At 32.4% G+C, this 72,089-nt stretch overlaps 4 protein-coding genes across 4 annotated transcripts; 2 read left to right on the top strand and 2 right to left on the bottom strand.

The window, feature by feature from the left end:
- The first annotated feature begins 23,193 nt into the window (after positions 1–23,193).
- Positions 23,194–24,977, top strand: LOC123910228 (homeobox-leucine zipper protein HAT22-like). Its single transcript, XM_045961319.1, has 3 exons — positions 23,194–23,744; positions 23,866–23,945; positions 24,512–24,977. The coding sequence occupies exons 1-3, from the start codon at positions 23,334–23,336 to the stop codon at positions 24,801–24,803; spliced, it is 783 nt and encodes a 260-aa protein (XP_045817275.1). The 5' UTR covers positions 23,194–23,333; the 3' UTR covers positions 24,804–24,977.
- Positions 24,978–40,005: 15,028 nt separating this feature from the next.
- LOC123909416 (EPIDERMAL PATTERNING FACTOR-like protein 2) lies at positions 40,006–41,137 on the top strand. The gene is made up of 3 exons (XM_045960250.1): positions 40,006–40,367; positions 40,464–40,498; positions 40,740–41,137. The coding sequence occupies exons 1-3, from the start codon at positions 40,256–40,258 to the stop codon at positions 40,983–40,985; spliced, it is 393 nt and encodes a 130-aa protein (XP_045816206.1). The 5' UTR covers positions 40,006–40,255; the 3' UTR covers positions 40,986–41,137.
- Positions 41,138–47,905: 6,768 nt separating this feature from the next.
- LOC123908426 (cysteine desulfurase, mitochondrial-like) lies at positions 47,906–51,850 on the bottom strand. The gene is made up of 2 exons (XM_045959054.1): positions 50,328–51,850; positions 47,906–48,299 (listed from the first exon to the last, which is right to left on the bottom strand). Exon 1 carries the CDS (start codon positions 51,708–51,710, stop codon positions 50,334–50,336), a length of 1,377 nt encoding a protein of 458 aa, XP_045815010.1. The 5' UTR covers positions 51,711–51,850; the 3' UTR covers positions 47,906–48,299; positions 50,328–50,333.
- Positions 51,851–57,536: 5,686 nt separating this feature from the next.
- LOC123909492 lies at positions 57,537–58,914 on the bottom strand. Its single transcript, XM_045960334.1, has one exon. The coding sequence runs from the start codon at positions 58,804–58,806 to the stop codon at positions 57,796–57,798; it is 1,011 nt and encodes a 336-aa protein (XP_045816290.1). The 5' UTR covers positions 58,807–58,914; the 3' UTR covers positions 57,537–57,795.
- Positions 58,915–72,089: the final 13,175 nt, after the last annotated feature.

The following is a 72,089-nucleotide window of genomic DNA, read 5'->3' as shown; positions in this document are numbered from 1 at the left end:
AATGGATTTTTGAGTCCATAAGGAAGCCGAGGATCGGATTAGATGAATCCATAAGATCTAGAGCTGCTATCCAGCAGGATATAAAACTGTTTAACTTATCCATGAGGGATATGAAGGTTTGGTAAGTTCCGAACAATCCGGCAAGATGTAAAACTGTTTAACTTATCCATGAGGGGTAAAAGGCAATTGGTACCACATGCATTAGTCGTGTCTAGGGATGACATGACATTGGATAATTGGCATTAGATGCATTAGGGTAAATGCACATGTATTTGATAATTGTTATGTGACATTATCTGATTGGATTGTAATGTGTTTTCCGTATGTGTTAAGCTTTGGTATTTACTAATTGTTGAATATTGTGATTGTTGCCATGTCTTGGTATATGAGCAGAGTCCGTCATGACTATAAAATGAACAAGTGTAGAGTCCGTCATGACTATAAAATGAACACTTTAGTAGTGTCCGAGAAGACGTGAAACTATATGATTGGTGTGTTTGTAAATGAATGATTAATTGGTAATCGTATTTGACGATGTATGTGCGTGAGTTAGAAATGTATGATAGTGTGTGAAGTGTGTAGTATACTACTCACACTTATATTTATGTTTATGTTTTCTAACTCTCTGCTTTGTGTTAATTGCTGGACCTTTGGGGGTCCAGGTTGACAGGTTATGTGTTAGCCTCGTCCGAGTGCAATGGTGAAGCTCTGCTCTGATTGAGACACGGGAAAAAGGGGTTTTTATATGTATATACATGTAGTCCTCTTAGTATACTCTGTTGGTCTTAAGCTTTCATTCGAAAAGTATCCGTTTTGTATAACTAATAATGCATCGTCCGATGCGAGGTTTTGTTTTTAGTTCATTCGAATATTTTACTAGATAAATGTATTAGTATTATCTTTGAATGAAGTTTGTGATATTCAAACCAGCGCTTTATAAATCAGATTTTCAATTTTTCCGCTGCGTATTTTCGAAAAAGATTTTATAAAGGCAGAGTTAATTAAATAAAGGGTTTGGGTGTTACATCAAGATTATGTATAACTTTGAATGGTGCTGCTGCAGTTGTCGAAAATGGTGCTGTTGTGCAAAATGGCGTGATTCCGGCTGTGTTGCCCGTCGTTGTTGGCGGTGGAGGTCTGTTTTGCTCACTATTATAGTTAGTCCCAGGTTAGTATAACTTTGTAATTACTTTTAGTCTAATGATTTAGTAGCATTATGTTTGTGAAGATTATGTATAACTTTGAATGGTGCTGCTGCAGCTGTCGAAAATGGTGCTGCTTTGCAAAATGGCGTGATTCCGGCTGTGTTGTCCGTCGTTGTTGGCGGTGGAGGTCTGTTTTGCTCACTATTATAGTTAGTCCAAGATTAGTATAACTTTGTAATTACTTTTAGTCTAATGATTTTGTAGCATTATGTTTGTGAAGATTATGTATAACTTTGAATGGTGCTGCAGCAGCTGTCGAAAATGGTGCTGCTGTGCAAAATGGCGTGATTTCGGCTGTGTTGCCCGTCGTTGTTGGCGGTGGAGCTCTGTTTTGCTCACTATTATAGTTAGTCCCAGATTAGTATAACTTTGTAATTACTTTTAGTCTAATGATTTAATAGCATTATGTTTGTGAAGATTATGTATAACTTTGAATGGTGCTGCTGCAGTTGTCGAAAATGGTGCTGTTGTGCAAAATGGCGTGATTCCGGCTGTGTTGCCCGTCGTTGTTGGCGGTGGAGGTCTGTTTTGCTCACTATTATAGTTGGTCCCAGATTAGTATAACTTTGTAATTACTTTTAGTCTAATGATTTAGTAGCATTATGTTTGTGAAGATTATCTATAACTTTCAATGGTGCTGCTGCAGCCGTCGAAAATGGTGCTGCTGTGCAATATGGCGTGATTCCGGCTGTGTTGCCCGTCGTTGTTGGCGGTGGAGGTCTGTTTTGCTCACTATTATAGTTAGTCCCAGATTAGTATAACTTTGTAACTACTTTTAGTCTAATGATTTAGTAGTATTATGTTTATGAAGATTATGTATAACTTTGAATGGTGCTGCTGCAGCTGTCGAAAATTGTGCTGCTGTGCAAAATTGCGTGATTTCGGCTGTGTTGCCCGTCGTTGTTGGCGGTGGAGGTCTGTTTTGCTCACTATTATAGTTAGTCCCAGATTAGTATAACTTTGTAATTACTTTTAGTCTAATGATTTAGTAGCATTATGTTTGTGAAGATTATGTATAACTTTGAATGGTGCTGCCGCAGTTGTCGAAAATGGTGCTGCTGTGCAAAATGACGTGATTTCGGCTGTGTTGCCCGTCGTTGTTGGCGGTGGAGGTCTGTTTTGCTCACTATTATAGTTAGTCCCATATTAGTATAACTTTGTAATAACTTTTAGTCTAATGATTTAGTAGCATTATGTTTGTAAAGATTATGTATAACTTTGAATGGTGCTGCCGCAGCTGTCGAAAATGGTGCTGCTGTGCAAAATGGCGTGATTCCGGCTGTGTTGCCCGTCGTTGTTGGCGGTGGAGGTCTGTTTTGCTCACTATTATAGTTAGTCCCAGATTAGTATAACTTTGTAATTACTTTTAGTCTAATGATTTAGTAGCATTATGTTTGTGAAGATTATGTATAACTTTGAATGGTGCTGCTGCAGTTGTCGAAAATGGTGCTGTTGTGCAAAATGGCGTGATTCCGGCTGTGTTGCCCGTCGTTGTTGGCGGTGGAGGTCTGTTTTGCTCACTATTATAGTTGGTCCCAGATTAGTATAACTTTGTAATTACTTTTAGTCTAATGATTTAGTAGCATTATGTTTGTGAAGATTATCTATAACTTTCAATGGTGCTGCTGCAGCCGTCGAAAATGGTGCTGCTGTGCAATATGGCGTGATTCCGGCTGTGTTGCCCGTCGTTGTTGGCGGTGGAGGTCTGTTTTGCTCACTATTATAGTTAGTCCCAGATTAGTATAACTTTGTAACTACTTTTAGTCTAATGATTTAGTAGTATTATGTTTATGAAGATTATGTATAACTTTGAATGGTGCTGCTGCAGCTGTCGAAAATTGTGCTGCTGTGCAAAATTGCGTGATTTCGGCTGTGTTGCCCGTCGTTGTTGGCGGTGGAGGTCTGTTTTGCTCACTATTATAGTTAGTCCCAGATTAGTATAACTTTGTAATTACTTTTAATCTAATGATTTAGTAGCATTATGTTTGTGAAGATTATGTATAACTTTGAATGGTGCTGCCGCAGTTGTCGAAAATGGTGCTGCTGTGCAAAATGACGTGATTTCGGCTGTGTTGCCCGTCGTTGTTGGCGGTGGAGGTCTGTTTTGCTCACTATTATAGTTAGTCCCATATTAGTATAACTTTGTAATAACTTTTAGTCTAATGATTTAGTAGCATTATGTTTGTAAAGATTATGTATAACTTTGAATGGTGCTGCCGCAGCTGTCGAAAATGGTGCTGCTGTGCAAAATGGCGTGATTCCGGCTGTGTTGCCCGTCGTTGTTGGCGGTGGAGGTCTGTTTTGCTCACTATTATAGTTATTCCCATATTAGTATAACTTTGTAATTACTTTTAGTCTAATGATTTAGTAGCATTATGTTTGTGAAGATTATCTATAACTTTCAATGGTGCTGCTGCAGCTGTCGAAAATGGTGCAGCTGTGCAAAATGGCGTGATATCGGCTGTGTTCCCGTAGTTGTTGGCGGTGGAGGTCTGTTTTGCTCACTATTATAGTTAGTCCCATATTAGTATAACTTTGTAATAACTTTTAGTCTAATGATTTAGTAGCATTATGTTTGTAAAGATTATGTATAACTTTGAATGGTGCTGCCGCAGCTGTCGAAAATGGTGCTGCTGTGCAAAATGGCGTGATTCCGGCTGTGTTGCCCGTCGTTGTTGGCGGTGGAGGTCTGTTTTGCTCACTATTATAGTTAGTCCCAGATTAGTATAACTTTGTAATTACTTTTAGTCTAATGATTTAGTAGCATTATGTTTGTGAAGATTATGTATAACTTTGAATGGTGCTGCTGCAGTTGTCGAAAATGGTGCTGTTGTGCAAAATGGCGTGATTCCGGCTGTGTTGCCCGTCGTTGTTGGCGGTGGAGGTCTGTTTTGCTCACTATTATAGTTGGTCCCAGATTAGTATAACTTTGTAATTACTTTTAGTCTAATGATTTAGTAGCATTATGTTTGTGAAGATTATCTATAACTTTCAATGGTGCTGCTGCAGCCGTCGAAAATGGTGCTGCTGTGCAATATGGCGTGATTCCGGCTGTGTTGCCCGTCGTTGTTGGCGGTGGAGGTCTGTTTTGCTCACTATTATAGTTAGTCCCAGATTAGTATAACTTTGTAACTACTTTTAGTCTAATGATTTAGTAGTATTATGTTTATGAAGATTATGTATAACTTTGAATGGTGCTGCTGCAGCTGTCGAAAATTGTGCTGCTGTGCAAAATTGCGTGATTTCGGCTGTGTTGCCCGTCGTTGTTGGCGGTGGAGGTCTGTTTTGCTCACTATTATAGTTAGTCCCAGATTAGTATAACTTTGTAATTACTTTTAATCTAATGATTTAGTAGCATTATGTTTGTGAAGATTATGTATAACTTTGAATGGTGCTGCCGCAGTTGTCGAAAATGGTGCTGCTGTGCAAAATGACGTGATTTCGGCTGTGTTGCCCGTCGTTGTTGGCGGTGGAGGTCTGTTTTGCTCACTATTATAGTTAGTCCCATATTAGTATAACTTTGTAATAACTTTTAGTCTAATGATTTAGTAGCATTATGTTTGTGAAGATTATGTATAACTTTGAATGGTGCTGCCGCAGTTGTCGAAAATGGTGCGGTTGTGCAAAATGGCGTGATTCCGGCTGTGTTGCCCGTCGTTGTTGGCGGTGGAGGTCTGTTTTGCTCACTATTATAGTTAGTCCCATATTAGTATAACTTTGTAATTACTTTTAGTCTAATGATTTAGTAGCATTATGTTTGTGAAGATTGTCTATAACTTTCAATGGTGCTGCTGCAGCTGTCGAAAATGGTGCAGCTGTGCAAAATGGCGTGATTTCGGCTGTGTTCCCGTAGTTGTTGGCGGTGGAGGTCTGTTTTGCTCACTATTATAGTTAGTCTCAGATTAGTATAACTTTGTAATTACTTTTAGTCTAATGATTTAGTAGCATTATGTTTGTGAAGATTATGTATAACTTTGAATGGTGCTGCTGCAGTTGTCGAAAATGGTGCTGTTGTGCAAAATGGCGTGATTCCGGCTGTGTTGCCCGTCGTTGTTGGCGGTGGAGGTCTGTTTTGCTCACTATTATAGTTAGTCCCAGGTTAGTATAACTTTGTAATTACTTTTAGTCTAATGATTTAGTAGCATTATGTTTGTGAAGATTATGTATAACTTTGAATGGTGCTGCTGCAGCTGTCGAAAATTGTGCTGCTGTGCAAAATGGCGTGATTTCGACTGTGTTGCCCGTCATTGTTGGCGGTGGAGGTCTGTTTTGCTCACTATTATAGTTAGTCCCAGATTAGTATAACTTTGTAATTAGTTTTAGTCTAATGATTTAGTAGCATTATGTTTATGAAGATTATGTATAACTTTGAATGGTGCTGCCGCAGCTGTCGAAAATGGTGCTGCTTTGCAAAATGACGTGATTCCGGCTGTGTTGCCCGTCGTTGTTGGCGGTGGAGGTCTGTTTTGCTCACTATTATAGTTAGTCTCAGATTAGTATAACTTTGTAATTACTTTTAGTCTAATGATTTAGTAGCATTATGTTTGTGAAGATTATGTATAACTTTGAATGGTGCTGCAGCTAGCAGCTGTCGAAAATGGTGATGCTGTGCAAAATGGCGTGATTCCGGCTGTGTTGCCCGTCGTTGTTGGCGGTGGAGGTCTGTTTTGCTCACTATTATAGTTAGTCCTAGATTAGTATAACTTTGTAATTACTTTTAGTCTAATGATTTAGTAGCATTATGTTTGTGAAGATTATCTATAACTTTCAATGGTGCTGCTGCAGCCGTCGAAAATGGTGTTGCTGTGCAAATTTGCGTGATTCCGGCTGTGTTGCCCGTCGTTGTTGGCGGTGGAGGTCTGTTTTGCTCACTATTATAGTTAATCCCAGATTAGTATAACTTTGTAATTACTTTTAGTCTAATGATTTAGTAGCATTATGTTTGTGAAGATTATGTATAACTTTGAATGGTGCTGCTGCAGCTGTCAAAAATTGTGCTGATGTGCAAAATGGCGTGATTCCGGCTGTGTTGCCCGTCGTTGTTGGCGGTGGAGGTCTGTTTTGCTCACTATTATAGTTAGTCCCAGATTAGTATAACTTTGTAATTACTTTTAGTCTAATGATTTAGTAGCATTATGTTTGTGAAGATTATGTATAACTTTGAATGGTGCTGCCGCAGCTGTCGAAAATGGTGCTGCTGTGCAAAATAGCGTGATTCCGGCAGTGTTGCCCGTCGTTGTTGGCTGTGGAGGTCTGGTTTGCTCACTATTATAGTTAGTCCCAGATTAGTATAACTTTGTAATTACTTTTAGTCTAATGATTTAGTAGCATTATGTTTGTGAAGATTATGTATAACTTTGAATGGTGCTGCCGCAGGTGTCAAAAATGGTGCTGCTGTGCAAAATAGCGTGATTCCGGCTGTGTTGCTCGTCGTTGTTGGTGGTGGAGGTCTGTTTTGCTCACAATTATAGTTAGTCTCATATTAGTATAACTTTGTAATTACTTTTAGTTTAATGATTTAGTAGCATTATGTTTGTGGAGATTATGTATAACTTTGAATGGTGCTGCCGCAACTGTCGAAAATGGTGCTGCTGTGCAAAATGACGTGATTCCGACTGTGTTGTCCGTCGTTGTTGGCGGTGGAGGTCTGTTTTGCTCACTATTATAGTTAGTCCCAGATTAGTATAACTTTGTAATTACTTTTAGTCTAATGATTTAGTAACATTATGTTTGTGAAGATTATCTATAACTTTCAATGGTGCTGCTGCAGCGGTCGAAAGTGGTGCTGCTGTGCAAAATGACGTGATTCTGGCTGTGTTGCCCGTCGTTGTTGGCGGTGGAGGTTTGTTTTGCTCACTATTATAGTTAGTCCCAGATTAGTATAACTGTGTAATTACTTTTAGTCTAATGATTTAGTAGCATTATGTTTGTGAAGATTATCTTTAACTTTCAATGGTGCTGGCGTGATTCCGGCTGTGTTGCCCGTCGTTGTTGGCGGTGGAGGTATGTTTTGCTCACTATTATAGTTAGTCCCAGATTAGTATAACTTTGTGATTACTTTTAGTCTAATGATTTAGTAGCATTATGTTTGTGAAGATTATGTATAACTTTGAATGGTGCTGCTGTAGTTGTCGAAAATGGTGCTGCTGTGCAAAATGGCGTGATTCCGGCTGTGTTGCCCGTCGTTGTTGGCAGTGGAGGTCTGTTTTGCTCACTATGTAGTTAGTCCCAGATTAGTATAACTTTGTAATTACTTTTAGTCTAATGATTTAGTAGCATTATGTTTGTGAAGATTATGTATAACTTTGAATGGTGCAGCTGCAGCTGTCGAAAATGGTGCTGCTGTGCAAAATGGCGTGATTCCGGCTGTGTTGCCCGTCGTTGTAGGCGGTGGAGGTCTGTTTTGCTCACTATTATAGTTAGTCCCAGATTAGTATAACTTTGTAATTACTTTTAGTCTAATGATTTAGTAGCATTATGTTTGTGAAGATTATGTATAACTTTGAATGGTGCTGCAGCAGCTGTCGAAAATGGTGCTGCTGTGCAAAATGACGTGATTCCGGCTGTGTTGCCCGTCGTTGTTGGCGGTGGAGGTCTGTTTTGCTCACTATTATAGTTAGTCCCATATTAGTATAACTTTGTAATTACTCTTAGTCTAATGATTTAGTAGCATTATGTTTGTGAAGATTATGTATATCTTTGAATGGTGCTGCCGCAGCAGTCAAAAATGGTGCTGCTGTGCAAAATGACGTGATTCCGGCTGTGTTGCCCGTCATTGTTGGCGGTGGAGGTCTGTTTTGCTCACTATTATAGTTAGTCCCAGATTAGTATAACTTTGTAATTACTTTTAGTCTAATGATTTAGTAGCATTATGTTTGTGAAGATTATGTATAACTTTGAATGGTGCTGCAGCAGCTGTCGAAAATGGTGCTGCTGTGCAAAATGACGTGATTCCGGTTGTGTTGCCCGTCGTTGTTGGCGGTGGAGGTCTGTTTTGCTCACTATTATAGTTAGTCCCATATTAGTATAACTTTGTAATTACTCTTAGTCTAATGATTTAGTAGCATTATGTTTGTGAAGATTATGTATATCTTTGAATGGTGAAGCCGCTGCTGTCGAAAATGGTGCTGTTGTGCAAAATGGCGTGATTCCGGCTGTGTTGCCCGTCGTTGTTGGCGGTGGAGGTATGTTTTGCTCACTATTATAGTTAGTCCCAGATTAGTATAACTTTGTAATTACTTTTAGTCTAATGATTTAGTAGCATTATGTTTGTGAAGATTATGTATAACTTTGAATTGTGCTGCTGCAGCTGTCGAAAATGGTGCTGCTGTGCAAAATGGCGTGATTCCGGCTGTGTTGACCGTCGTTGTTGGCGGTGGAGGTATGTTTTGCTCACTATTATAATTAGTCCCAGATTAGTATAACTTTGTAATTACTTTTAGTCTAATGATTTAGTAGCATTATGTTTGTGAAGATTATGTATAACAAGTTAATCACATGTTGTTGTGTTTTATTTTGAATTTTTGAGTCTCGGGTGAATACGCTTTCTTTAAGACGTTTCACGGTACTACTCAAAATTGTGCAGAGTAGACTATCAACCTTGAAGTCTCCAGGATAAAACAGCCTTCACAATTTTAATACCGAATTGCTACTGCACTGTAGAATTCGGGCAGAGATACACCATTCTCTATTGATTCGATGAATCAATTCAATAATTGATACAAGAGTATCAATTCTCTATGGCTGCAAAGCCACTCGATGAACCAACCAAGAAAGAAATAATTTTTGCGTGAAAGAAAGCAAGCAGAGAGAAGAAAGAAAAATTATTATCAGAGACTTGTATAAACTGAATAATAACAATGAACAAGGCTGCTATTTATAATACCGAAATTGAGATAGTGGGGAACTGATTTTCTAAATTTTAGGAATAAGTTGAATTTCAAATTTGATCAAAACGTGACCAGATTTGTAGGAACGAATTTTTAACTTTTGACTGAGCAACGGATATGCGCTGACACATCATCGATGACTTGGTCTCACGCACAATTAACATTTGCGAAAATTAAAAGCTCACGCACTTAAAGAAAAAATAAATTTTTAATACCGAATTGTGCAGAGTAGACTATCAACCTTGAAGTCTCCAGGATAAAACAACCTTCACAATTTTAATACCGAATTGCTACTGCACTGTAGAATTCGGGCAGAGATACACCATTCTCTATTGATTCGATGAATCAATTCAATAATTGATACAAGAGTATCAATTCTCTATGGCTGCAAAGCCACTCGATGAACCAACAAAGAAAGAAATAATTTTTGCGTGAAAGAAAGCAAGCAGAGAGAAGAAAGAAAACTTATTATCAAAGACTTGTATGAACTGAATAATAACAATGAACAAGGCTGCTATTTATAATACCGAAATTGAGATAGTGGGGAACTGATTTTCTAAATTTTAGGAATAAGTTGAATTTCAAATTTGATCAAAACGTGACCAGATTTGTAGGAACGAATTTTTAACTTTTGACTGAGCAACGGATATGCGCTGACACAGCATCGATGACTTGGTCTCACGCACAATTAACATTTGCGAAAATTAAAAGCTCACGCACTTAAAGAAAAAATAAATTTTTCTTTTTCTTAAAAAAATTAATATATCACCAAGACCCAAGCCCGGCCCGAGCCAGCCGGACGGCAGCGTCGCGCGTGTGTGTGATATTTGACAAGGAGTGCGTGGTCACCCGTTTACAAAACTAGGTACCCCTTGAGGCACACCCCAAGGTGCAATTTTTCAATATATAAACACTACTAAGTGTTGTGTTCCCTCCAATGTGGGACTTAAAACTCCTTTTTTCAAATTCACACTCCATTAGTTCATAGCTTGTGTTTATACTCTACCAAGTTTCTTTCTTCAATTTCATATCATGTTCCAACACATGCAGTTAAAACTAGCACATCCATTAAACAAATTAAAGTTCACACATTATGAAATAATATATTCCTTGGCTCATTTCTATTGTCTGCATGCATGAGAGTTTTCAACATATTAAAAAATTATGTCACGAAATACTACTAATTAATAAATTAATTGTAACAATCCTTATCCTTAATATATTAAAACAAAATACAATAAGCAACATATTTAGGCGCCCAAGATTCGACTGGTTTGAAGGTCAACCCCTCAAAATGTAAACTTTATTTTGGAGGAGTACCAACTCCGGAACAGAAGAAGATTATTACTTCTACATGCTTTGCTGCTGGTACATTGCCTTTTAAATACTTAGGCGTTCCTTTATCGAGTCGAAAGCTAACTGTACATCAATGCAGACCTCTTATTGATAAGATAGTGGCTAAAATTCGACACTGGACTGCTAAACTTTTGAGTTATGCAGGAAGATATCAATTGATTAGAAGTGTTTTATTTGCTGTCACAACTTACTGGATGCAGGTTTTTCCCCTCCCTAAAAAAGTCATCAAGCAAATTGAAACAATTTGTAGAAGTTTTCTTTGGAGTGGAAAAGATGAGATTAGTAGAAAAGCTCCTGTGGCTTGGGAAAGGATTTGCGAACCCAAGATAGCAGGTGGTCTAAATGTTATATCACTGATTGAATGGAACCAAGCTACCATTGGTAAGTTGTTATGGAACTTGCAAAGCAAGGCTGACAAACTTTGGGTAAAATGGATTAATGCCTATTATCTCAAAGGACAAGACATTATGACATGGCAAGCTCCTCAAAGTTGCTCCTGGATTTTGAAAAGAATCGTGAATTGTAGGGACGTTGTTGCGCAAACCCAATACTGGGAGGAATCAATCCAAAAAGGCAAATACAAAACCTCTACCATGTACAAAAATCTGCGAGGCGAAAAAGAACAGGTGGAATGGAAAAGAATATTCTTCAACAACTATGCTAGACCACGTGCTACATTTATTCTTTGGTTAACACTTATGGGCCGCCTTCCCACTAAGGACAGATTAGCCCGCATCGGAGTAGTGACTGATGGTGTGTGTAGCTTTTGTAATCATGCAGAATCTTTGGAGCATATTTTCTTCGAATGCAATACGACACAACTTATATGGAGAGAAATCCTGTCCTGGGTCGGCTTTCATAGATCCCCTGCAAAATGGAGTGTTGAAAAGACTTGGTTGATTCAAGAAACAAAGAAGAAAGGATGGAGAAGACACATCTTAAAGATAGCTGCAGCTGAAACTATATATGCTATATGGAGAGCAAGGAATGAAATGATATTTTCTCAAAAGTGCATAGACCCTTGTTTGAAAGACATTATAATATATAGCATAGTCATGAGATGCACTTTGCGCAGGAAACTTAATATACATGTTAACGTTACTACCTTGTGCCTAGAGTAGCATAGTAGATTTTGATCTTGTAATAGTTGGCTAGTTTGATAGAAACTCACCTGGATCCTTTGGATCGGTTGTACTTATTGTTTTTTTGGAAATAAGATAGTAATGCTTTATTCAAAAAAAAAAAAAAAATCTTTCAATTATCCTGTCTAACACTTTGTAATACCTCAAAGGCTCCAACCCTTCGGTTTCCACTTTTGCATAATAACATAACATTAAAAAAAAACCAAAAAACCTCATTTAAAGATACTGTTACACTCCTTTTTTATAATTCCAATTCAACTCAATTGACAACAAATAAATCATTTGGTTGCTCCATTTAAAGCTTTTAGTTTTATTTTAATTCAATTACCAACTAATTCTTTGGTAGTTAATTTTTTAATCTAAAAGTTACTCCTTCCAACCCAAAACCTATTTGACCACCGCACGTATGGTAATGCACAATTTTAATCACTAATATCTTTAATTTTCTATTAGTAAAAATTATAAAAATTTGATATACTCATCAAAACAAATCAAACAAGATTTTACATGCTAATATTTACATCTATATATTATTAAAAAAATATGGTTAAAGCAAGATAAATGAATGGTGTATTTAGTCAAAATGGAGTAAATTTTATCTCTCATCTATATATTACATTTTTTCTTTAAATATTCTATTTTTTTACAATGTTTGTTGTGTAATTTTATCGGATTGTTTCTTTATTTGCTTTTTTTTTTTTGCTATGGAAGTGCAAAATCTCATCTGAACACCGGTATGTCAGAGATTATGGGTGTTTAAATCCAAATTGATCCAAATAAAATTAGTAAACCTGCTAAAAAAAACTTAAACATGTAAAAAATTGAATATTCTAAATTGTTTGGATTTTCTTTTGTGAAAACTGTTAGATCGAATTTTGGATTGATTTTTCAAAATCGAACCAACCCGCATACATATATCTTAATATTTATTCAACTTTATATTAGTGCATTTAAATTAAATTGAAATATTTTTTTTTGTGGGCTAACATATATTAATATTGTAAGTGGAGCCTTGTAGTACAGCCTGCCGACTGAGTTAGGCATGGACAATGTTTCCTTGAATAAGACATTTGGTACGAACGATAAGCTGTGACATACAACATTCAAAGAAGGAAAAGATTAAAAAAATTAAACAACTTTCTTAATATATATTAATATAAGTACACACTTAATTAGAGGTAAAAAATAAGAAAAAACGAAATTAAAGAATGGATGAAAGAGCAAGAAAGCAACATGGTCGGCTGACCTTAAAGTGAGGAACAAACAAAACAAAAACATGATCAACAAAACCTTATCTTTCAAAGACAAATTCTCATCACTTGATCCCAAATTCTACGTTCCATAATCATCTATCTCCCCACGGAATCAAATACCCATCATACCAAATCATTGGTGGTCCCATGTGTTTAGGACTCTTCATACATACCATCATCCCTTCCTCGTGCCCTCCATCTTTACACGCCACTTGTTTTTATGGTCACAGTTTAAATTAGGTTTCATTTATAGAATCTCTCTACATTGTCTGCATTTAAATTTTCATGCGTTTCAACAGATTTAGACACTGTTTGTGTGCTGTGTGTAAGATTCAACGAGTTGTAACACATTAATTAATAGAAGAACGATAAATATTTTGAATGGTCATAGTTAACTTTATGGTCACTCGGTGTAAAAATATATTAAGAATTCTCACATCGATCGGATGTGAATTGTTCTGAATAAAGTTTATAAGATGCAATTTTCAATTTATAAGTTAGTTGGATTAGACTCAAATCCTAATTTTTAAGATGATAGTATTAAATTATTTTAAAGGTCTGTTGAGCCACCTGTTATTTGGACATTATGTCCACGCATCAAGCCTATAGTACTAGATGTGAGGGAGTGTCTTGAGAAGTCTCATATCAGATATGAATATGATTGAGTTAGACTCAATTTTCAATTTTTAAGATGGTCCGCTAATTATTAATTATATATACTCTTATAATTTTACACTGATATTTGTTACAAATTAGGACTATTTGTTTTAGCTACGTTAGTTAGTGTCTAAGTTTTTTATAAAAAATAATTTGTATATTAAAGCGAAAAAATATTCAGATTATTTTCTGAAGAAAAACATTTTTAATGAAAGAGATCAACATAAACCCTTTCATAATTTTAATAAACACAAAAATAACATGCTCTTCTTAAGATCTATAAAAAATAATCACAAAATTATTTTACTGAAATAAAACTTACACAAATTAAGATAATAAACTCAAATGATTAATGAGTTCCTCCTAAATAAAATTAATCAAACAATTCGAGTTCAATTCTTGATGGAAATAATTGACAACTTGGAGGGTTAACACAAAACAAAAAAAACTTACACATACACATAATATAACGGTATATATTTTCAAACATATATTATTTAGTGATAATTAAGAGTGGAGATGACATGAGAACCACCACCTGTTTGTTTGGTTTTATGTCATTTTGTTGTGTGTGTGTGTGTGGAATCAGGTTGCTTAAATTAGTGATTTGATTAATGCCAACACTACGGATGTATTTAGTCATATAATTAGTCTATCATATGAATATTGTGATTATACCCAATCATCCCATTATTTTGTCTGTAGAATAATATATACCTGATATATACTATATACTCCTTTATGTAATATAAAATTAATATATCAATCTCATGCTCACACGTCCATATATATATATGTATGAAACCATTTCAATTTTATTCTTAAAATTTTAATAATTTCTTCACTATTTCAAAGTCAAATTCTATCTACCTGGGGTTGGGTCCCAAATGAAAACAAAAGCAACGGTTATACCCTTCTACTTTTCTTTTTAGTATTCATCCACTTGCTGACAAAAGCTCCACATAATCTTGTTCTAAATTATTTGCTACGTGACTGACTATCTTACTCGTTCAATCATTAACAAATTTTGATTTATGGCCTTTTTAATACCTTTAATCTATGGAGATTATTTTATTAAGCAAAAAATTCCATTCAACTGAAGCCGGGTATATAGACTGTCGACTCTTCTTTTAAAACACTACAATTTCTTTGGTGAAAATCAAATAAATACTAATCGATGGAAACATATATCTGACGTCATAAACACTCATCCATGAGGTAAGAAATAAATTCAATGGGTAAAATGTATTTTTATTCCTGTAAAATTAAAGAAATTTGAGTTTTAGTCTTTGTAAACAAAAATCCTTCCATTTTTACCCTACAATTTTAAATTATTTTGGTTTTAGTTCTTAACATGATCCTATCACACAAAAATGGTGATGTGGCAAGAATATTGACTGGACCACCGCCATGTATCCATAGGATGCCGACTTTACAAATTATAGGGATGAAAATCAAAATTAACACAAATTATAGGAATGAAAGCCAAAATTCGCTCAAACAACATAGATGAAATAATTATTGTATTATTTTACACATATTAACAAAATGTGATAAAGGAAATGGAAACAAGAATTATGATTTTAATAAGTTACTCTTATTTACTAATGGTATAATTCATTATCATAGATAAAAAGTAAAATAAATAATAGTTTAAAAGTGATGTACATAACATTGTTACAAACAGAATCAACTAAAGTCTAAAACTACAGAGTTAATTGACATTTTGTTAAACAATTTTTTATTATGTAAATACCATCAATTATTAAGAGATAGAGCGAATAATTGTACGTGGTTTGAAATTAAGGTGTTGTTTCTGGCATAAAAATAATAATAATAAAGGTGTTTAATATGTCTACTTTTTGACCTTGTTATTAAGAATATAAAGATGAGATTGGAATTAGATTCAGGTTCTAAAAGATAAACAAGTTGCATTCTTATTTTCAAAATAATCATTTGTACGTACCTGCCCACTTTTAGTGTACCCATGATGATGCATCCCGTTGAACTTAAATCCAGAGATGCGTGGCCTTATTCCCATCTAACATACTGCTCATTCAATTACTAGTAACTCGATCACTTTTTTTCTGCCTCCATAAAAACGAATTATTCGATTCCGGTTTTACATTCAGCAGCTTAAAATTTGAGCTAATTTCATTTAATTAGCTCTTTGTGTAACTCTCTAGTAACTATATATTTAGTCGGTTGATTTTTTAGTGTTGAATTTCATCACGAAAATTCATCTCTTTCTACTAAAAAAGAGACCAAAAAGAACCGCTGTATTTTATGACTAATAATTCACAAATATCTACGATGTGTTTTTTGAATGCAAGTGTAAAATCAATTACACTAATAATTCATATAAATTAAATCCATTTAATTTTTTTTTTAAAATAACTTCTACTATATAAGAAAATAAGGTACATATGAAATTCCTAATTTGCCCCTTTTTTATTTTTTGACACATAATCAATTCAGGGTTATTTTGTGTCTTTATTAAAAAAAGTTAGTAGAAAAATGCTAAAAAATTTCTTAGTAGGAATCGAACCCTTAACCTTTTAGTTACACTTCTTATTAGATTTACCACTAAGTCATATGAATTAATTTGTTATATTTTTGGAACCAACATAAGAGAGTATTTATTTTTATAATAAGAGAGTAAAATTCATGTACAAATAAAATGAGAGATTCAATGAAATTCTTTATTTCAACGTCATAAGTGCATTATACCAAATAAGACAACAAATGTATGGTTTTTTTTTTTACAATATAGAGGTACATGGTGTTGTTTCCATTTATTTATGATATTTTATTTGAGTCCAACCCTTTCTTTAGTGTAATTTTATCATTTATTGTTTATGTTTCGTTATTTTAGATTCACTCAACTTGATTTATGGACTTCAATCCAATATTTAATTAAGTTAATTTTCAATTTGTAGTTCAACTCAATAAATTTAATTAATTTAATACAAGAATATGGTGGGAGAAAAACTAAAAAACTCCCGTAAAAAAATGGTGAGACAAAAACAATAAAAATTGTCAGTTACCTCAAGAGAATTATTCTCTACAGTTGCGCGTGAATGATACATTAAGTTTAAAAAAAAAACAGTAAAAATTAAATACAAAGTTGAAAATAGTTGAAAAATAAATGACATTTTTTAGAAGTTTTTTTTTTTTAAAGATTTTTTGTTTTTGATATAAGGACTAATATTTTTTTTAACAAACCAAAATGAGATATAGTAACATAGAAAACCTCCCCAACACAAGATGTACCGAGGTAAACTACAAAAGTTTACAAAGAGTCAGAGAAACAAAACCATAAACAAATCACACAAGAAAGATATAATAAGAAAGATATGACTTTCGTTCTTATGAGATTTTTCTATGCGAAAGAAAATTATTGGAGAAAAAAAAGGACTAAAATATTATGTTGCCTATTTTTTTAAAATAATTTTACGGGTTATATTCAAATTAATACGGGAACCTAATTTTTATGGATATATCTACGGGTCTTATATTTTTATCATATATTAGTAAAGTTGTTTATTTTATTTTTTTATACTTTTACGAGTTATAGTCATATATTAATATGGGGACATAATCTTTCGTGTGAATTCTACGGGACCTATGTTTTTCTTTTTTTTTAGACTAACAACAAACAATATTCATTTATTCAAGTAAGTAGAGTACGTGTGAATCTGCACTGAATCTGAATCGGAGCAAATCTGCAAATCTGAACAAAACAAACATTGTACTACAACGGAATTAACCGGACACCGTACCAAGACGCGAACTCAAGACAAAAAACTCTGCACTAAGACGAGATTAAAACAATATCAGATAAGAACAACAAAAGAAAACTCAAATGAAACATAAGAATGTGTGAAAAACCACTTATTTAAATAAGGCTTAAATGGAGTTTTGGTCCCCCTATTTTCAATTTTTTGAAGTTTTGATCCCCTATTTTAAAAACCAACTTTTTAGTCCCCCTATTTTAATTTTTCTTGAGTTTTGGTCCCCCACTCCATTTTATGGTCAATTTTGATGACATGTCAAGATTATTAATGACATGACATACTTGGCCAAAACAATATTCATGTCATTAAACTTTTTCTTCCATTTCAATAAATATATTTTAAATATTAAGAAAATTAAAAGAATCTATAAAAAAAAGTTAAATATATTAATTAGTGATTGATATTTTTTATCCCTCTCTTTAATCATATATTCAACGCCATCGCCATCCTTCGTCATATGTTTCTATCAACACCATCATTCACTCCATTACTATTAACCCTTCCTTCAAAATAAGTTTCATCCACAACAACAAACCCTAAAACCCAAAGAGTGGAAGATCATATTTTTAATATTGAGTTGCAGAAAATAAATGAAGAACAAACATTAATCCAGAAAACAAGATAAATACCAAATTGATGACATAAATAATGTTTTTGCCAAGTGTGCAATGTCATGTCATTAATGACCTTGACATGTCATCAAAATTGACCCTAAAATGGAGTGGGGATCAAAACTCAAGAAAAATTAAAATAGGGGGACCAAAAAGTTGGTTTTTAAAATAGAGGGATCAAAACTTCAAGAAATTGAAAATAGGGGGACAAAAACTACATTAAAGCCTTTAAATAAAAAAAATATAAAACAATCAAAAAGGGGTGATTTTAGATCAAAATTGATCCAAAATCACCCCTCTTTGAAAGATGAACAAGAATAAAAAGCAAAAAGTAGGGTTTTCTATGTTGTTGTTGTGGGGCGGCTATGAAAAAGCAAAAAGTGGCATATGTTTTTCCTCTTATTAATAAGATTTCATGTTCTTTAATAATTTATGTAAGATTATATATATTTATACTCATCAATTAATAAGATAATCTTTTTTTTTATTTGTACGAGACTTATAATTTTAATCATATATTAATAAAGTTGTTTATTTTTTTATAATTTTACGGGTTATACTAGATCAAATATTAATACAAGGACCTAATTATTTTGTTCATTTTTACGAGCCATATATTTTTTTTTATTAATATATTAATAAGGTTGCTCATTCTTGACATATATTTATACTCATGCATTAACAGAAGATATAATCTTTTGTGTGATTTCTGCGGTGCCTGTGTTTTTTTTTTGAACAAACTAAAATGAATTTTATTATTAATAATGAGTCCTGATTGGCACAAGGTGTGCCAAACAAAACAACAATAGTTTATATCATACACGTACGCAGGGCCTATGTTTTTACTCTTATTAATAAAATTTACATTTTTTAACTATTTTTTGTGAACTTATATTTATACTCATATATTAATATACGATAATCTGATCTTCTGTGTGGTTTATGCGGGACCTATGTTTTTTACTCATTAATACGATTAATACGTTTGTCCGTTCTTTTATAACATATACGGAACCTATAAAATACTCATATATTAATATAGAAACTTTTTTTTTGTGATTTCTACGGAGCTTATACTTTTATTTATATATTAATTAAGTTGCCTATTTTGTTTTACAATTTTACGGATTATACTGATATTTAATACGGTGACCTAATTATTTTGATGATTTTTGTGAGACCTATATTTTCACTAACATATTAACAAGGTTACCTATTTTTTAATAATTTTAAAAGGATATATTTATACTCATATATTTAATACAGGGACCTAATTTTTTGGTGGTTTTTACAAGGCCTATGTTTTCACTAATATATTAATGAGGTAACCTATTTTTCCATAATTTCTACATTATCATTTATATTCAAATATTAATACGGAGACATAAGGTTTTTTTGTGATAGTTTTACCATTGTTCTTTTTCTATTTTTTTTACCAAATATTATATCTTTCTATTTTTTTAATCTTTTAATCTACTTCCCAATAAATTACTATTTTATGTTATTAAGTGAAGTTTTCAATTTTTTACTATTTTTTTAGACCTATATTTATAATTATATATTAATACGAGATCCTAATCTTTTGTGTGATTTCTGGGGACCTATGTGTTTTTTTTTTGGTACATGGGGACCTATGTGTTTTACTCATATTAATAAGTTTGCCCATTCTTTTATAACATCTGCGGGACCTATATTTAAACTCATATATTAATATGGAAACTTTTTTGTTTGTGTGGTTTCTACGGGACTTATACTTTTAATTATATATTAATTAAGTTGTTTGAAACAAAAATAAAATAAAAATTAAGTTGTCTATTTTTTTTTTACAATTTTTCTGGTTATACTCATATTTAATACGATGACCTAATTATTTTGATGACTGTTGCGAGACCTATCCTATATTTTCACTAACATTTTAATATGATTGCCTATTTTTTAATAATTTTTACGGGACTATATTTATACTCATATATTAATACATGGACATAAGTTTTTTTTGTGATTTTTCAACACCTATGTTTTTACTAATATATTAATAAGGCAGCCTATTTTTTTTCTTCATAATTTCTAATTATCTATATTTATATTCCAAAATTAATACGGAGACCTAAAGTTTTTTTGTGATGGTTTTACCATTGTTCTTTTTCTATTTTTTTTACCAAATATTATATCCTTTCATCTTACCAAGTGAGGAGCGGCAACGCCGCGACACCCGTGCGGACGCACGGGTGTCCTGCTAGTTAAATTCATTAACAAACAATTTGTTTTATCAAATGGGACAAATAATTCATAAACGTACACGTACGTATAAGTTGGGACACCAAGTGGTTGAGAATTGAAGCAACTCAAGTATTAGATCATTTTTAATGTTTTATTTTAGGTTGTATTTGATTTATTGAAAAATAAGTATTCGATAGAACACCACAATACATAGTAAAATAGAACATGACAAACTTTTATGATTGAACAATTTTTATGTTTGTATTTTGTCCCTTTGCCTCCTAATTTGCTCAGTCGTTAAAATAATTTTACAATCAAAGACAATTACACAATATAACTGGAGTTGTCCCATCCAATTCATTATTTTTTAGAAGATCAACCACATTCTTAAGAAAACTATTTTGAGTTAGAGTTTAATTTATGTGATCTATCAATGTAAAATTATTTTTTTCTTAAAAGTAAAATATAAAGTATTTTATATTAATGATGATATATGATATCTTACTATAGAAGCAAACATTAATTAATATTATACTATACTTTATTTAAACTATTTCTACAATTTTTATCATATTCATGTTAAGTGTCTCCACCATAGAGAAAAAACAAAAAAAACAAATTAATCTTTCAATAAATTCAGTTAGATACTTTCATAAAAAATCTCTTAATTGCACAATGGATTCAAAAGATTTAAGCCACAATGATATCTTGATGTCCTCTTGTATATAATTATTTGTTGCTGATAAATTATTTTAGGTTTATCATTAAGTATGAGTGACATACCTAACTTTGGCTTAACATAGCCGACATGCAATGCATTATTTGAACTTCTTATAGAGATATAGTACTAATACAAAATTACGTAGGTCCCAAACACTCCACATCAACTTTCTAGTTAAGCAAAGATCCGAATTCTTGTTGATAAATCATATTCTGGCACCATTATAACTCATTGAAACTCCAATTGTGTGTTGCACCTACTTTCTTTAATCATATTTCCTATTGAAAACAAACAAACAGTGCACATCACTTTCTAATCCTACACATCTTCATAATAAGCTAGAAGAAATTAAAATGTCCAATAATAATAACACCATCCCTCAATTTCCACATTATTCATTAGAAAATTAATGCAATATATTGGTAAGCAAAGTGACATGACACCCATCTCTAACTAGCTAGTTCAATCAGACATGTATGGAGTGGGAGACAGGGCATGTGGGTTTGTTACATAACTTTGTCACAAACACACATGTTTACATTTATGTATACACCTATTTCTAATCATGCTTTTGATTTTTTTTATTGCTATATTTATTTTCGGAAATAACTTATGAAGCAATGTTTGGATGAGTTAATGCATATAGATATAGATAGATATTTTATGACCCAAGTTAATGCATATAGCTAGATGGCTTTTTTTTTTTGTTGTTGAGGAAAATGGATACTAGGAGAATAATAAAGCTTATATTAAAGAAGCAAATGGAAAAATTATTCTGTTTGGTTATTTTTATAAAAAAAATCAACTCACACTTTAGGTTTATTAAATATTTGATGTATTTTAGTTTAGGGCAAATGTAAAAATTATTTTCTTTGGTTATTTTTATAAAAAAAAAAAAGCAACTCACTTTTAGGTTTATTAAATATTTTTAGGTTTATTAAATATTTGATGCTTCTAATGCCATTTTTGCCTTTTCAAAAAAAAAATTGATTTATTTAGTTCATAATATTTTTAATTTTATCATTACAAAATCCAATCTTTAACAAAGGTTCATATTAGACAAATCTAACAGACTAATATTTAACTATATATTAAATTAACAATTTGTTAAATAAAAATTAAATTGTTAGTATATTAATTATTATATTAATTTTTTTACCTTTGCTATAACTTGAATTATAGACCTCCAATACCTTTAACGCTTAACTCTTCAACGAATTAAGCTACTCATCTCATCTATTAAATTAATAAAGTATTCAATGATATATTACAAAGTCCATAAATACAAAGCCTAGAAGGATTAAAGTAGCAGTGACACAAGTAAAGGAGGGCAATAATTGGTACAATTAATGTTAAGTGAAGCTACTACTTAAGAAAGTGTGGTAGTAATAATGGGTACAATGTGAGTGAGGGGAAATAGCTATATAGAGAGCATTTTCCTATTACTGAAAAAAAAAACAGAGCATTTTCCAAGTTTTCTCTTATTATAATCACTACCTCAATTCTTTCAAATAAAATAATTACTACCTCAATTCTATAATAAGTGTAACATTTACTTTTAAAAATAATTTTTTTAATATAAATTTTTTTTTTTCATTTTTAGTTATACACACTATAAAGTCATTATAATTAATTATATTGAATTTTTATAATAAAATTTATGAATACTACATCACTTAAGTAATTACGATAATTTCATAAACTTGCTATTTATTTATTTATTTATTCTTTTATATTTTTTTTTTCATATATGTGTAAGATAAATAAGTGTGACATGTATTGTGGGAACAATAATTTTCCATAATATATAAGTGTGATATTTTATATTTATAATAATAAAAGTATATCAATGATGATTAATAAAGATAATTGAGTAAAATTAACGTTCTCTTAATTTTATTTATCATGATATTTTCTTAGTAAGCATGGAATTACTATCAATTATCATGGGAATGATGGAGTATAATAATGTAACAATGAGGAGTGCTAGCAATACACTCTTTAACAAACACACTCTAACACACTTTCTTCTATTGGTTAAAATTTATATGGGTCCCATAAAAGTTATATGGGTCTATATTTTTTTATGGGACCCATGTGAATTTCAACCAATAAAAAAGAGTATGTTGAAATGTATTTATTGAAGAGTGTGTTGCTAGCATTATTCATGTCACAATAATAACACCAGTGATAGATTTTCAAATGGTCAACCTTTGTATAAGAATATAGAAAAGACTTTTCTTCATTATTATTTCCCTACTTATTCCTCCCTTTGATTATTATTATGATTATTATTATTATGATTAATAATAATCATAACCACCCACCCACTCACCCACCCAATGCCCCCACAGAAAAGTCTTGTACTCATTCTCCACCTCCCCCCTCTCTTTAAAACCATACCTTATATCCATTTTTTCATACAAAACATTTCAACCTTAAAACACCTCCTTCATAGTTATTTTTTTTTCTCAATTATCAAATGGGGTTTAATGATCAAAATTCCCTTCATCTTGTTCTAGGCTTATCTTTGAATACTTCTACTACTCCAAAACAAATAACCACCACCACCACCACAGTAAAGAATCCCTATTCCTCCACCGAGCCATCCTTAACGTTAGGACTCTCTCCAGAGAGTCCTAACATCCATAGAATTAACCAAACTTCTTCACCTCATAGTGTTGTTGTTTCATCTTTCTCAAATGGGAGAGTCTTGCAAGTGAAGAGAGAAAGAGAGGAAGAAGAAGATCAAGAGGTAGAAGAAGAGAGAGTTTCTTCAAGAGTTAGTGATGAAGATGAAGATGCTACTAACGCTAGAAAGAAACTTAGGCTTACCAAAGAACAATCTTTACTTTTGGAAGAAAGCTTCAAATTGCAAAGCACTCTCAATCCGGTAATTATATATCCTTCTCCTTATTTTCTAGCATCTAATAAATTAATTATCAGTGAGTAATATATCAATTTAATTAATTAGTTATTAATAATATTCTTCTTCTTTTTTATTGGATTTTCAGAAAGAAAAACAAGCTTTAGCAAAGCAGTTGAATCTAAGGCCTCGACAAGTTGAAGTGTGGTTCCAGAATCGGAGAGCAAGGTATTCAACTTTTTCTTTTAAAATAATTTAGTGACTATAATTTTAACTTTTTAATTAAGGTGAATAAGTAGAGAATTAGGTTTAAATCCGGTCCTTACATATTATATCTGATATTTCTAAGTGAGCTATGCGAAGAGGACAATTTTTTATTTATTTTATTTATATATAAAAAATCAGCGGTTCAATTAATTTTTATATTGAGATTTTTTTAAAAAAAAATATTGGAAAAGGTAGAAATTTTATTAATTAATATATCATTTTACATTTATAGATTTTGTATATAAGATTAAACTCTTACAACTAATCTGAAATTTTAAATCTAAATATTTTTAGATTATATGCGCAAAAAATACCCATATAATCATTAAGGGATTAATTGCTATACACCGACAGTGTAAAATATTTTTACACATGCATCTAATGAAATCATATCTTAGTGTTGGCTTTTATAGATTTGTACATAAAATATTACTTCAAATGTCTACATGTCATGATTTAATTGGATGTATATGTAAAATAATTTACAAAGAGACTTATTAAACAAGATTTTGGTTTGGATATTGCAGAACAAAGCTGAAACAAACGGAGGTTGATTGCGAATTTTTGAAGAAATGTTGTGAAACGTTAACGGACGAAAATAGGAGATTAAAGAAAGAGTTACAAGAGCTGAAATCATTGAAGCAAGCACAACCTTTATACATGCCCATGCCTGCAGCTACACTCTCCATGTGCCCCTCTTGCGACCGGCTCGGCCGCGTCGCGGATGGTGGCGGTTCGAATAAGAAGATCACTGCCTTCACCATGGCTCCCAATACTCACTTCTATAATCCTTTCAATAATCCTTCCGCAGCTTGTTAAAGAAATTAAATACATGTAGTATTTTCTCCCTACAATCATTGTATTTTTTTGGTTGAGGGATTGATACGTCTAGCTAATTAAGCTAGGGAAACGTACGTACGTTGTAATTAGTTAATTAGCTATATAATACTGTAGAAAATTATAGTAACTGCTAATGATAATTACTTTTTTGCATTTTTTTTCCTGTTGTATGTATTTTTATATTTTTATATTATATATCATCATATCATAGAATATATATACCTTGTTCCAAATTCTATTAAAAATTTCCCCTTAATTATTTTTAGATTTCTATGGTAGCTTCATTTTTGGGACTTCTACCAATTTTATTAAAATAAATTCACTTCATATTATTATTTATTTATATTTATATGTGACACACACGTACGTATAAGTTGATCCAGACGCGTGTAATAGTGCATGTAAAAATAGTGATAGTATAGTTCTTGTCAAAATAAAATAAAATAAAATAAGTAGTATAGTTTAATTAAAAAATAATGATTAATTAGTAGTGACACATTTTTGAAACTAACTTCTCCCCACGTGCTTACATTTGTTTGATCTAAATTAACAATGTCACATACCAACAAAAGCAGAAGAATCATAATTTATTAAGAATTCGTTGAAATTAATTTATTGCGTGCTTTATAGTATGAAACATTGAATATTATTTGAGAAGAAGTTTCCGATAATTTGAGTTCGGTTGAATCATATATCACTTATATTCTTCTATAATATATGATTTTGTGGAATATATAACAAATATCACTTATATTCTTTACATTGCTTAGCCGGTTAACCAATCGTCTATGTATATATATATATATGGGATTGATCGTCTCCCATTAATTTTCTCTCCCATGAAATTCTGATCATCCACTTTTTTTTTTTTTTTTACAAGTTGGTCAACCAAAAAAAGATAATTGAGGGCATAGATGCACACATAAGGGAATCCAGTGAAAATTTCACCGGAGACAACCCATACCCTATATATATAGAAGTCGAAAAGTTTAAATCTTAAAAATTTTATATGTTCAGCTTAAGGTGGAATATTAACCACTATATTATTTGATAACAAAAATATTGTTTATAAAGTTTTTTTTTTTACTTTTACCACCGATTTAATCTGGTTCGGGAATCAATTCTGACATTAAGTAATTTCAACCTCTTTCAATCATAGTTGAACCAACCAACTAACGATGGATATCGCTTATAAAGGTTTCTTCTGATGTTGCGTACACAAGATATTAAATGATAAATGTTGATTAGTATAATACATGAGTTGGACGGGATGTTGAGACTTGAAATTAAGGACATGTTTGTTTGAGATTTTAAAAAAAAAAAAATTGTGAAGAAAATCATTTTCAAGAAAATTATTTTTTTTGCAGAGATTTTGAAAAAAAATATAAAGATATTTGCCGTTTGTTTACAATCATTAAAATCTATTTTTTTAAGATGGTGAAAAATGATGAATGATAAAAAAATAAATTTTGATAAAAGCTATTGAAAATAAATTTTCATTTTGATGAAAATAATTTTTTTTACTAAAATATTTTTTGAAAAAATCTGAAACAAACAAAAATAAAATATTTTTTTTGAAGAACAATAAAAAAGAATTTCAAAAAATCTGAAACAAACATGCAATAAGTTAGAGAAAGGTCCAAGGTGTGGTGTGGATATTGGGGAAGTTAGCTCACGTGTTTTTGTCTGCAAATCAGTTGCTCAATGAGAGGGAGAGAGAGAGGGGAAAGTGCTGTCTACATAGAAAGGGACTGATGGTGAATCACTCTTTGAAAAAAATAAAAATTACATCTAGTTCGAAAAAAACAAATTATATTTTAATTACATTAAATAGTTAATGTATTTTATCTATAACGTAGATAAGTTACATCAGTTATTTAATATATCTGAAAAGTAAAAAATGTGATATTTTCACTTATTCATTTTAAAAAGATGAAATTCTAATAGCTAGTACTTGACAAAAAGACTAAGGGGGTGTTTGTTTCAAGGTTAGGAATAATATTCCTGGGAATATATGGGTTGGAATAAATATACCCATGTTTGTTACAAGGTTGACATGAAATTATTCCTGGATATGAAGTTTCCTTGGAATAAAATAACTTCCAATAACTTCTCTTATTCCCATGATTTTATTCCCAAAGAAATGGGTGGGAAAGAAAAGTTCCCATGAAAATGGGAATACATTTTAAATAACTTCCAATAACTTCTCTTTTACCCACTTTTATCAATAATTCCTAGGAATGTAGTTAATATGAACCAAACATGTTTTTTCTAAAATACCTGGGAATAAAGTTCCCATTATTATTTTCTGGGAATATGATTCCTGGGAATAAAATTAACAACCTTGAAACAAACGCCCCCTAAAGAGAGTTTTTTTTCTTCTTTTCTCAAATAGCTTAGTGGCTAGACCAATGTTTTAAGAACCGGACCGGAGGTCGAACCGTTGTGACAACTGGTTCAAGGGTCAACCGGTCGGATCGGTTCAACCGTTATTGAACCGTTTATATTGAACCGTTCATATAATTTTTTCACGTGTTTGAGTCTATGGTTGGAAAGGAAAGATTTTTGATTTTTTAACCTTTCAATTTCAATCCATCGTTTTTTTTAATTAAAAAATCAGTTTTTTTTTTTTTTTTTTAAGTGAGAGAAAAACCGGCCGGTTTTCCGGTTCACCGGTTCACCGGTTCACACCGGTTCACACCGGTTCATACCGGTTCACACCGGTTTTTGACCGGTTCCACTGACTAGCGGTTCTTGCTAGTCGACCGGACCGCCGAGGGCACCGGTTCGTGGTCGAACCGGTCGGACCGGCCGGTCCGGTCCGGTTTTCAAAACATTGGGCTAGACTCACACATGTAAATGTGGAGAAATGTGAAATCCGGGGTTCGAACTTCAAACACTCCAATAATATCTCTAGTAAGTACTCCCTCCGTCCCAAAATATAAGCAAAAATGAGTCAAAGAAACTTGATGTATTTGGTTAAAGATTTGGACCAAATACATTCACTTTTGTTCACTAACTTTTGCTTATATTTTGAGACAGAAGGAATACCATTTAAGCTACATAAGATAAGAGAATACTATCTTTTAAATTAGTTGATACTTGAGGTAAATTAGATAGATGAATAAACATGTGTATGTGGTAGCCTCTGATGAGATGCTTTGGCTTTAAGGGAACTAATGGGCCACACCCCCACGTGATGGCCCAATGGGAATGAGTCTTTCTCAAAATCTTAACATGGGATTTCAGTGACCCACCCTCTTTAGCAAATATAAACCTGGACCCATAAATTCCGCCTCACACGTCATCTCAGGTTCCCTTATACCCAATTTCAACGGTGCTGATCTATTCCACCCACTCTCCTTAATTACCCACACACCGTAGACGTGTTCCCCACGCTATCATGATTGGATTTCCAACTTTGAATGGACACTAGACCATTCAATACGATTATACGAACTGTGAGAGACGTTCCTAACATCTAACTGTTTTTATCGTACATGTAGGTGGATGGATCAGATATACGGTATATAGAAGTGACTTACCTGGATGACTTCGTCGGTGATGCTTATTTTTCATTCTGGTGAATGAGAGTAGGGTTGTGTATCAGCAAGTGCTTCGACATTCAAGTTTGCGTGAGTATGAAGTAAAATTTTCAGAAAAGGATAAAATATATTTAACCACTATATGAGAGGAGCATATATCCCCCAACGACTTCCATGTTAAAAAAATGAAACAATTTAGTGAAGTTATGAAACGGTTTAGTGAGATATATATTAAAAAAAGTGGTAACAAGATACATTTTTCATCATACATTTTTGAACACTTAATAAGTAATAAAATGCTATATATTTGTTTCCTTCAATTTTTTTTTTTACGGTTAATGAAATAATTAAATTGATTAATGAAATAACTTAATTTTTGTGTTACAAAACTAAATCCCTATACTTATAAAATAAAAATAAAAGAAATTGATAAAAAAATGGTACTTGTTCATCATATAAATACGGTGATATTGTTTACCGGATCAGGATTCTCTCCGGTGAAAATATCACATGAGAAAATCCAATTTTAATCTTTACCATTCAAAATTGTGATAATTGACTTTGACTGCTTAAAAACAAAAAGTTGGAAGACTAAGATTTAACTGGACCATAATGTCACTGCAGATAATCCTTTTCTATTTTTTTTTTTTGACTAAATAAAAGATATTCATTCATTCAAATTGATAAGAGTACATCGATGCAATACAAATCAAAATCGCTAAAAACAAAAAGGATGAATCTGCGAACAAACTCACAGCATCCGTGTTAATAGCATCAAACGACATATTGCAAAAGCCTACATATTTGACTATATTGAAGTTTCCGGAACATTCATGTCGCCGGATCTGTAGCGTTGATGGTACAAAAGTCATTGATTGGATCTGCACTGGATCAACCTTAATCTTCAAACCTGAAACAAATGAACACCGCACAAAGACGGGACAACAATACTCCGCACTAAGACGGGACAACAATACTCCGCACTAAGACCGGACAACAATACTGAAAATCAAAACAAAGGATAAAATCGCAAAGATGAAAACAAAACTATAAGACTTAAACTATGTGAAAATCACTTATTTGTATTAAAAAGCAAGAAGAAAAAAATGTAAAGGGGTGATTTTAGGCCAAAAATTGACCTAAAACCACCCCTCTATGGGTGAGAGAAAAAGAAGAAAATCAAAAAGAGTTTTAGGGCCGGCGGTGCTGCCTGTGTTGTTGTGAATATTAATAGTTCCTTTTCTATTGTTTACCAAATATATACAAGGTGTATGCTTTTGTGTTCCAAAATAATTTCAAAACAATTGATCAATACGATGGATTTCATTACTAATAACCACAAAAAAAAAACGATGGATTTCATTTAGGATAATACTAGTACAATACTATATGCATTGAATTTGAATTAGTTCCACAAATCACTCATTATACTGTGGACCAATAAATTATTTTGTGATAGAGACCTTCAGGAGAAAGAGGAGACTTTCCAAGAAACTGCTAATATGCCTCTCATCATCACCATCATCATATGAGGGTTGGCTACTTTAGAAAGAATAAAATTAAAGAGTGTATTTTTTTTGCACCCTCTTAAATTTCAAAAGTACCCCCTTTACAACATAACTTACAAGTATCAAAGGCTGCAAAATTCGAAAAACACAATTCGATATTTAAGTAGCGAACTAAATTCACACTTTAACTAGTAAATTTTATAAATATTTTCACAGGGGATGAAGGAATGGTGAGGTGGAAACAAATATTAGATTTTATAAAATTCGTTCTTAAAATACGAATTGTGTTGTTTTAGAGAGCACAAAATGAAACACTCAAAATTAAAATATTAGGTGGTTTGTAGTTATGACAACCCAAATGATAAAATGATGTTGGGCCAAAATATTTTAAATCTACTAGTTAAAGGTGACCGGATAGGACCACTACATAATCTCCGGATAGGACCACTCCATAATCTCCAATTAAATTACCCATCTTCAGGTAAACTAACTCTCGAGAGGAAATTGCAATGAAAATTACTTTTGTTACTCTATTGATTTCTCGCGAGTCTTACGTTATAGAAATTTGTTAAAAATGTCATTCGTTATTTAAGTAGTGGACGTTAAAAAAAAAAAAAAAATTGGTAGGGTATTCCGCTACGTAAATAATAGATATAAGTATTTTTATAATTTCGTAGAGCGTGCGAGAAAATGAATAGGGTGACAAAAGTAAATCTCAATAGGAATATTTGGCAAACATTTACGGTTGGGCCCAATAGAATATTTCATATCAATAATGGAACCCCCCCATAATCTGTTAAGCAATATTTGGGGCTTTCAAGTTTTAAATTTTTTTACAAAAGACATACGCAAAATTTCACATCCAACTTATATGTAGGTCTTGTGTGATGATTTTCAAATCCAAAATCATTTTTAGTTTGAGATGGTAACCGTTAATTAGGTTGCAACTCAGGGATGGATCCAGAAATTAAACATTTCTAATATAATTTTGAAGTTGATGTCGCACCATCATTTTTGGCTCATCTACAAAATCACTTGGATAAATTAAGCTCAACTATTCTCAATAATTTTTCACATCTACAGATTCAAATGACAATGAGGGACTCAAATTTGGTGAGTGGTGGCTATGGGGAGGGTGGGCGATGTTAAGAAATACAGTGATAATTTTTACATCTAAAGCTCCAAATGACAATGATTTATTTATGAGTAATATTGGTAGGCGTGTTAAGGGACGATTTGTAACGTTAATTAGTTAATGCCCCAATATAAAACCCATAAATAGTTAAGGGACCAATTGTCCAATTTAACCTTTTTTTTATGAGTCATGCTAAACAGTACTTGGGGGCACTTGTTAAACATATTAAAAGATGAAATCAAAGATAAAATTAATATTGATAAGATAACTTTGTAGTAGTTTATTTTTAAAGTATTAAATACACAAAATACAAGATAAAATTTCCTTATTAATATATTTAACTAGTATCTGAAGACAATATTTAATATAATATATATCTATATATATGTTTATAAAAAAAATATCAAAAAATTTGGTGTGGCTTTAGCCACACCATGCCCCTTAATGCATCCGTCCCTGTTGCAACTCCCTCTCTTTTTTTGAGTGGCTGTTTTGAAACACTCTTTAGCATAATGGCCAATCTCCAATCAAAGACATTGAAACTGTTATTTGTTGTGGGATTAACCACCAAGAAACAAGATCCTCCCATTCTTTCTAATCAAGAATTAGATATTAATGAAAAAAAACCCGATTGACTATTAACAAACTGTCATAAATGCATGATGGAATATATAATTAGTTCCATGAAAATTAGGGAGTAGTCTTATATATTTTAAGACTTTTATTTTTCTATTATATTGAGAGCACTCAAACTGTTTATAGAAACTTCTCTTGACAAAAATACTAGGGTTAATTGAATCATCATTCGATTCACCTTGAAGAACTCTATATTAAATTGAGTCTCTTGATCATGAGAAGAAATTCAGGGAAATGGTAGAATTAAGTTTTAAGACCGAATCTTGTAATTACTTTGGAATCTTTTGTGTAACGTTACTCTTTTGAATTATTGGAACGGATAGCTGCTATTTTCCCTAGACGTAGGTTATTGTTGAACCAAACTCGGTAAACAATATTGCGTGTATTTTCTCTTCTTGTTCTTCCTGCTTCACTTTGTTTATCTTGTTCGCGATTATTAGTGTGTTCCTTTGGTTATTGGTTGCCATGACAATTTTTCCATGCATCATATTATTGATTGGACTCTGATAAACTCTGATTTAGTGAATTATATGTAGATATTTTTTGTGTTAATTTAAAGTAATTATTTATTATTATATAAGTAACTCACTTGATTTGCTCTATATTATACAAAAGAGAATAAAAGATAAAAAGATGCAAATCTAATTTTTTAATCACTTAAAATAATATGATATACATTATATTATTATTATTATTATTATTATTATTATTATTATTATTATTATTATTATTATTATTATTAAACTAAATAAAAACAAAACAATGTTTCAGGCCCAAAAGATGAAGCACACGATGGCCCAATGCTAGGATTTTGTCTTTTTCGTCAAGTGGCTAACACAAGTTACCGAGGCGGTGAAGATCAAAGGGGAAAAGACTTAATGCAGAAGGAAATTTTGTCACTGGCAACAACAACACAGGCAGCACAAGTTGAATTGGCCATGAGGGAATTAAAGTGAAAAAGGAGACTTACTGTAGAAGGAAAAATTGGAACAGAGGCGGCAATTGGAAGCTATAAATACTGCTTCTTGGTTTCAATTGAAAATCATGCTTTCTTCTATACACGGCTGAGAGGGGAAAATTGGAGAAGCTTTGGATTGAAGATTGGAACTTTGGAGCAACATATTTTCTTTATTCTAGGGTTATTTCTTACTCTTAATTTCATGAATTCAATTTCTATGTTAGTGTTCTTTTTTATTATGGATAGCTAAATACTATTATAGGGTTTATGGTGAATCTTGCAATTAAAATTCCTTTTGCTATGTCTTAGCTATATGTTCTAGTTTCTAATTTGAATTTCAGTATTTTGTTCAATTAATTTTATCCTATTGATTTTATCACATAAGTAGGAATGATCAACCTATGAATGTTTATAATCAATTGATTGATCAGCGACCGTACTGCAATTAATTGATGGACCTATACGATAAATGAGACTATAATTATTGCATGACCAAACTTTGATTTTAGTCTTCCAATCATTCAACCTTTTTGCACTTTATGCTTTTCTTAAATTTCAACTCTTTGCATGACCAAACAAAGGTTAATTTAGGAAAAAGAATATTAATCACGAATGACCAAACGGATTAATAGTTTTAGTAAAGGGATTGGTAATTGAATTAAAATAAAGGAATTCAAATGGAACTAGACATAGGGAACCGAATATTGCAAGTGAAACCATGACCCTAGACCTCTCTCTACTGGTTTACAAACTTCACGTTTTTATTCTTGTTCTTACTCTTACACGTCATTATTTTCTCTTTACTTATCATGACAATTCAACTACTCGTTAGTTTAAATAATAAATAATCTTAACTAGTTTGGTGTTTGTTAATTAATCCCTGTGGATACGATAATCTTTTATACTACTTCTGCGCTAGAGTACACTTGCTCTAAGTGTGTTTTTAACGCAACAGACTCTATCGAATTCACATTTCATAGTGAACAAGGAAATCCGGTACGAAACATTACTTTTTTTTGTCACTAATTTACATTAAACAAGAGCAAATGCCGAATTCAAAATCGAAACCTTTCACTGTTATGTGTGAGTTTTCAATGATGCTTACTATTTTTTTTGGGCGTAAACCAGATATTTTCTGCATGCAACTGCAAAGTCTGCATGCTCAAGTTATGAGTCAAACCCAAAATCTTACTTGAGTTAGAAAAGATATGCGTCATATCATCTAAGCACGAGCTTATTGCTTTGTGTAAGACAAAAAACACTAAATACAATAATAATAAATTTATGGCAAAATTACACTACAGGTCCTTTATCTTATTTTTTTGTAACATTTTAGTCCTTTATCTTTTTTGTAACACTTTGGTCCTTTATCTTTTATTTGTAACACTTTAGTCCTTTATGTTTTTTATTTGTAACACTTTAGTCCCCTTTTTTGTAACAGTTTGGTCCTTTATCTTTTGTTATTTGTAACACGTTGGTCCTTTATTTTTTATAAATAAATAAGATAAGGACCAAAGTGTTACAAAAAAAAAGATAAAGGACCAAATTGTTACAAAAAAAAGATAAAGGACCAAACTGTTACAAAAAAATAAGATAAAGGACTTGTAGTGTAATTTTGTCTAAATTTATGCACTCAATAATTAATGAGTATAGTTTAATTATCTATAAGTTCCATTGGTGACACAAATGCATAGTGTACCCGGCAGCTATTCAACAAATGTAGTTAGTACGTTACTTTCTAATGGGAGCTATTGTTTGTAGTTTACTGTTAAATAAAATATTAAAATCAAGTGGTTACAAAAAGCAGGTGCATGTGATCATATTATAAGACATCATACTGTCTTAACATGAAGAAAACAAATAGAAAGTTTCAATCCTATATTGTCATGCTGGACAAACTCTCACCGGCGTGTGATTCATATGCTTTCTCCAAAATAACTAGCTGCCACCAACTTCCAAGATGCCCATCACTCGCCCAATTAAATATTTTAATACTGTTTTTTCAAGATCATGCACACTTCTTAAAATATCACATACTATACTAATTTCTAACTGTGTGACGCAGTTATAGCTCTAAACCGTCCAATCTAAATAGACGACAATTGAGGTTGTTTTACTATGTCAGTGTTCTGAATCGTCTGATCTCAAACAAACAGTCCAAATTTATTATTATGTGAAACAACGTGAATATTGGACCGTAGGCAATCCTGGTCCGATGGAAAGGGAGCGAGTATAAGATATTGATAATTGTCCTTTGAACCTGCCCTCCCTCACTCAAGTACCAATTTACTGTAGTGACTACATAGGTAGAGAGTTATAAAATCCTTCTATTGTTTGTTTTTGGCATTCTTTTTCATAAAGTTATCATCATCACTCTTAAGCAAAATTAGTTCTTTTTAAGAGACAAAAATAATATCCTGTCCTGTTACTTTCTCTCCTTATTTCATTCCAATTTGCATATTCTTCTTTCTAAATTGTTGAAATTTTGTGCTGGATCTTCCAAGTCTTTGCAGTTTGTTTTCTTTCATTTCTGCTAGACAAGGTCTTAAATTGTTGTCTGCAACCACAATTGCGACCACAATATAAAGGAATTTGAAGTCTACCTGCAAAAGTATCATATCTGCTATTTCGAGCGCAATATAAGAGATTTTGAAGTCTTCACATCAGTATTGTAACCGCAATTGCAACTGCAATTTATAAGAGATTTTGAAGTCTCTGCAATAGTATCACAAAGGAAATTGACATATTTCCGCATTTTGCCCCAATATAAAGGTTTACAGCATAACCAGAACCGCTATATATAATCCATTGTTGGAAGTTTTTGTTTCTTGCTTGTCACTGTTAAGGGACAATAGTAGCTGTATAGTTTTTTTTTAGTATAATTGATTCAAATTCTGTGATGCTAACAAGTGAAATGAGTGCTTTTTCTGTGCTACTGATTCTACTAATCTTCTGCAATTCTGGATTTCTTTGTATTGCGGGTGGTTTATTGAATTTCACAAGTTCTGCTTCGTCTCGTAAAAATTTATCAAGAAGCAGCAATACAGAGTTGGAAGACAAGAGAGGTGTGCCATCAGGAGCTAATCCACTGCATAATCGGTAGAGACAAGGTGTATGTTTGAATTGACGGTGGGGGTAAGCAAATCACAATGTCACCGTGGTTTTATCGAAGCTCTAATTCTAAAGTATAACTTTTGTCATTGCTGTGGCTCATGTTGAATCTAGCAATTTCACCTTCAATACAAACATGCACAGAGAGCTATGAAGTACGGACATTCTTCAGATTAGACGTATTCTGGAGCAGATATGTCTCGGTGATCAACATGACACCGACACATGTGTGATTTCGTTGAATTATGTTATTTTTCAAAATTATTGTCGGTATTGTCGACGTATCAGTGTCTGTGCTTCGCAGACACATAGACAAGCAACAACATGTGGGGACCATAGAAAACAGAGATGTTCTGAGAGTATTAGCTTCAGGAGCTCTAAAGGGCTAAAAGGAATCTGATATTCCTTTTGTTCTTGTTTGGATGTTATGAGAAAGAAGGGAAAAAGTATCGAACATTATAAGAATTGTTGTAAAATATGGATTCTTTTGAGTGTTGTGATCTGACATGTTTGTGCATGAGCTGTCTCTTTGTTTGATAACAGCTAATGGATGTCTTGCATTTGCTTATTTGCATGCTTATCATAAATTGATTTTTTTTTAACTTATGTTAATGTCTCTTTTCCATGCACAATAAATGGAAGTTTTGTATGATTAGTTAAATGTTTTAATGATTCAGTTATATCAATGTAAACAATAAACATATAACCCCACTCTGTCTCATCATCTCATATTAGGTCAGAAATGCTTGGAATTGTGGTGGCATTTTGTATATGTTTGGTTAAGCGGCTTCAATGCGAGTTTCAATTTCCAGACTCGATTTGAATCAATTTCTTGAAAGTGAGTTTGCCGGCCAATCCATGTTGATAAGCTCCTGAATTCATCTAATCAGAATGGGGTGACTCCATTAAGATTGCATCTCCTTGTAACCATGTCAATTAGTAGTTTGGAGTCACTTTCCACAATAAGGTGTATAACACCTTTTCTTCTAGCCAACCTCATTCCAGCATACATGTCTCACATTTCGGCATTTGAAGAGTCATATCCTTGTATCCATTGACCATCTGAATCCCACAGTAAACTACCACACATCCAACAAGATCCGCATATTTCTTAAGAGCTCCGTCACAAATAAACTTGATCCACCCTTCATTACGACATTTCCAATGAATGAATACAACTTCACTAAGTTCTAGATGATATCAATATCACTTTTGTTGATGAATCTTTAAGTAGATGAAAAAGGTGATTGGAATCCGTGATTGAAAGAATTAGTTGGATTCATACTCATGAGTTAGAAATTAAACCCTTAACTACATTTTTAAAAGAACAAAAACGCTTACCACTTGAACCAATTCATTATTGGTTATTAATAACACACATAAGAAAAAACACACACAATATGAGCACAACACAAGCATGTGCATAGTACATTAAAACTATTTAGTATTTACACTATGATAAAGACATCACGTAGAAGTATAGTATACGGATAAATTGGAAATGAGTCGAGTCAAATTGGATTTAACTTGACTCGATTTGATAAAAATTAAATTGACTCAAAAATGTAACTTGAATTCGACGAATTTTTTTAATTTTTAGCTTGAACTGGACTCAATTCAAACTCGTGAACCACTATTGATTCATCCCAATAGCTAAAAAAAAAAGACAATCTTATATAGGTAACAAATTCACTGTGAGATTGTCATAGCACTATTGATCATTCTCATAGGTAACAAATTCTATTGTTCACAATAGAGCTGTCAAAACGGGCAGCCCGACCAATTTCGGGCCTCGGGCCGGTCGGGCTTCGGGTTTCGTCGGGCCGGGCTAAAAAGTCCGGATAAAAAAGGCTACCAAAATTAGTGCCTGAGCCCGACCCGGTAAGGGTAGTCGGGCTTTCGGGCGGGCCCGGTTTATTTATTTATTTTTTTTTACTTCTAGTGCTAAAAAACTCAACCATATAAATAGCATTAATAATTCTCGCGCGTCCTATTTTTTACTCATCCGCTATATAATAATTCTCGCGCGCCGTATTTTTACTCACCCACTACCTACGAGTTTCTCGCGTGTCATATTTTTACTCATCTGCTACCTACGACTTTCTCGCGCGCCCTATTTTTACTCATCCGCTAAGTACGAGTTTCCCGCGCGCCCTATTTTTATTCATCAACTACGTACGAGTTTCTCGCGCGCCCTATTTTTACTCATCCACTACCTACGAGTTTCTCGCGTCCTATTTTTACGCATCCGCTACTTACGAGTTTTCGTGCGTCATATTTTTACTCATCCGCTACCTACGACTTTCTCGCGCGCCCTATTTTTACTCATCCGCTACGCACGAGTTTCTCGCGCGCCCTATTTTTATTCATCCACTACGTACGAGTTTCTCGCGCGTCCTATTTTTACTCATCCGCTACCTACGAGTTTCTTGGGTGCCCTATTTTTACTCATCTGCTACTTAAGTAGCGGACGGTGTTTTATAATTTATATTACAAACTAATTTCAAACCATCCAAAACAAATTATTTATATTTATATTTTAATTTTTAATATTTTCGGGCCGCCCGCGGCCCATTCGGGCTAGCCCATATTTTAATCGGACTTTGTCGGGCCAGGCTAAAAAATCCGGAAATAATTTGGGTTAGGATTTTCAAGACCCGATCCCGGAAAAAATTGGGTTTGGCGGGCCCCCTTTGACAGCTCTAGTTCACAAGACTTCCAACATGGATAATGTTTCGCGCTACTATTTTTCTTTGACAACTACGCGACCCTCACATCACTCATGCAAATGTGCGTATGCTGATGGATAATTTTCACTATATGTTATTCTTGGATTAACATGCCATTCATTGTATTTTTGTTTGTGGGTTTTCCTTCTTTTCTAATTTGGATTTTGGGTCGAGTACTACATGTACTTATCCCACTGGGATGCGTAGAATATCTCTCGTACTTAATCCATGCATTTTTCCTCGCTGCTCATTTTGTGTGTATTATTTCCTACCTCTACATTGTCTACTCTCTTTTTAAAGGTAAAAATAATTGAGTTTTAAAGTTTTAAAATATTATCAATCGTTAGTTGATTCAGTGGTGATTGACGCTGAACTTGATAGGGAGGACCACAGTTCGATCCCCCGCAACTGTGATCGAAAGGGGGCTGGAACCACTTGATATCAGAATTGACCATCGAACCAAATTAAACTGGTGGTGAAATCTAAAAAAAAAAAATTAAATATTTATATCTGGAAAGTTAAGAAAATAAAATATATTATGTGGTTTTAAGAAGACCAAAGTACTGAGAATACTGTTGAGAATATGAGGAGGATGCGGTTTGTAAAATGTAGGGTGGTAGGCAGCAATAACTGGGTCTTATTATCATTTACATATTTGAGAAAAAAAAGTTCAGTGATGTAAAAGGCCCAAAATTTGAGAAACAAAAGTTTAGAGTTCAGTGATGTAAAAGGTCCAAAATATTGTCCTATCCCCTACTTTTATTTCCTACCCCCTATAAACCATATGAATTGTCAAAGTATAGTTTCGGAAAAAGTTGATTTTTCTAAAGTAAGAATTTTGTTTAAATGAAGTTCACAAAAAGTTACACTTTAAATGAAGTGTTATTTTTTTTTAAAAAACCGAAGGTATCCTCTGTGCGCAACTGCAGAGACTAATCTTCTCGTGGTAACTCAGATCCATTTAAGGGGTTGACCTCTCTCAACAAATGTTTCTCCATACGCACCAACCAGGGATCGAACTCAGGACCAAAATGAAGTGTTATGTTTTGCTTATAGTAATTTGGACAGAAGGACCGATTTGACATTAATTGTAAAAATCCATAGATTGACTTGATATAGTCGTTTTATGGAAACAATGAAATTTGAACCATTGTGGATAGTGAAAAAATTTGACATCCCATTTTCAAAATTAATCAAATTAGTTTTGAAAAAGTGATTGTTAACGTGGAAGGACACATAAGCAATTAATGTCAATGTCATCATTAATGGTCCACGTTGATGGAGGATTAATTTGATGTAACCTTTACGAATTTAATAACACTTATAAACACATATTCAGGGCGAGGAGGCTCTGATACCATTATAATATTGGGAGTTGTACCTAATTCAACTCTACAAAACCGGTTTGTAAAACAAAACTACTCTCACTTATAAAGACATATTCATATCATCTCACAATTTATGTGGTGCGTCTTTAACATTTCGAAAATTTAAGGATGAAATTTATTGAGGAGTAAAAATTGATTTATTTTGCTCTTGGATTATTGTTTGGATAGAGAGAGGCTCGTAAATCGAAGGAGAGGTGTGTTTCCCTTTTCGTGGCTCCTCCTTTTCTTGCCCCTCTGCATTTTTCTCTTTTGTCTTTCTATGTTCCATCACTTCAAACATAAATAAAAGCCTCTTCTTTTTTTCACCAATATATAGCTTCCTTCTTTTGTATGGTGTCATATTCACTTTGTGCTATTTGCTTCATCATTTATTATCACTCCCTTCACTTCACCCTTTCTAATCTATAGACTTCTCCTCCAAATGAGGATTCAATATCAACATGTCATTTTTGGTCAAAGACTTTGTTTCATTACCATTTCTCTTTTCTTTCTCATAATTTCAAGCTTCCCCCAAAAGGGACTTGTTGCTGAAGGTAACATGAACAATTTTTTAATCTTCCAAAATGTACAAACTAAAGAAATTCCATCTTCAACTAACATTTTCTTTTTTGTTTCTTTTGTTCTAACAGGTAGAAAGACTTTGAATCAGAATGGTTTTCACCAGGTAAATTTGGTTTAGTATAGTTCATGTTTAGATTCAGAATCACGATAATTCAGCGTAATTTTTACAGTGCTACCGTAAATTTGTCAAAGTCACCACTCATCCACATATACACTAATTACATTTAAAAATATTTATGTACTTCTAATTTTATTAATTAAAGTAATACTACAAAGTCAAATTCTTACTACCGAACCGCACTTTATTGATGTAGAAAGAATTTAATTTATGTTAATTTGTGCAGACATTAGGTGATAACAAGGTGATGGTGAGGAAACAGATAGGTTCAAGGCCACCAAGATGTGAAACAAGATGCAGATTCTGTGGACATTGTGAGGCTATTCAAGTTCCAACCAATCCTAGAGCACTTAATGGAAAGATTAACCCTTCAACTCTGTCTACAATTGCTTATTCTAGAAGACAAGATAATTCAAACTACAAGCCCATGAGTTGGAAATGCAAATGTGGGAACATTATTTTCAACCCTTGATTTCAAATTTGTTCCTTAATGTAGTTCATTTATATAATTAAGAGGATGTTAATCAATTTGTTAACTCTGTATATCAATATAGTATCTTTCTTTTTTTAAGTGTTTTTCTATTTTTAGTTTTTACCTAGCTATCAATGTCCTTTGTTTGAGTAACCACATAAAATTTCTACACCTTATCTGATCTTAAATATAAGTAAAATGTCAAATATATTTAGTTGTATGAATTGCGGCGGCTAATCATTATTGACCAACATGTAACTTGCAGTTTGGTAGTTGAGTTAGTTCTTTTGTTGCTCTAAACAGATTCTGCCAGCTTAAAAAAATAAAACAAGTGTGTTACCTTTTGTCATTAAAATTTCTTGGGGTCCCTGTATCTGAAACTTTTCTTTTTTTCAATTTCTTTTATGATATATCTACGTGACTAAAAAAGAGTAGTGCTATATTCAGCGAAATTTTCATTCACGAAACACATCGTGAAGTACGTTATGAGCATGCTAAATTTTCTAAACTGCTTTCCCCTTTGTCTTTGACGGAAATCATGGGGCGTATTTGTGATAATTAGCCAATAACTAGTTTCCACTTCATGTCGTGAAAGTATACGTGAAAATATTTTTCGCTGCATTCAGCATTGTCGTTAAAAAAATCATACATAATGCTAATGCGAAATCGATTCAATCGGAGAGTCACACTCTTAGTGTGTTCAAGGTCATTTGATTGAAATCGAACACTCGAAATTTAAAATTCGGTCAATAAAAAATTTGATTAGATAATTGAGATTTTCTTGCAGTCACTATTTATTTGTAGGGAATTTATTTCCCACGCTAACCTATTAAGAAACGAACTTAGCTCCCTTGCAATTAGAACTCCACCTTTGGAGTATTGGTGATTGTTCGATCGAATATTGGAGAGTCCAAATTTACGCTTGACATTTTGAATCACTAAATTTAAATTGCCAATACTTTTTGGATTGCCCGATTTTGATCACAACCGAACGATCATTAATGTGTCGAATGCGTAAATACATGATCAGACTACAAAGGAATCCAAATTCATTAAAAAAAAAACTGCTCAAATGACAGTAGAAGTGTATAATTGAAGATTACATTATTTGTTGAAAAGGATTTCACCTAAGAATAATCTTTTTAGAATTTTTTGATTGAGACATACTGTTAACAAGTAGTATTTAGCTAGAGAGCAAAAGCCTGCAACATGAAATCCAGAGGAAACAACAAATAATCTTGAAATGCTATGCTAGCCTCTGAATATTCTAGTTTTTAAATATTTTATTGTATTGGTATCACTCCAAAATATGAAAAGAGATTGATTCTCTTCTATTTGTCCTGAGGCATGAGGGAGTATTAAGTTGCTTCAATTAGATGTTTCATATGCTTTGTCCCATCCCATACCCTACCCCTAAAATATCAATCTCCACTAAAAATATTTTACAACAAAAGCATAATCACTTATCACTTAGTATGAACTAAAAGGCTTAAATGCAGTTTTATCCCCTATTTTGAATAAATCAAAATTCTACCCTTTATTTCACTAAAATAGTAATTAATTTCTCTCTGTAACTTCAAATTTAATGGAGTTTGATTTTGTGGAAAGCTAACTCGATTACGATAATTTTGGTACCAGTTTGGTGAATTATTGATCAAAATTTAGTTCTGTGCAAAGCTTTGAAGTTGAGGCTCAGAAGCAAACTGGTATCTCAATTTTGGTAACTCAATTTTGATCAATAATCCACCAAATTGATACCAAAATGACCGTAATTGAGTTAAATTTCCACATAATCAAACTCCACTAAATTTGTAGTTACAGAGAGAGATTAATTACCGTTTTAGTGAAATAAGGAGGTAAAATTCCGATTTATTCAAAATAAGAACGATAAAATTGCATTTAAGCCAAGAAAATTTAGACCTATCGCCACTCCCGTTAGTCTATCAATCATATCCGATTTGGCTTCATATATTAGACTAAATTTAGCAAGTACTAATAAGATAAGAAAAAATAGTATTTTTTGTGAATATCTATAACTACTTTTGACATTTTTTTTTAAGGAATAACTACTTTTTACATGAATAGCGATAAATAACGGACCTGGATTAGGTGCAGTCAGCACCCGTAACTATATGCATTAAGTATAATCATTGCTATTTAATCAAGATCGGATAGTTTAGATCTAAGATCAGAATTTTATGTTTTAAAAAATTAAAGTTGCATTTAAATTTGAGCGGTCAAATTTTAATCAAACGGCTATGATTCAGTGACTACACCTTGACTAGCTCCTAATCCATTTCCATAAATAACAACTTAAAAAGTTTTATAATGTGTTTGGGAGCGCACCGGTACTTAGATAGACAAAGCACAAACTAAATATTTGGCCACGCATACCGAATCTAAAAAATATAAAAGGATTATTGATATCAAATGTTCTGACTGAACTTATGATTTAATTTTTATTTATTTATGTGTGCGCCCTTAAATATAATTAATTTGAAATTGTGTCCGTAGAAAAGTTGCTATGTGTTTGGATTTACACATGTTGTGATACTCTTGGTATTGTAGACCAAATAAAATACTAACACAATGTTGAAGGTCACATTTGAGTTACAACTTTTGAGGGTTGAAAAAAAAATGATTAGTTATGAATGGCAATGACTGTTTGACTCTCTATACTGTGAGCTACACGCCAGAATATCACACTATATACATTGTGTAGTCAAATGGAAATTGGCACTGATAACTAGTCACTGAAGGGAACTGGTGGATGATATGATAATTGATATCAATGGCATGCGCATGGCTAAACTTATTTCATTGCCACTAGAAAATTGCCTTCACATTTTTTGCCAAAATCATGCTATTGAATTTGAAGTGAACTACTACTGTTTAAATGAAGAAAACTGAAGTTTTGTGATTTGTATTCAACATGACAAGACCATAGGAGTCAAATTGATGCAACACACTTTCCATTCAATAGTTAAGAAGGCAGGAGCTGTTTTGAGTATAGCAAAATCTGCGGGGGAGTTTTACAGGATTTACCTTCTTCATTTTAGGAGTTTGAAACGATGGAAGAGAACATAGTCATAGACTTCTATACTCATCATATATTCCTTGAATTCTTTTCTCAAATTAAAAAAAAAAAAAAAAAAAGAAAAGAAAACTTGTGACAAAGTTGGTAGATGATCAATAATTTATTATGAGGTGTGAGTATAGTATGATTTAAAGTGCGGGAAAAGAGGTCAATCCCTTAAATGAATCTCAGTTATTGACAAATAAATTGGTCAATGGTAGGAACTTTAAAGTATGTGATTAGAAGTTTAATTTTAGTATCTAGAGAAATTAGAAACATTTTGTGTTAATCCTTCAATTTAAAGGGGAAATGAATCCTAATTTTTAGAGTTCGACTAAAAGATAAATAAAACCTGAAAAATGAATTGTGTCAACATGGATTCAAACTCGAGTACTTCAAATTGATTGGTCATTCCCAAAGCTCGATATATCAAGAAATTGTCGATCGGGATAACTAGGTTCACTCACTGATAAGTTATCTAAAACACATAAATGAAATAGACTTGCATCATGTACGAGTTTGTTTTTCACCATTGGATCAATAAATCTCATCATATTTGATTTGAGTGATGAAATTTATTGATAGCATAATGCAAGACATTTAGACATGTCAACATATATCCTATAGAATTGGTCATCGTGTGTGTCTGAGATTTGCTATAGTATACACCCGCCGAAGGTGTGTTTTAGCAAATTACAACTAAAATATGGTTAAATACACCTTAAAAGTATGTTGCTAGTTAAAACACACCTTCATAAATACCAACGAATGTATTCTAACAAATCCCCGTGTGTGCGCGCGCTCGTGTGGAGTATATTAGAAAATTAAATGGATATCATTTTGAATATATCAATGAAGGTTGGTCCATTATAGATCAATGTTTTTTTGGGACCATACTATACTCCTACATGTTCTTTATTGAATATCCATCATCAGTACAATAATGGTTTAGTAATGTCAATTGATTTCAGGACTGATTGATTTGCACACAGGCATCTTTTTATATAAATGTAAGTTGCAACAGTATTGCCTTTTCAAAAATCCATTTGTCGTGAAGCAAACTAGAAACAAATGTACATAGATCATCAAAGTATCACCATAAATTTATCTTGTTTAAGACACAACATAAGGTTAAAATAAAGCTAATTCTATGACACCTATTGTATGGTATTTGAACAGTTTTATGATGACAAAATCATTATTAAAGTGGATGCAGAAAGAACAAATAATTAACTCAAAAAGATAACAGAAACAACAGAACCTTAAGATTAAAAGTGAATATGCATTGATCTAAACAATCTTAGAGAAGTTAATATCAAGGGGAAGAAGAATGTACATTGTAGCTAGCACTAGCAGTCACGTGAGGTATGAAACAATGAACCACACGAACACCATATCTATCTTAAGAGATAAACTAGATTTGAATCATTTGATAAAAGAGAATGTTTTGGTGCAAAGGTCAAGATAGACACAGAACAGAACTGAAAAGCTTTATTAGGGACCACATGAAGAAAAGGAACTGTGGAAGAAAGGGAACTGTGATTCCAATTCCCATAAACTTTTTGTGTGCTGTATATATCAGTAACATGGTTTTGAAATTGCCCCATCCCTCTGTGGTGGGCTCTGTCTGAACTACACAGCACTCATACTCAAGTTCCTATCAGATGCTGATGGCACTACTGAACCTCCACTAAGTTATAAAGCAAATGGTTTTATAACATATTTGTTTGTGCACGTTTTCACCACCAAATAGCAATACTGTATGTACATTTAGATAGACGGTAAGTTTGGCTAAATCAGAGTAACACCGTGATTTTGTTGAAGGTTCAAAATGTAACTTTTGTCAAAATCGCGCATTGTGATTATGCTAATAGCATCGAGACACTATATCTTCAGGCATTATTCTCACTCTGCAGATTTACTATAACACACTTAGCCTATGATCATCCAAATAAACCCTTTACCAAATACAACTTGGGCTTTATAATTCAAAGGAGACACTTTTCTCACCCTCAATATGATTTCGAGGAATCGGATTTGGTGCAATAACTGCGTTAGCGCAGTTACTATTCTCTGTGGTCCAATCCCAATCAAATGGTAGAGATTGTGTTAATGTGTTGAAAATGATGTTCAATTAAGACCGTCCGATCCCAAATCAACAAGTGAGACTAAGTACTTCGTTAAACTACGTGATAATCTATGACAGGAGATCTCAATCCTGATTTCGGATATAATATCCATAGAACACATACTTTGTGCCGTTCGAAAGTGTACTTCCAAAAATGTGTTATTTTTTAGAAGTATAAAGGGATGAAAAGTGGCCTATTTCATTTACTTAAAGAAACTACAGCAGGGGTATGATGTAACTTCATCCACCATAGGGAAGCTCAGAAAAGGCCTGAATCCATTATGAATTTATTGTAGACATTTACAAAAGACTAACTCAATGAATCAGGGCTGTGATCTCCAATCACACTGAAACTCTTGTAGACAGATATCATTTACTATCCCAAGTTATTCCATTATTTATTTTATTTACAATCTTCAAAGTCTTCTATAAATCTTAACAGAACCATGTTGGCCAACTCTGATATTTCTTTGTACATTTTTTAATGTGCCTAAGTTTGCCCTAGATATCCATTATCCAGCCTTGTTCACATTTTTTGGACGTAAATCAAGTATCATATGCGTGCAACTGCAGAGACTAATCTCTCGAGCCTAGTGGGACCCAAAATGGGCGGCAAACTCTCCCTAAGAGTTTTAACGTTGCCGCATGCCCAAGCTAGGGATCGAACCCAAAACCTTAGTTAAGTTAGAAAAGACTCGTGTCATCTCATCTAAACGCTCTAATGTAGCCTCGTTCACATTTTATTTTGATTTTATATGGTTTGAGCTCAGAGTTTGAAGCACTAAACTATAATAAGGGCAGCACAACTCAATAAGACTAGGAGGTATAGCACCGGTAAAAATTAGTACAGGAAGATCTAACTTCAATATCCATCAGACACATTGATTCTAAAGCACTTTTGAAACCTTATCCTCATAGCTAATTGTGAAATTGGACTCAAACAACAACCGTACATGGATCAAACGTCATAATGTTCAATCGTATACCACATTAATTTCTAGATATTTCTTAATAGTTTCTCGTATAGTTTTTTCTGGATCTTCCTCTACCACTAGCGATTTGACTATCCTCCATCCATTCTACTCTCATTACCACACATCTTTTCTACTATAAGTGCTACGCCAACTCTAATATTGTCATTTCTAATCCAATCTCGTCTAGTTTTACAACACACCAACACAACATCTTCATCTTTGCTACGCTTAATTTATTTTCGCGTTGATTTTTTACATCCCAACACTATCCCATACTATACAACACCAGTCTTAAAGTTGTCCAATAAAATTTTCTCGTTAACTTGAGCGGTACTTTCGTATCACATATAACACCTAAAACCTTCTTGTAAGGTCTACCCGGCTTAACTTCCTGCAATTTATTACGGGAGAATGATGCATTTACTAAGAGACTCTACAAGGGTTTGCATGCAATAAGACACATAAGCATAGGCAATGCATGCCAATACAAAAGAAGCATGATTACTTTGGAATTATTGATCGTGCATTGGCGTTTCCATGTGGAAAGGGGACTACACTTAAACAAGCTTCCTGGATTTAAATTGTTTTTTCCTAAGTAGTCAAGGAATTCCAAAAGGAGAGAATTCTAAGTAGTTTTACCTATAAACCACTAACAATCCATTTGGCCATTCATCTTTATAATATACAAAAACACAGAATAATCATAACCAGATTGACAATGTAAAGAAGCAAGAACAAGAAATGAATGGTAATGTCAGACTGCTTTGATTTATCTTTCACATTCACTTTGTTAATACAAATTCTGTTTTTATTTGATTTCATTCCTACTAGAAAATGGCGACATGTGTTCACAAGCTGCTTTAAGTTGTTTCATTAATTTAAAATACACTAGAGAGTAACAGAGAACAGAAAATTTTGGCCTCAGATTCACTTGCACTATTTTCACCAAATCACTCAAGCTCCCACTTGCACCATTTTTTTAATCCTCCTCAACAAACAAAAGCCCAATGCTATTCTTGTACTTCATAAACATCATTGATTGGAGACTTCATAGATGAAGGAATAACATTCTCCAAAATACCATACTGTCCCATAACACCAAAGCATTCCCAGTTAGCTTCCGCGCTTGCTGCACTCTGTTAGGATGTAGAATAAAGAGTAATTAAAGTAATTAGAGCAGTTAGTTAGTTAGAGGAATATGTTGTATAAATAGTAAGATACAAAGATAGAGAGAAAACGTTTAGTGTTGTAAACATCTAGTAATAGAGCAGTGAAGAGGAAACCCTTGGAGGTAGGACTGTGCATGGTTAACCAAACCACAGAAATCAATCAACTTTTTGGTTCAGGTTTGATAAACCGAATCGGTATTATAGAAAACCATACTCGATGTGTGAAACAGCTTCAAACCGGTTTGGACCCAGTTCAGAACCAGTTTTTGATTAAAACATGGTTTCCAATCCAATGATTTCTCTGTTACTTTCAGACTCCATCAACGGTTCAGAACTAAGTATCTATGACACTGCCTTTGTTTCCAATTTCCCGGCAACTGCAGATTTCTTCTAAAAGAGAAATGACAAGAAAGGGATGCTGTCATTTCCAGATGGCGGAAAACAGCGGTTTATTCAAATTCCACTGTGCAACAGTGCTATAGCACCGTTGTAGCTGCTATTTCACAATGTTTTGTACTAAACAGTGCCTCGTGTGACAACAACGATTTGTTCAAATTCCTCTGTGCAATAGTGCCACTATTTAACAAAACTGCGCGAAAGGGAACAAATTAGATGAAGCACTGGCGCAGGTGGGAGTGACATGATGGCGGCTGAGAGCATATTATGTGCCTTTTGGAGAGTACAGTAGGTTTTGTCTTTTGGGTATTGGTTTTTAATCTGCGTACTGGTTATTTGTGGTTTAAATGGAAAGAGACTGGGCCAGTTTATATGAAAAACAATTTGGGCTTTTTAAATAGGTGCACCGGGTTTTGTAAAATGGTTCTTGTGGACCAGTTTTTTTGCATATCCCTATTTCGAAGAGAGATATACTCTCCTCCAAGGGTTTCCCCTTTCTACAACATAGTCACTGCTCTATTACTAAATGTTTAGGTCTCATTTACAATATGAACACATCTAAAGTTTTCATTTTATAAAATGCATGTTCATTTTAAATTGTCAAAAGACTCGTGTAGTGAATACATGAGATATAGAGAAGGTAGAAAGCAAACTAGGAAGAATGCATTTTCAAAAATAATGAAAAACAATGTTTTGGCATTTTCAAACTAAATGCTTTATCTGTTTTCAAAAATTGTAAAAGAAGATGGTGAGGAAAGTATTTCTTACGATTATTAGTTGAAGTGAAAATAAAAACATGAAACAAGGGAAGTACATGGGCCCTTACAATCTCCTCGAGGGTTTGCCTTCTACAACACAGTCACTTCTCTATTTATAAATGTTTACAATACTAAATGCTTCCTCTCTATCTTTGTATCCACCTATTTATACAAAATACTCCTCTAACTAACTAACTAACTAACTGCTCTAACTAGTCTTACACTCTTACTGCTCTAGTTCCCCTATATTCTATATCATCACACACTCAAACTTCTGTCTGTCAATGTCCACCAACTACGGTCTATGCCAAAGATAGACAACAAATATATTACCTAAAAGCTTTTACACTATCAACATGCCACCATTTTTTATACATGCCTCACAGAAAGGAAAAATAAAAACTCTAGAAACTGCACTCTCTCACACACAGAAAACAATTCACGGTGCATTGAAGAGTTTCAAAATACAGAAAACATTTCGTAGATATTGACTAAAATGAGCCGAACAGCAGGGTATTTATTTATAATTCACTGATTTGTTCACTTATTTTATCTGATATGTAGATAACAATTGAACAGAATGAAAAATTGAATTAACGAGAAAACAAGAATACACCATATGTAATGGGGAATACATCTTCCAAATTCAGCAAGGCACAAAGCAAACAAACTAAAAGAAAACTTGACAATAGGTTATTAACATGAGTTTTTATTCAGTTCTGTCATCACAACTTAATTTAGGTAACTTATTATTATACATAACCATATATGAGCATGCTTCATCCTAAAATACTACTACAGGTAATTTCAAAACAACTCAAAAAGGCAGCCAAAAACTGACCAATAATCAGTGCTGCGACCATTGAATATCCTTGATGTTGATACCTTCCTTCACCATTTCATAAAGTGGACTCATTTCCCTCAACTTCTCGACTTGATGAACTGTGAGATGAATCGCCCTGTCAATTTCCTCCTCAGTAGTGAACCTCCCAATACCAAACCTAATAGAAGTATGAGCCATATCCTCTTCCACTCCCAACGCCCTCAAAACATAAGAAGGCTCTAAACTAGCACTAGTACAAGCACTACCACTAGAAACAGCAACCTCCTTCAATCCCATAAGCAAACTCTCCCCTTCAACATAAGCAAACGACAAATTAAGATTCCCAACATATCGACTTTCCATACTCCCATTCACCTCAACCCCATCAAGCTTACTTCTAATCCCATTAAGTAACCTCTGTTGCAACGCCGAAATCCTCTTCTCATCATATTCCATCTCCTTCATAGCAACCTCACAAGCAGCACCCATCCCAACAACCAAAGGAGTAGGCAAAGTCCCACTCCTGATCCCTCTCTCTTGTCCACCACCATTCATCTGCGGCTCAACACGAATCCTAGGCCTCCGTCTAAGATACAACGCTCCAATCCCTTTCGGCGCATAAATCTTATGACCACTCAATGACATCAAACTCACATTCCACTTATCAACATCAATAACAATCTTCCCTAAAGCCTGAGCTGCATCAGTATGAAAAGGAACATTAAACTCCTTACAAATTTTCCCAATTTCTTCCATAGGTTGAACAACACCAATCTCATTATTCACAGCCATAATAGAAACAAGTCCAGTATCCGGCCTAATAGCCGATTTCAACTTCTCCAAATCAACCAACCCATCCTTCTCAACAGGAAGATAAGTAACATCAAAACCCTCTTGTTGAAGATGCCGACACGAATCAAGCACACACTTATGCTCAGTTTGCAAAGTTATCACATGTTTTTTCTTCTCCTTATAAAAATGCATAACACCCTTAATTGAAATATTATTCGATTCAGTAGCACCAGATGTAAAAACAATTTCTTTAGGGGAAGCATTGATCAACGAAGCAACCTGCGAACGAGCGTGTTCGACGGCGTTATCGGATTCCCAACCGTAAAAATGGGTACGAGAGTGAGGGTTTCCGTACCGTGAGAGATAGAAAGGGAGCATAGCGTCGAGGACACGTGGGTCGACAGGTGATGTTGCTTGAACATCGAGGTAAAGTGGTCTGCCGGCGATTTTGACACCTTTCATGGTGATTCCGGAGGTGGTTTCTTCATGGTTTTGAGGGGGGTCTGATAAGGCTTCTGCCGCCGCTGTGGAAAACGGTTGGCGGCGGAGGAGATTGGGTTTTTTGGTGAGGTGGTTACGGAGGATTGAAGTGAGTAACTTTGAAGTCATTTGAGAAAGTTAGGTTTGATTTGGGAAATTGGAAGTGAGAAAGAGTGGATTTTTTTGGTTGAAGAAGAAGAATGAGCAATGAGGAACAAGGGTTTCCCAAGTTTGAGGGATTTTGATTAAATTAGGTTTTTGTTTTTTTAATAAAACTAGTCCCACACCCGTGCGATGCACAGGTGTTATGTGGTATTTTATATTATAATGTTGAAAAATTATTCGTATAAATTGTAACAATAAGTATTATAAAATGAAAATAATAATAATAATAATAATAATAATAATATAAAAGTGATGTACTTATCACTTCCTCCAACCAATATATATACCTATATGTATAGAGAATGAGTGCGGACCATCAAAATTGAATGATTTTTTTTTTTGTGGGGTGCGCCAGCCAATGCAATAGTGCAACGCATAGGCGACACACTAAAATTGAATGAAATATGATAATGATAATGGTTATTATATATTTCAATCCCATAACCTAACTTTTTGCATAACCTTCACTCTTCTCTAAAATTATAATGTAATTAAGTCAATAATGTATACACTCTTCGTATATTTTTGTGTGACTAAATTATAAACTCTTTGTTGTTTCTATGAAAACGGTTGACATTTAAATGGGATAAATGTTGAAAGAGAATCCAACTATGTTCATCTTCATTGTCACTAAGAAATGTTATAATAATGTAGAAAAGTGTAACATCTTGTGACATCAATTTTTGGATAATTGGAGAGGTATAATTCAATAATAATGTAGAAAATTGTAACATCTTGTGACATCAATTTTTGGATAATTGAAGAAACATGATTCTTTATTATTTATTATGAGATTGATATAATATAAAAAAAAAATAGAGATGAGAATGATATAATATAAGGAAGTGATGTGGAAACAAAAAAAAAGAGATGAAAATGATATAATATAAGGAAGTGATGTGGCATTATTGTGTGATTTAATTGGATGTAAGTGGGTGATGTGGATTAGGGTTAAGATGGATAGTAGGAGAACTATCTAGGAATTATATATATAGATCAGTTGTGTTGTTGTCGTACTTAAGACCAACAAAATTAAATTGATGGATAATTTTTCGACGCGTCTATGGACTTAAAACCGTGAGATATATATATATATATTTTTTAATAAACAAAATGAAAAAGTCATTGAAAGTCACACATATAAAATGTAGTGATCGATTCACCAAAAAAAAAAAAATGTAGTGACCGGAATTCGAACACCGAACCCAATGTCCGATACGAATAATTTCGACATTTCTGTCAGCTGAACTTGGATTTGTGGACACGAGATATACTCATTCTTTCTAGCTCTATCGTATAAATGAAATTAACACTAATGTTTTGTTTAAGCATTTCATAAAAAATAGCGGATAGTTGATAAGTTAGTTTATAACGAATGAATTTACATGAGAAAAAACCAATAAGAACAAACCAAACGAGTGGATTTACATATGGTACCTACAATAAACTTGTAACAAATTTTTGAATTTGCACATGTGGATTTACATATAGCTTATTCTCATTGGTTGATGAGTATATACCCTCAATTTATGAAAGTGTAGATTAGAAAAAACCATGAATTTATAATGAATAGTTTATAAGTTAGTTTTTATTTTATAGCGGATAAGTTAACTTATTAAATTTGTAATGTTTGGTAAAATTAACGGTTGAATTATTTTATTAGTATGAATTGACATAACAAATATGTTTAATTAATATTTAATTTTTTTCAAGTAAGATGTCAAAGGTAAAATTGAAATGAAAAATGATCAGCTATAAGCTCAGAAGCAACTTGAAACAGCGTTTGAAAATAAGCTATAAATTAGTAAAATAAGCTATAAACTCTTTCTGTATATGTTTAATAAACAGTGTTTTTTTGTCATATGAGCTTATAAGTTTTTTTTTTTACGAAACAAAGCCTAAGACAGATATCATATTTAGGATTTTTTTTTTATAAATTAAAAGAAACTAACATCATCTAATTGTGTTTTTGAGGATCATAATGTTAAATAAATTAGTTTTTACAATTACACGCAGAAAATCCAATTTATACAACAACAAAAAAAAGGGGGGTTTGGAGTGGATTATCTTTAGGTGGTGAATGGTGCTTAATAGCGGCAGAGACCGGAGTCTGATGGAAAGATCGTTGATAGCAAAGATTAGATGTCTCTTGACTTTGGATTGGAATTGGTGGTAAAAATAGTAATCTTTCCATTTATCATTGGATGTCTCTTGAAAAATAGTAACCTTTCCATATCACCATTGGCTAATTATGGAGTTTCTTTAGATGAAAACATGTTGTTTTTTGAGGTTTGTCTGCATCAGTTTAGTCATTTGTTAGTAGCTTGTGTTATGGGAATTTTTGTTCTCCTTTTGATTTCTTTGTAATTCTATTAATGATGATATAAAACTCTTACTTAATTAGCATGAATAAAATCAACCAAGATCCTCTTCATGTACCAAAAACAGAAAAGAAAAAAAAATCAACCAAAATTTGTGAATCACTTTCAAATATGATGTTATCCCATCAATTTGTAAATGAAATTGCTTCAAGAAGGGTTGTTCCTTCTCCTTCAATAATGGCTTGACATTTATCCATTTAGTTTGTTCCTTCAAAAACTTGCTTATTGCATTCTTGGAACATCATGTTAAAGATGTGATACTTTCCTCCACGAAAAAGCCTGGATCAATGTTGCATTTGATCCACCCCGTCCCTTGAGCTGGTTTTTAACTCATTAAATTGTGCGACATCATTTTTATTTTTTAATAAAACTAATTTTTTTTAATCAAGAGAAGCCCATTAGATCCTGAACTGGGCCAAAATTACAATGGTGGTTTCAAAAATTTCTCATCCCACCCACTATAGTTCTCCTCTACCCCCCATTTTTTCATTTTTGCCCTTGGTTAACAAATTCGTAATGCGTTTTCCGAATTTTTTTGCCTTTGAAAACAACTTCGAAATGTGTTTTCCGAATTTTTTTTTCAAATTTGAACTAGAAAAAATTCGATCTTCCGATGAGCAACCCATGTATATTCTTCGATCTTCCGTATAATCTTTCACCTAAAAAAAAAAAAAAAGAATTCCATTTATCAAGAGTTGTCCCTAATCTAATTCTTTCAGATTAAGAAAATGGTGATGGAAAGGTGAAGATTTTTTGCATAATATTGGGGGTGATATTGAACATTAAAGAAAACTTCAGGAAAAAAAGTGTGAAAAAATCTCTAGGGATTAAAATGAAAATTCTGAAAAATTATAGGAACCAAAAACATATTTAACAAAAAAAAATCATAAAAGGAAAAATTGAACACCAGTCAGTCAGAGAAAAAAAAAAAAAAAAAAAGGAAAAATTGAAATGGAAAGAAGTTGTATAAATGTAAAATTATAATAAATTTAGGATAAATAGGGTTTTACCCCCTGCAAAATAAGCTAATTTTGCATTACCCCCCTGCAAAAAAAAAACTTGGGATTACCCCCCTATAATATGAAGATTCTCTCTTTTTACCCCCTGCTTGACAACTTGGCATAGAATCTTTATTTTTTATGAGGTGGCATGCATATGTGGCATTTATTCATTTTTTATTTTTTTAAATTTGCACATGTCATTTTTATTATTAAATAAACTAAAAATTAAAAAAATAATAATAAATTCTTTTCTAATTTTCCCTTCATCCCTACCATGATAACTTTCATCATTCAACAAGAACAACATCAACACCACCAAGAACAACAACAACATCAACAAAATCATCAACACCACCAAGAAACATAATCATAAATTTCTTTTGTTCTTCTATTCTTCATCTCTTTGCAACAACCCAATTTCTTCCTAACCCAAAAACATAATTCTTCTTCCCAATTCTTCATCCCATCAATTCAATCCCTAACCCATAAATTCAAAAACCCAGTTTCTGCCTTTATAGGAAATCCGGTTCCTAGTTCATGCCTTTGTTCTTCATCAATCATTTGTTTCGACGAATTCGGCGGAGTGATTCGGCGGATTTCTAGGTTTTATTTTAGAGAAAAAGGATTCTGGGATTCTGAGTTTGTGTTAGAGAAAAAATAATTTTGGGTTTTGAGAAGAAGAATGAGAAGGAGAAAGATTTGTGTTATGTTACAGGAAAAGATTGTGAGTTTTTTTTTTTTTTTTTTTTTTTGCGTTTGAAACAATGGATTAACATATCTTTTTGAATTAACATATTTTATTTTTAATAATTTTTTTTGACACAATATTTTTTATTTTTTTAAAAACTAATTAAGTGGAATTTTTTAAATATTTGTCACCAATTTATTTAATAATAAAAATGACATGTGCAAATTAAAAAAATAAAAATAAAATAAATGCCACATATGCATGCCACCTCATAAAAAATAAAGATTTTATGCCAAGTTGTCAAGTAGGGGGTAAAAAGAGAGAATCTTCATATTGCAGGGGGGTAATCCCAAGTTTTTTTTTTGCAGAGGGTAATACAAAATTGGCTTATTTTGCAGGGGGTAAAACTCTATTTACCCATAAATTTAAATGGAAAGTGAACATATATTATCTCGATGAGTGAATTGAAATCAATGCTTTAGAAATTGAATCAAATTGAATGGTTTAAATTTTAATTGACGTTAGTCAACATGTGATATCACTAATATGAAGATAAAATTAAAATTTAGAAGTAAAAGAACTGTTACTTCCGTCTCAATTTGATTGACACAGTTGATTGTTATGCACTATTTACACATGTTGTTTTGACTTTATTTTTCTACTAATAAACAAAAACAAATATTAGCATATAAGATGTTGTTTGATTCGTCTCGATAAGTATTCGGCATGCGTGAAACAGTCAACTATATCAATCAAATTAGGACGGAGGGACTACCTATTTAAGAGATACCTCTTTCTATTGAAAACTTATTACAGTATATAAAAAAATGATAGTAAGAGTTTATGTTTGTAAAAAAAAAGTAAAAGAACTAAATAAAATAGTGAAACAAAAATTATACATTTAAGCCAAGTGTGTCAGCAGTTGTCACTTAGCATAAATTGGGCACCATTTTCTGTTGGTCGGTAGTCAAACTCCATGTTTTGCATGACTGAATTTGCACAAAATCGATCTTCTAGAAATAAACTTAATAACCCCAAATTGGACTAAACTTAATAACCCCTCTAAACTGCTTCGGTAATTAACGTAAGGCAAAACTAAACGAGTTACATTACATTGTACTGTACAATTATATATGGTTCAACAAGTTTGACAAGTTAGAAACTGAAACTCATACATCCATGTAAATTGCTTTGATTCCATTCTCTTTTCATGGCAGAAAATGAGGAATTCCGTTTCCAAAAGGAAATAAATAGTAATAAATACAATGAACTATTTTTGAGACAAAAATACATTCAACTATTGTTGATGAAATCTAATGTCATTGCATAATCTCCAAATAGCTTAAACACAAACCACCCAAATTAAATTGAACTTTTCTTCCTCCATATATATTCCACAAAACTTTGTCCACTAAATTATAAACATGATCTAATAATAGAGAAAGCAGTAATAAAATCTAATCAATACAAACAAATTTCCCAACAAATCTTCAAAGTTTGCACATAATTTTTTTTTATTGAATACCAACTCACACAACCGCTAGTTACACTAAAACTTTGATTCATTCAACAAAATTCATGAATTCACCTCATATTATTTACCTTTTTTAATGATTTTAATAAGTTCCACCCAAAGATAAACAAATACAATTAAAAAAATTGACATTTTTGACCAAATTAAAAAATTCAACTCAACCATTAATTATATAAATTAAAATAATAATCAATTTATTGTATGAATGTAGTCATATAAAAAAAAAACTACAAAATATGTGTTGCCAAAGCCAAACACCAATCCATTTTGCCCCACAATTTTGTTTTCTACCAAAATCGAATATCATCTTTTTATATTCTACTACTAATATACTATTACTACTACTACTACTATTAGTTTAATTACAAAAAAAAATATTCACAAAATAAATAAATAAAGTATGGTGACCTCTAATTTGACTAACAAGTCACAAAATGCCACACGCTCATCGCTTATTCTTATTGACGCCGACAACGGCGGTGGCGGCGGCATCTTCTTCTTCCGATTCAAAATCCAAATCCAACCATGATTTTCCTACATCAACCCCAAGAGAGTACACCACATCTTCCGTGCTCCATCCCGCACGCAATAATGTCAATGCCAAAACACTCACGTGCTCCTCACGCTTCTCTTTTTCTTCATCATCTTCATTCATCATCATTTCACGTATCTCTTCTTCTTTCCAACCACCTTCCCTCAACCTCCGCAAAACACCATCCATACACCCACCAAATTCTCTCTTCCGATCATCCCACCACCACTTCCACCCTCTCTCCCCTCTCCCATCCGCCACCTCCGACCATACCTCAATCCTCCTCGCCTCCCTCGCCGCCCAAACCGGATCCATCTCATCCTCATTCTCAATGCTTTTCAAAAAACCCGAATCCCGAAAAAATCCAACAACATCATTACTCACCAATCTAACATCACCACCATGATCAATGTAAAAAACAGGATTCCCAACAAAATTAGGAGAACAACTTATATAACAATGCCGAAAGACCGGAACAAGCTGCGGAGCATCAGATAAAATCTTCTCCGCAGCTGATACTGGATCTTTCGGGAGTGGACCCCAGGAAGGATGCCAGAAACGGTTATTTTTAACACGTCTTAGTATGGATGAAACTGGAAGATTAAGAAGAATTTTGATTTGTTGTTTTGATGAAGAACGCCAATTGGGAAAACCTGGTGAGATTGGAAGACCTTGTTGGAGAATTGTTCGAAGGTCAGGTGGGAAATTGAGATTGAATTTTGATTTGAGAAGTGAGAATTCCGATTCGGTAAGTCCTTTTTCGATTATGATGTTGGATGATTTGAGATGTTGGATTAGGTTGTTTGCATATGTTGTGAATGAGAAACATATTCTTCGTTTTGGTCTAGGTGGTTTTGACGAAATTGATGATGATTTTGTTGTTGTTGTTGTTTGATTGTGATTGAAGGTGGTGGTGGTGGTCATTGTTGAAAGATGAGATGAGTGATGGCGTTACTAGTTACGTTACGTAGTAATCACATCTCACATTAGTAATGTGTGTTTGGGAGAGAGAATAATGAGGTGTTTGTTGTGTACTTATAATTAAGATTTAGATTTAGAGAGAGAAGGTGTGTGTTTATTATGTGTTTGACTTTGAATAGGATTGTTACTCATATCTGTTTGATAAAACAATATGATAAAATAAAAAAATTTATATGGTAGTGTTTGTTTTTTTCAATGATTTGTTTGGATAGTAAAAGAAAGTTTAAAAGGAAATATTCAATCCATTTATAAAAGAAAAAACAATTGTTTTATTGTTTCAAATTATATAAGAAAAAAATGTTACTCCATTCGTATTAGTTCATTCGTATTAGAAAAAAAAAATGTTACTCCATTCGTATTAGAAAAAAAATTGTTTTATTGTTTCAAATTATATAAGGAAATTTCAAATTATTTTTTCTTAAATATCACATTGGTCCCTGTATTTTCCTGTTTTTTTGGTTTTAGTTCCTGTATGTTTTTTTTTTAAACAGTTCCTGAATGTCCAATTTCTTTTGGTTTTCGTCCCTCCCTTCTCAAAAATGCTGATGTGGCTAACGGCATAACATATGACATGCTGACGTGGCAAATGAAGGACCAAAAAAAAAAAAATTTAATGAATGACCAAAACCAAAAAAACAAAATTCCTAAATTATTATTTTTTTTAAAAAAAAAAACAATTTTTTACTTTTAAAAAAACCAATTTTTTTCAAATAGAAAAAAAATATTATATATATATATATATATATATATATATAAGAGTGTTAAAATTTAAAATTCATAAGACTATAGTGTAAAAACTTGTTCACGGTGTACTAAAATTGGTTTAGGACATGCTAAAAAATCTGGCTATAATGACAGTGTGCTTAAAATTGCACATCAACTTAGGCCCCGTTTGAATTAGCTTATTTTTGAGTTTATGCAAACAGCTTATGCAATTTTTATGTATTACTTCCTTCGTTTCAAATTACTTGACATTTTAGAAAGAAAAAAAATATTAAGAAAGTGTATTTTTGCACCTTATTTTCCTATTATACCTTTATTTTAATTCACTAATAGGGAGTATTATAAGTTTGTCAAGGTAGTTTATGATAAAATAGCTTATAAAATACAATTTTCACTAGTGTGAACATATATAAAATAGCATAAAACCTAATTTATATTGTATAAGTTGTTTGAATAAGCTCAAAAATAAGTTAATCCAAACGGAGCCTTAATATTGCATAAACTAATAACAAGTGACCATCAAGGCACTAACAAGTTGTTAATAATATAATTTGTCTTACGTAAAAAAAATTGTTTTTTTATTTATTTTTAAAATTAAAAAACGTTAAACTAAAAACAATTTTTTTTTAATATTAGGGATTTTAAACTTTATTTTTTGGTTTTGGTCCTTCGATAATAACTTTTTTTTTGTTTTAAACCTTCATTTGCTACGTCAGCATGCCACATGTCATGTCATTAGTCACATCAGCATTTTTGATAGGGGAGGGACGAAAACCAGAAGGAATTGGACATGTAGGAACTGTTTTAAAAAAAAATACAGGGACTAAAACAAAAAAATCGGGAACATATAGTGACTAATATCATATTTAAGCCTTGGTTTTTTTAATGAGTTGTTTTATTGTTAATTTAGACCCACTTAAATATGAAGGTCTAAATTAGCAACATGCACCTTTTCACTTTAGACAAAAGAAAATCACTGCAGCCATTGAATCACTTTCACATACTTAATAAGCTATTATGTTTGGTTTGTGTAAAATCGTATTTTTTATTTTTTAGGTTGTTTATTTAGGTTGTTTATATTTATAATTAAGTGGGTCTAAATTAGTAAATGAGTGCATAAACATTTAGTAATATTTATCCAACTAACCCTTAATATTTTAGTGTAAAATAACTACATGTCAAGATTTTTTTTGTCCAAAGTGAAAATGTGCACTTTGCTAATTTTTTTTTGTTTTAACCCTCTGGTTCTTAGGGGAAGGGGGTCCTAGTAGTCGAGAGTTCGGGGCAAGTTATGGCGTCAATTGGTTCCAATCCCCTCCCAAATGCAGTTGCGGGGATCGAACCGTGGTCCTCCCTACCAAGTTCAGCGCAATCACCACTGAACCAACTAACATTTGATAGTGCACCTTGCTAATTTAGACCTTCATGTTTTTAGGTGGGTATAAATTAACAAACCCTATATATATATATATATATATAACTCGCCTAATTTTCTTGTTATAGCCCTCTGTATTATGATTTTGCGAACGGGTTGTGAAATTAGGAACTGTGAAACCCTATTATTGACCGAAAATAATCAAATGTTTAATTCAATTAGTCTTGTTTTTGCTGCTATGAAATGGTGTTTAGACTTTAGTGTTTGGTTGTATTTGTGGCTGGCATTTGAGGAATGTTGTTTCTTCATCTGATGTGATTTGTTGTAAGTTGAATAAAATGTGTAAGTTGTTAACTCGCCTAATTTTCTTGTTATAGCCCTCTAGCAACTGAGACACTGTTTTAAAATAAATAATTTATTCCAACACCGAAAAGGTTAATAAATTAGAACGCAAAAATTGTTGAAAATCCTAAGTATAAATATCTGCGATGTTTATATGTTTTGCGCATTCATATACTGAATAAATGAATTTGTGCAGGTACTCAAATGGATCTCGGAAAGAATTGTATGCATTTAAACACGTTTACTTCGTGGGTTCCAGATATGAAATTAAAGAATGAAGTTGAAAAAACTTGTTTCAAGTATTTCGTGCAATTGTCCAACGCCAATCAAATTAAGATCCCTTTGCAGATGCTCGCTGCCTTACTTGAATTTTATAACACGGATGGAGAATACTTTAAGTTTGGGGATGTTGTGCTTGATATCGGTCTTGAAGATATCCTCTATATAACAGGACTTCCCATTGATGGGAAGCAGATATATATATTTATTTTTTTTTAATTTTATTTCATTTCTTTCACTTAACAGAAATTGAACACGCGGACTTAACAGAAATTAAACACGCGGATGTGCAGGTTTCAGGAGTTGAACACAAGAATGCTACTGCAACAATTGCCGAACATTTGTCAATAACTGAAGCCGAAGCTAAGGATTTGCTACTGGTTACTAAAAGGGACAAGCAATCCTTTGACATAGATTTAGGCAAATTAAGAGCTAAATTCAAGGATAGTACTATTTCTGATGAGAATTTAGCTTCACATGTTAAGGCCTACCTCTTATACTTATTAGGAGAAGTTCTTTTAAACACTCCATCTTCTAATACTATTTCTTACATCTATTTACCTTTTCTAGATATAGATCGTATAGATAGTTACGCTTGGGGGGCAGCCGTGCTTGCTACCCTCAAAGTTTCGATGAGAAAATTATGTAGTGGTGAAACAAGAACGTTGAGCGGTTTTACATATGCTCTGATGGTAAGACATTTATCAATATGTATACAACATCTATATTTCCTTTGATGTTAGGGTGGAGGGATACAACACAAATGCTTATCTTTTTCTTTTTGTTTTTCTTGTAGGTATTTGCATTTGAAAGATTCGCATGCCTCCGCAATTTGTATGGTTTTCGTACACCATTTGGATTTCCTTTGATGGTGGGTTGGGTGGAAATATCACATGCGAAACTTAGGAAGAACACTCTTACTAACGTGGAAATCTTCTCAGAGCAGCTTTCGAACGTTAAGAATGAAAATGTAAGTTTCCTACATCTCAAAGGTGGATTGTACTTGTTAAGAGTATATAATATCTAAGGCTCAATATACATAGGAACAATTTTATACACATTGTATAACCAACTGTAACTAGTTGCACAATAGTTAGTAAAGAAATAACAATCTGTATTTCCTTGATAATCTAGTAAATAATACATGAAAAGTATTTATAGAATACAATGGACAGAACAATAAGCACTAATCTAGCCTGAGAATCAGGGCAATTATTCTTCCTGTAAATGCTAATGCTAATTCTAAATATGGTAAAGACAGAAGAGGACAACTAATTATTATTTACAATCAGCTATGAGCTGTACAAAACAGAATCTGTTGATTTTTTTTAAAAAAGGTTGATTAGGAATTCTTCGTGCAACTGATAACAAGAATATATATATATATATATATATATATATATATATATATATATATATATATATGTATAATTAATTATTTTTATTTCTTACAGGTGGATTGGTGCCCTTATAAGAGGGATGGTTGTGGTTTGCCCAATGAACTCGAACATCAAACCTGGATGGTATATGCGAAAGTATATTCCATTTGCTTTGAAAATATCGCAAAACACCTTGTAGATGTTTGCTGGAGACAGTTGGGGTTGGAGAAGGAATAGGTGAGAACAGACCTTACTAAATTAAAAGATGTCAAACTGCAGAAAAGAGGCCCGAAAAAAGATAAAGATTGGAGGTCTACCAAATGTTACAAGCCTTACAATGACCGGTGGGTGGAAAGAAACATGTTCCTTATCAAAGAGGGTTTTTCCTATGATGGGCAGCTCGTGAATTATGAGCAGGTTTGATTTTATTTTATTTTTTAATTATAAATTATGTGCAGGTCTGCTTTTTTCTTTATACACATTCGTAACCGGCATGAAACACAAATAAAATATGATTCTGATTTTTTTGCTTTCAATAGTCAATACTGTTGTTTTGCCATAATCATGTGGTACACCATAAGCCATATGTTTTTAAAAAATAATTTGGCTTTCATGATGTTGACATTAACGTCAATGCATTTGACTTTGTTGATTATGAAATTAAGTTGAAGGACAATCGGTTTATGATATTAACGTCAATGCATTTGACTTTGTTTCTTCTGCTTTTCAGGTTCTAGAGACCGCAAGCCCCACCCACCATGTCCACCATGTCGATGATGAAGCAACTGAGGTGGTTACTCATTCAGAGGGTGGTTCATCAAGTAGAGAATCATCCCCTTCACAATCCACAGAACCTGTGATTGAAGGTATAATTATTTCCTATCATTTTCTTATCATTATATTTCTTTGACATAATATTTCATTTTTTTTTATCTTTTATGCAGCTTCGGATAGAGAATCATCCCCTTCACAATCCACAAAACCTGTGATTGAAGGTATAATTATTTCCTATCATTTTCTTATCATCATATTTCTTACGCACCCCCCAAATTTTCTCGCGCGTCCCCCAAAACCATTTTTGTTGTGGAATGGTTTCACATTAGATGTACTTATAATGCCAAAATCATTTTTACTGTCGAATAATTTTAGAGGGTTGTAATTCAAAACCATTCTGCTTGTGGAATGGTTTTGTGTTATTTATGTTGGGGGTGGGGGGCGCACTTAACAATTTGGGGGGCGCGCTAAGTAATTTGGGGGGTGGTAAGCAATCTGGAGGGGTGCGCTAAGCAAACTGGGGGGCGCATTAAGCAAACTAGGGGCGCGCTAAGCAATCTGGGGTGTTTATGCATGGTGTGCATAAACCTTTCTTATGCACCATAACTTATGCCTCCGCTATGTATCGAACATGTAATAGTTAATAAAATGCATTAAGTTTGTTTGATTAAAAAAAAGAATATAAATGCTTCAAAAAAAAAAGAATATAAAATATTCTTGTACCAAAAAAAAAAGAATATAAAATATTCTTGTACCAAAAAAAAAAAAGAATATAAAATATTCATCGTATAAATTATCAGTATTTTCTATATTTAGGGTACGTTTGGATTGTCTTATTTTTAAGTTTATGCAAAATAGCTAATGTAATTAAATAAGTTTTTATACATTATTATAAACTTTTTAAGGTAGTTTATGAGAAAATAGTTTGTAAAAATATAATTTTTATTAGTGAAAACTTATAAATTAACATAAAACTTTATTTATTTGCATAAGCTCAAAAATAAGCCGAATCCGAACAGGTCCTTAGTTAGAGAATAATTAGGCCCCATTCAATATCATGTAATTATTGTATAATGAAACACCGGAGACATAATTCTGTTATGGTATCACAAAATTGCTCCATGGTGACGCGAGGGAATTCTTGTTGTCAAAGAAGATGTTGAAGAGACGTTTCCAAGCTGTTTGTGTGGTAGAGTCACATGGAGAAGGTCAGTGGATATGGTACCATAAATCCACCGCAGAACTATGGCATCAAGAGGTTTCCATATGGTTGGATTAGTTTCATTTAGAGAGGGAGATGAAGAGCTAGGATCGGTGGTGGGTGTAGGGATCAGTGGCGAGGGTTTGAGAAGGAGCAAGACTAGGCGGCGCTTTTATTTTTTATCTACTATATAAGAAAAGAAAGTACCTATGAAATTCCTAATTCGCCCCTTTTTTATTTTTTGACACATAATCAATTCAGGGTTATTTTGTGTATTTATTAAAAAACGTTAGTAGAAAAATGCTAAAAAATTTCTTAGTAGGAATCGAACCCTTAACCTTTTACTTACAATTCTTATTAGATTTACCACTAAGCCATATGAATTAATTTGTTATATTTTTGGAACTAACATATAATCAACACGAGTTAAGTTAAAAGAAGAAAGGGGAAGTGTTTATTTATTTTTTCTTTTTTATAATAAGAGAGTAAAATTCATGTACAAATAAAAGGAGAGATTCAATGAAATTCTTTATTTCAACGTCATAAGTGCATTATACCAAATAAGACAACAAATGTATGGTTTTTTTTTTACAATATAGAGGTACATGGTGTTGTTTCCATTTATTTATGATATTTTATTTGAGTTCAACCCTTTCTTTAGTGTAATTTTATCATTTATTGTTTATGTTTCGTTATTTTAGATTCACTCAACTTGATTTATGGACTTCAATCCAATATTTAATTAAGTTAATTTTCAATTTGTAGTTAAACTCAATAAATTTAATTAATTTAATACAAGAATATGGTGGGAGAAAAACTGAAAAACTTCCGTAAAAAAATCTACTATATAAGAAAAGAAAGTACCTATGAAATTCCTAATTCGCCCCTTTTTCATTTTTTGACACATAATCAATTCAGGGTTATTTTGTGTCTTTATTAAAAAACGTTAGTAGAAAAATGCTAAAAAATTTCTTAGTAGGAATCGAACCCTTAACCTTTTACTTACAATTCTTATTAGATTTACCACTAAGCCATATGAATTAATTGGCGCAAACCTCCTTGGAAGCTGCTTCACAGGTTTCTTGTCTGGTCGAAGAGGTAGCCTATGTTCTACCAAAATGGTGAGACAAAAATAATAAAAATTGTCAGTTACCTCAAGAGGATTATTCTCTACAGTTGCGCGTGAATGATACATTTAGTTTAAAAAAAAAAACAGTAAAAATTAAATACAAAGTTGAAAATAGTTGAAAAATAAATGACATTTTTTAGAAGTTTTTTTTTTTTAAAGATTTTTTGTTTTTGATATAAGGACTAATATTTTTTTTAACAAACCAAAATGAGATATATTAACATAGAAAACCTACCCAACACAAGACGTACCGAGGTAGACTACAAAAGTTTACAAAGAGTCAGAGAAACAAAACCATAAACAAATCACACAAGAAAGATATAATAAGAAAGATATGACTTTCATTCTTATGAGATTTTTCTATGCGGAAGAAAATTATTGGAGAAATAAAAGGACTAAAATATTATGTTGCCTATTTTTTTAAAATAATTTTACGGGTTATATTCAAATTAATACGGGAACCTAATTTTTTTGGATATATCTACGGGTCTTATATTTTTACTCATATATTAGTAAAGTTGTTTATTTTTTTTATAATTTTACAAGTTATAGTCATATATTAATATGGGGACATAATCTTTCGTGTGAATTCTACGGGACCTATGTTTTTCTTTTTTTTTAGACTAACAACAAACAATATTCATTTATTCAAGTAAGTAGAGTACGTGTGAATCTGCACTGAATCTGAATCGGAACAAATCTGCAAATCTGAACAAAACAAACATTGTACTACAACGGAATTAAACCGGACACCGTACCAAGACGCGAACTCAAGACAAAAAAACTCTGCACTAAGACGGGATTAAAACAACATCAGACAAGAACAACAAAAGAAAACTCAAATGAAACATAAGAATGTGTGAAAAATCACTTATTTAAATAAAAAAAAATATAAAACAATCAAAAAGGGGTGATTTTAGATCAAAATTGATCCAAAATCACCCCTCTTTGAAAGATGAACAAGAATAAAAAGCAAAAAGTAGGGTTTTCTATGTTGTTGTTGTGGGGCGGCTATGAAAAAGCAAAAAGTGGCATATGTTTTTCCTCTTATTAATAAGATTTCATGTTCTTTAATAATTTATGTAAGATTATATATATTTATACTCATCAATTAATAAGATAATCTTTTTTTTTATTTGTACGAGACTTATAATTTTAATCATATATTAATAAAGTTGTTTATTTTTTTATAATTTTACGGGTTATACTAGATCAAATATTAATACAAGGACCTAATTATTTTGTTCATTTTTACGAGCCATATATTTTTTTTTATTAATATATTAATAAGGTTGCTCATTCTTGACATATATTTATACTCATGCATTAACAGAAGGATATAATCTTTTGTGTGATTTCTGCGGTGCCTGTGTTTTTTTTTTGAACAAACTAAAATGAATTTTATTATTAATAATGAGTCCTGATTGACACAAGGTGTGCCAAACAAAACAACAACAGTTTATATCATACACGTACGCAGGGCCTATGTTTTTACTCTTATTAATAAAATTTACAGTTTTTAACTATTTTTTGTGAACTTAAATTTATACTCATATATTAATATACGATAACCTGATCTTCTATGTGGTTTATGCGGGACCTATGTTTTTTACTCATATTAATACGATTAATACGTTTGTCCGTTCTTTTATAACATATACGGAACCTATAAAATACTCATATATTAATATGGAAACTTTTTTTTTTTGTGATTTATACGGGGCTTATACTTTTATTTATATATTAATTAAGTTGCCCATTTTGTTTTACGATTTTACGGGTTATACTCATATTTAATACGGTGACCTAATTATTTTGATGATTTTTGTGAGACCTATATTTTCACTAACATATTAACAAGGTTACCTATTTTTAATAATTTTAAAAGGATATATTTATACTCATATATTTAATACAGAGACCTAATTTTTTGGTGGTTTTTACAAGGCCTGTGTTTTTACTAATATATTAATAAGGTAACCTATTTTTCCATAATTTCTACATTATCATTTATATTCAAATATTAATACGGAGACATAAGGTTTTTTTGTGATAGTTTTACCATTGTTCTTTTTCTATTTTTTTACCAAATATTATATCTTTCTATTTTTTTAATCTTTTAATCTACTTCCCAATAAATTACTATTTTATGTTATCAAGTGAAGTTTTCAATTTTTTACTATTTTTTTTAGACCTATATTTATAATTATATATTAATACGAGATCTTAATCTTTTGTGTGATTTCTGGGGACCTATGCGTTTTTTTTTTGATACATGGGGACCTATGTGTTTTACTCATATTAATAAGTTTGCCCATTCTTTTATAACATCTGCGGGACCTATATTTAAACTCATATATTAATATGAAAACTTTTTTGTTTGTGTGGTTTCTACGGGACTTATACTTTTAATTATATATTAATTAAGTTGTTTGAAACAAAAATAAAATAAAAATTAAGTTGTCTATTTTTTTTACAATTTTTCTGGTTATACTCATATTTAATACGATGACCTAATTATTTTGATGACTGTGGCGAGACCTATCCTATATTTTCACTAACATTTTAATATGATTGCCTATTTTTTAATAATTTTTACGGGACTATATTTATATTCATATATTAATACATGGACATAAGTTTTTTTTGTGATTTTTCAACATCTATGTTTTTACTAATATATTAATAAGGTAGCCTATTTTTTTTCTTCATAATTTCTACATTATCTATATTTATATTCCTAAATTAATACGGAGACCTAAAGTTTTTTTGTGATGGTTTTACCATTGTTCTTTTTCTATTTTTTTTACCAAATATTATATCATTTCATCTTACTAAGTGAGGAGCGGCAACGCCGCGACTCCCGTGCGGACGCACGGGTGTCCTGCTAGTTCTTTTTAAAAGAAGAAGTCTGCGCAGCCTTGGGTAATAAAATTATGTGTCATGGTATTCTTTTTAAATTGCATCATGTTATTTACCTGTTGACGATGCATGCGACTCATGCTATGAAGTTGACTGAATCGAGGTTGAAGTGAATTTGAGGTGTTCCGGTAAGATCGAAGAAATATTCATACATTCGTAGAAGGAATACATGTATGTTCAATACTCGAGGTTGTTGTCGGGGTTGCTGGTAATTCCTACTCCCTCCGTCCCAAATTATAAGGGAAAAAACAAAAAACACACTTATTAAGAAAATCATTTAATATTCTAAAATTTGTCAAAAACATAATTTTGTTTCCAAAAATACCCTTATTAACTTATCACATGAAAAATCAAATGATAATCATAATATTAATTAGAGTGACTCTATAAAGGAATAAATGTTGTTGATGAAGCAATTGAAATACGTAAAGTTGGTTAATTAATGGGTTCAATACCAAGAAAGAGGGGAAAGAAGGGTCATCCATTAATTCAAATTTTAATACCAAGAAGTTCTTGACCATAATAAATTCTAGTAATCATAATAAATTGAATTGTTTTGGAAAACATAACTAAGGGTATTTCTGGAACTTTAGAATTAAATTGGTCAAATTTGAGTTTTTTCCCTTATAATTTGGGACAAAAAAAAGAGGCTTTTTTCCCTTATAATTTGGGACGGAGGGAGTATTTTCCATTGAATTGTTTGAAAACGAGAGAAAATGATGGAGGTTAAGATGAAATGGGTTTACTCGACCCATTGACATTACATTGTTATTAAAACATCAATTTCCGATGTGATTATATAACTAGATATTCACATAGTATTGTTTACCTGATGTCTAGAAGAAATGTTATAAAATTTGTGTAGTCAAAGTTTTAAAAGTATATAAAGTATTATTTTCAATATAAAATTACTTTTTTTGTCACCTTAATTAATGTCGGGGCATTGGTTAACAAACTTTTAGGTTAAGAGAAATGTTATTTAGACACAACTTTGAGATAAAAATACATCTACTAGGGGCAATTATGTTATTTCCCTAATAAAAAGGTACAAATTGGTGAGAGCAGCTTTGCTCCTTTTCTTAAGGCTCCTTTTCCTCCTTTTCTTTTCACATATGGATGACATGTGTTAAAAATAAATCAAATGGTTGTAATTTAAAGTATAGAATTAAGTATTTATTTTAATAAAACATCAAAATAGAAACCCGGTTCATCATCTTCCTCTCAACTCATGGTTGTTTTTCATCTTTCTCTAGCCAGTGCATCGTCCGCCGCCGTCCCCCTCTGGTCATCCCTGCGGCGTCGTTCTTCAATCATCCACACACCGTAGGAGCATCTGGCCCTCTTTGATTCACAGTTATTATTAAGTGTAGAAAATACAAGTGAGCCCACACAAGAACAAAGTGATGATCAGTTACTTGAGCCTCACGCTACAGATGCAAAGTTGCTTGAATCACATGATGGTGCATACAATAAGATCCATGGATAGCATATAGCATAGCTTAGTCTCTCTAAGAGTTAGTTATGCCACGTCATAGGCAGTTAGAACTTGATCCATTGTATATATACACTTGTAACTGCATATTGTAACTCACTTTTTCATTCTTCAATCAATATACAATTTTCCCCAATTTACAATGATTCTTATCATTTCTTCTTCCTCTGCCATCTTCAAGAGTTATTCTAGATCTAATTAAAAATAATGACAAGCTAACTATAAAGTTTTTTTCCTCTATTCTCCTTACAAAGTTCTTTTTGAATTAATCAAGTCTTTTTAATATTGTTCACTCTTATTCTTCTTTTCTTTCTGGTTTTGTTATGGTTAAGACAATCAATTTTAAAAAAATGCAGTAAATAATTCACTTATGAACATATTGAATCCTCAAATTAAAAAGGGGAAAATGAAATTACACAAAATAACAACAGAGCATATTGGCGAGAAGCAAGACTGAGCGACGAAGAGACATAGCATGGCAACTATAACTTGTTAGGGTCTTACAGCGGCGAGGGGGCGGCGGTGGCGGCGCGGTGAGATGAAGAGGAAGCAGATGGAAGTATCAGAGTGAGATGGTTTGATGTTTTATTAAAATAAATACTTAATTCTACCATTTAAATCACAACCATTCGATTTATATTTAACACATGTCATCCATCTATGAAAAGAAAAGGAGGAAAAGGAGCAAAGCTGCTCTCCAAATTGGTAGAGAAGAAATAATGATGGTGGAATGGGGAATGATATGAAATGACATAATTGTCCCTAGATGTTGTATTTTTGTCTCAAATGTCTAAATAACATTTCTCTTATGTTAAGTAGAGTTAAACCAAGCATGTTTTCCTTAATGTTAAATTTCACTTTGGTATTTCTTAACACGTGCCTCGTTATCAAGAGTTCAAGACCCATTTAAAAACCACCAAAAAAATATATTCACAAAAAAAAAAAGTATATATGGTCAATCAAAGGGACCTCTAATTTGACTATCAAGTGCCCTCTCATTTGAAGGAACAAGTCACAATATGACCAAAAAATTCAGGATAACCTTTCATCAAGCTATCAACATTAAGCTGAGTGATCCCATAATCCAGCAAATCTATTGTCAAGAAATTAGATGCTAAGTTACTTAATACAAAAAAGTACGATCACATATTAAAGGGAGATAAACATTTTGAACTAGTTGCTTTGGCATTACTCATAGTGCAGCCGTCCCCTTTTGTTACACCAATATCTTATGCAGAAGAACTAGTGCCCTCTTCATCTCCCGTTTCTTCCTCATTTTCATCTTCAGTTGATCCTACGTTACCATCTTTCTGCTCTTTAGAAGCGTTTTCAAAATTATGTCCATGAGTTATGTTCACTCCTTGTTGATGTGTTGCATTTAACACATGTCTTGCAGAGTCCTGAGAAGGTATTCGATAAGTCCGATCAAGATTCACATTACCAGTATTCCCAATATGTTTAGCAGAATGAGTTGATATTTCTTTATTTTCCACCTTTTCAAGGACAACTGTTTTAAAGATGGGTGATTTCATCACAAGCTGAGGTTGACTTGGTGCCGGTTTTCTTCCGTGAGCTAGTTGAGATCCGTGTAATGCATTGATTGAGTTCGA

The sequence above is a fragment of the Trifolium pratense genome, linkage group LG2 (assembly GCF_020283565.1).
Source record: "Trifolium pratense cultivar HEN17-A07 linkage group LG2, ARS_RC_1.1, whole genome shotgun sequence".
Classification (NCBI taxonomy): Eukaryota; Viridiplantae; Streptophyta; class Magnoliopsida; order Fabales; family Fabaceae; genus Trifolium; species Trifolium pratense.
The sequence above is the reverse complement of the archived record's forward strand: the minus strand, read 5'-3'. Positions and strand labels throughout refer to the sequence as shown.

What these genes read in the sequence shown, in the direction of transcription:
- LOC123909492 (XM_045960334.1), bottom strand. Translation starts at nt 58,806, where the DNA reads ATGACCACCACCACCACCTTCAATCACAATCAAACAACAACAACAACA.
- LOC123909416 (XM_045960250.1), top strand. Translation starts at nt 40,256, where the DNA reads ATGAGGATTCAATATCAACATGTCATTTTTGGTCAAAGACTTTGTTTC. An exon ending in AAAGGGACTTGTTGCTGAAG is followed by an intron (nt 40,368 to 40,463) that starts GTAACATGAACA and finishes TTGTTCTAACAG; the next exon opens with GTAGAAAGACTTTGAATCAG. An exon ending in ATCAGAATGGTTTTCACCAG is followed by an intron (nt 40,499 to 40,739) that starts GTAAATTTGGTT and finishes TAATTTGTGCAG; the next exon opens with ACATTAGGTGATAACAAGGT.
- LOC123908426 (XM_045959054.1), bottom strand. Translation starts at nt 51,710, where the DNA reads ATGACTTCAAAGTTACTCACTTCAATCCTCCGTAACCACCTCACCAAA.
- LOC123910228 (XM_045961319.1), top strand. Translation starts at nt 23,334, where the DNA reads ATGGGGTTTAATGATCAAAATTCCCTTCATCTTGTTCTAGGCTTATCT. An exon ending in TGCAAAGCACTCTCAATCCG is followed by an intron (nt 23,745 to 23,865) that starts GTAATTATATAT and finishes TTGGATTTTCAG; the next exon opens with AAAGAAAAACAAGCTTTAGC. An exon ending in TTCCAGAATCGGAGAGCAAG is followed by an intron (nt 23,946 to 24,511) that starts GTATTCAACTTT and finishes TGGATATTGCAG; the next exon opens with AACAAAGCTGAAACAAACGG.